This window comes from Euphorbia lathyris, chromosome 4 (assembly GCF_963576675.1).
Source record: "Euphorbia lathyris chromosome 4, ddEupLath1.1, whole genome shotgun sequence".
Taxonomy (NCBI): domain Eukaryota; kingdom Viridiplantae; phylum Streptophyta; class Magnoliopsida; order Malpighiales; family Euphorbiaceae; genus Euphorbia; species Euphorbia lathyris.
This window is the reverse complement of record NC_088913.1, coordinates 67,495,876-67,567,964: the sequence shown is the minus strand read 5'-3', so window position 1 is coordinate 67,567,964 and position 72,089 is coordinate 67,495,876. Positions and strand designations below refer to the sequence as shown.

The 72,089-nt window shown below is 38.1% G+C and overlaps 1 protein-coding gene across 2 annotated transcripts; it reads left to right on the top strand.

Annotated features, from left to right (window-relative positions):
- Positions 1–37,933: 37,933 nt before the first annotated feature.
- LOC136226427 (uncharacterized) lies at positions 37,934–54,548 on the top strand. 2 transcript variants are annotated; one of them, XM_066014901.1, is made up of 12 exons: positions 37,934–38,275; positions 39,312–39,423; positions 40,350–41,321; positions 41,409–41,458; positions 42,343–42,477; positions 42,562–42,726; positions 42,813–43,776; positions 44,904–45,374; positions 45,472–45,788; positions 51,438–51,536; positions 51,623–51,748; positions 52,366–54,548. In XM_066014901.1, the coding sequence occupies exons 1-12, from the start codon at positions 38,192–38,194 to the stop codon at positions 54,148–54,150; spliced, it is 5,280 nt and encodes a 1,759-aa protein (XP_065870973.1). In that variant the 5' UTR covers positions 37,934–38,191; the 3' UTR covers positions 54,151–54,548. The 2 variants fall into 2 exon arrangements, with proteins under 2 accessions (XP_065870973.1, XP_065870971.1); XM_066014899.1 differs by having other exon boundaries at positions 42,313–42,477.
- Positions 54,549–72,089: the final 17,541 nt, after the last annotated feature.

The window sequence follows — 72,089 nt, the reverse complement described above, 5'->3', positions numbered from 1 at the left end:
CACAGGGAATAGAAAGTTTGGTGTAAGATCTTTCTTGTATTTGAGTGCTTTGAAATTGTTTCTTTCTCTCTTGTATTTTTCTTTTTGTTAAATCGGCAATGATCCAAGGTTCTTGATTGTTCTTTTATAGATGGAAATCTGCAGATGGATCATTTGAATTGTTTTAGCCGTTAACACCAAAACGGCTCTTTTAGGGAACATCTTCTGGTCAGCTTCAGACTGTTCAGGCCATTCCCTTCCTCTGTTTTCTTCAGGCGTCAGGCTTTGTCTTCTTGCGCCAGACTTGTCTTTTTGTGCCAGTTGTCTTTTACCAATAATCCATTGATCCATACATCTCGGAATCTGTCTTCTGTATATTTCCAAGATTTCAATTATTGGTACAGAGGGGCGGTAATCATTGTCCTTTAGCGAACGACTCTTTCATGCTGTCCTGAAGATACACTCAGCTTTGTTAGACGAACGTTAACGCGGCTTCTTATGGTGAGCTTTATTCTCTTTGTGTTGGGTTGTTATGACTTGGTCTTTTGGTGCTAAGGTTAATTTCACTCAGCTTGATATTTTAGGCTTCCATGCTGACCTTCATTTTACTTAGCTTATTCTGTTCATCTCATGCTGATGTTGTCCTGTCCTTATCTTTATATATATATTTGTACTCAATATTGAACAAACAGATTAGTATAATAAAATCAAAGCACTTAAATTTAGTTATCCCTTAATCATGGATGATTTTGTCAAATCAAAATCTTGTGGAAAGGTGTTTCAACAAACTCCCCCATTTTGATGTTGGCAAAATACATAATTATGGAACTCAGTTTTGAAATTCCCCATGATTGAATCATTTTTCATATTTCTGAAGTTGCTCCCCCGTAAGGGTTGCATCTATTAATTTAACTCTAAACCTTCCAAGATTTAATTGAGATAAATTAAAAAGACTTGTACTGACTAAAATTACTTCTAGACCTTTTAAGGTCAAGTTTATTAGAGTTCAGGTCAGCTTTCAAAAATGGTCAATTTATGAAACATTTTATTACTTCAGTTTTGTTATGGTTTGTTTGTTCAAATTTGGACAGTTCAATATATAATATATACTACTAAGCATGATATGAAGATAAGGTGGATAAAGTAATGCTTATCATAAATTTGCTCAGCAAAAACTATAAATATTAAGCATAGAATGAGGTATGAGCTAAGTTCTAGACTAGTCTATAGTCTACTTCTTCTTCTTCAAGTTGACTTGTGCTTGATGGTCAGCTTTATATACTCCTTTGCCTTTATCTTTACTCCCGGATGCACCACCTAGAAGCTGAGTTCCTTCTTGGCTTTTCTCCCCTGTTTTGCCATCATCGGGTTTATAAAGGAAGGTATCATTGCTAGCAGCAGTGGAGAGGACATTTGTGTAACGCTGGATCCTCTTTGTGCTTTCACGCAAGCCATCAATTACAGGTACACTGTCATCTTGGACATGGCGAGGAACCGGGAGAGAGCTGTTAATCATGCTGAGTAGGCATTCATGTGATTTGCTAAGCCAGGTGAGCGAGCTGGTGAGCTGAGCAAAAGATTGGTGGTACATTTTCAGCATGGTAGAGTCATAAAACATGCGCTGAGCATTGTTGATGCGCATTGCCTTCATAATTGCTTGGGAAAAGCTCAAGAGTTGACCATTGGAGACTGGGTCAACATCCATCTGTGCTTTGTTGACGTTGAGTAGACTGACTGCTTCACTCAGTTGGTCAATTGTACACTGAGAGGAGGAGGAAACTAACTCACATGTACAAGTCAGCTCAGCATTGAGCTTGGTAAAGCATTCTTGGAGTTCAGCAGATGTGGCATACTCAGTATTAACCGATGCGCCAAGGTTGGGCAGTTCTGATCTCAGTTTGGCGAAATGTTGATCTAACTCAGCAGAAGTTGCATAGCCTGGATTTGGAGCAGAGAGATTATTGATCTTGCCTTCAAGGGAGTTCATATGGTTTACCATCAGAAGCAGCAACTTAGTCATTTTGGCAATTTGGTCTTGCTTGGGTTGCTGTGTTTGAACTGACGTCATAACACTCATAAGGTCCTTGAGCCCTTTGATTTCATTCAAAAGTTGAGTAATGGCAGAGATATTGGGTGACTCGGGATTAGCAAACCCAGCAGCATCAGAAGTCGTGAATTCCTGGAGAAAAGATTGTGCAGTTTCCACGATGCGACGACCAGACTGAGTTGCACTTAGATAGGCAAACTGACCAGCTTGATTTGGCTCAGAGGTAGGGATGTGAGTTGGGCTATATGGTGGTGAAGTTGGCTGCTTGTCAGCTTGAATTGAGTGGTCAGGAGTAGGTCCTTTAGGGATCTCAGTACCAGGAGCTGAGTTCTCATGACTCTGTGGAAACTGAGTTTGGAGAGATGGACTTACAGAAGTATGGACCTAAGGAGGTGGAGTTGGATGTTTAAGAGCTTGCTCGCCTTGTTGAGTAGCTGCGACTTCGAGCTCTTGCTCGACATTTTTTGGATTCTCCGGAGTCTTGGCTTGTTCCTCAATATGAGTAACAGAGGCTTGGTTTTGCACAAGATCCGTTGGAGGAGACTCAGGCTCACCATCATGGGAGAAATATTTGAACTGAATTTTGGAGAGTTCAACATCAATATCTTGAGGAGGGGAATCATCCAGACGATCAATTTGCTTTTGTGCCTTCTTTTTGAGTCTCCATCGTCTCGGAGCTTTTGGGGATGAAGGGTCAGCTTGAATACCTTCACCAGAATCTGAAGATGAGTGCTCCCCATGGTCAGCATTAGTGTTCTCAACTTGCTCAGCATCATGAAGCTCAGCATGATCTTCTTCCTCAATGTTAAGCTGAGTAACATCATGTCCTTGTTCTGCTTCTGCATTAGTTTGATCAACCTCTTCTACTTCCTCAGACTCAACCTGAGTTGTATCATGTCTCTGTGTTTGCTCTTCTTGTATACGGGGTGATTTTTCAAGGTCAATCCCACGGCTTTTGGCGAAGTGAGACTGAGGGGTGACGACCTTGTCAAGGGGATCAGCTTCAACAATTTTTAAACCAGAACTTCGACTCTTCTTCCTTAGAGGCAGTTCTGGAGATTCCTCATTTTCTTTTTCGGGCTCAGCTTGCCCTTTCCTTTTCTCTGCTGACCTATGTGTACTTTGAGGTTGGTCAGCATCAACATTCTTAGCTCTGTTCATAGCCCGCTTCTTCCTGGGCACTGCGTCAATATCTTTTGCGTATGTTTCCAGTGCTTTTCTTTTCTTCTTGCCCTTAGGGGACTCAGCAGGAGCCTCCACTTCTTTTTCAGGCTCATCCTTAGGCACAACTTCCTGTTCAGCTTCATCATTTTCTTCAATATCTTCAACTTCTTCATATCCTTTCAATGGTTGATTGTATAATAATCCAACCAGCAGAGCTGCTGTGATCTCACTTCCCAAGGGTATCAGTTTCATTTACGGTCTCGATCTGTTTATCCTCGAGGATCTTAGTGATTAAAGAACCTAACCGAAGTTTCTTACTTGCTCGCTGGAGCGCACCAACCAGAAATACCGGAAGGTTGAGAGGGGTGTAGGTCAGCATGTGCCATATGAAGCACTGCTCAAAGTTGGAGACAGATGAGGCTGAGTTGAGTTTGGGGAAGATGAAGTTGGTCAATATGTAGTGTGCCATCTTCTGGTTTTGCCCCATACACGTGCTGGGTATTTCTCCCTTGTGATTTTTGGGTTTGCAGAATCCCTTTATCTGGTCCAGCTTTTCCTTTGATACTTGTTCCTTTGTTGTCCTAAACTCAATTCCTTCTTCTGGTAGGGTGAGTAAAGTTGCTAGATAAGATGGGGTTATGATTATCTTGTGGCCTTTGACACGAGTCTCCAGGTAGTCAGCATCATCTTCATCAACATACAAATTCGAGTAAAATTCCCATACTAACCTGGGGTAGGTTTTTCCAGATAGAGAAAAGAAACCTGTGTTGGAAATTAGGCTAAGGTATAGCAGCGGAAATATAAATTTTTTAGCCTACTTCCATATAACCATAGGATCCGTTAATCGTTATTTCATATAAAGAGGGTTAAGAAGAAATACCTTACGATGAACAATCTACCGTTGTTAATGAAGTGCCCACAACTCTAATCCGAGTTCCCAAGCACAAAGTAAAACACAAGAAGATTAAGTTAGAATCAACCGTATGAGATGCAACCAAAATAGATTGCCTCTAATTAATCAACACAAGATCAAAGAAAAAGGGAGATAGATGAAATTAATCGATCGATGGAAGCCGTATGAATTCTTGTCCACGAACTAGGGGAGTCGAATTCTTTTCTCTCTCTCTCTTGCAAAAATCGAAATTCACAAAGGGGAGTATATAGGCTTAGTGGAAATTCTATGTAGTAGGGGGTATATATAATCACTTGTATTTAAACCCTAGTTAGATAGGAATAGGTTACTTAATAGGAATTCCATTCGGAATAGAATTCCTAATTATTATCTCACTATATATCTAATATATCTAGAACAATAATAAACAACCTTATTGGATAATAATAGGAGTATATTAATCTAATTAAAACTCCTAACTTAATTATCTCTTAATTAATTTAATTCATATTCCTAATCAAATTAGGATTAATAAAATCAAAATAATTAATTACTAATTATATATAAATTTTGGCCCCCTTTAATTAAATGGGCCTTACTGGGCTCAATTGGGCTTCCATCAATTAATAACATCCATCTCTCTTTTGGTTCCAAGTCTTATGTGTGATCCATTAGGTTCTTACTACTTCTGGCCGTATGCAACTATTAAATTAATTTCTTCAAGAATTATATTTAATCTTTGCATAACTGAATGATGTACTGAGTATGTTATTGGCAAGTTTGTAATCATTCCCCCAGAGTCCGTTAAGAAGACAGGTTGATTCCGTCGTTAACCTTTCCGTATTAGTTACAGTATAATTCGATCCTTTATCAACTACATCCTTGAACTGAATCTTATGACTATGGATGATGTCAAGTCACATATAGCGAGACGTTCATTTTACTTGTACAGGCCGAGTCAACTCAAATAGATAGGTTAAGTGAAATCTGCATTTCAAGTCTTAAGCTATCACCTTGCAAGGATTTAGAGTCGAGTCTTCCACAAGTGATCCATGGACGTATCTCCCATTTATTGGGAGTGATAAATGCTCAATCCAATGTATAACTACCCTGACATTACCTCCTGTGACACCCAACCTTTGCCGTTCACACCCCAGAGTCATCTCTGTTAAGGATCGTGGGACAGCAGGATCAAAGTCTCACATTCAGTAATTCAGGATGACCAATTAACATTCCTTTGAGTCTGAGGATTAGTTATACCTATTAATACCAATGAGATGAACATGTGACAAGGATGAATCTACCCATCCTGTTATCTCAAATCGGATCCCCAATCCTAATGAACAACGTTTCATCGGATCTATGTAACTGTCCAGATATCTGTATATATGAAGCTCGTGAGATCAGCTTTCTGTCGGACAGAAGACATTGTTACATACAAGTCTCAACAGTGATATGTCAATCCCAAACATATCACTTGACTTGGGGTGGTTTTAAGTTTATCAGTTTACTATAAAGTTTTGTATCACTTCATGCTTGTATGAACACTTTATAATCACTTTAAACAAACTTACGGATTTCCTTTTATTAGACTTTATTTAGTGCTTAAAAAGGGATTGCCTTTATATAGTTACAAAACATATATCTCATTAAACAAATGCTATAAAGAACAATTCATTTACATTAAGTTTGTATCCTAGAACAATTGTCTATAGGACACTAAACCCCAACATACACCCACTTGGACTAAAGCCAATTGTTTCTAAAACTTATCCCAGTAGAAGTTAAATGACGATCATGTATTCTCTGGGTTAAAGGCTTTGTCAACGGATCTGCAACGTTGTCCTCTGTAGGTACTCTTTCTATTCTCACATCTCCTCTAGCCACAATCTCTCTAATGATGTGGTATCGCTTTAGGTAGTGCTTGGATGCATTATGAGACCGTGGTTCCTTTGCTTGCGCAATGGCTCCATTGTTATCACAGTACAGTGTAATGGGATTGACAATGTCAGGCACCACACCCAGTTCTGTAATGAACTTTCTAATCCAAACTGCTTCCTTTGCTGCTTCCGCAGCTGCGATATACTCTGACTCGGTCGTAGAGAAAACTACGCTTCCCTGCTTGGAACTCTTCCAACTGAACGCGCCCCCATTCAAGATAAACATGTATCTTGCTTGGGATTTAAAATCATTCTCATCTGTGAGATGACTAGCGTCTGAAAATCCTTCTATTTTCAGATCTCCTTCTCCGTACACTAGGAACATATCTTTAGTCCTTCTCAAGTACTTAAGAATGTTCTTGACGGCAATCCAATGCTCGTTGATGGGCGTAGGATCTAGTGGTAGAGTTTCTTATGACGAAATATATATATTGAGTGCGGACTCTTTATCTATGGATGTGATCTTTTAAATGTTCTTAACTCTACTAGACGCTACGACTACTTAGGGGCAAGTGTACCCCGTCGTATCAAGTAATAATCCGGTTAAGACCGGGTATCGAATCCACGGGATTTATAATTACAAGTATTAGACGACTCGGTTTCGTATGTTATTTAAGCGGTGATTACTTTGGGGTAAAGTAAGACACAACTACAAACTACTCCTAACCTATTGGTGACATAGATTTATGTAACGGAAAACTCCAAGGAATGATATGGGTGACGATAAGTTATAAATATAATATGCAATAACTCCGAATATATTCGATTGACAATTTATTCTTGCAAAGACGACTACGTGTAGTTCGACCGACCCGTGAAGTACTTAGACTACGTGCTTCCTAGTCAAGGCGTGTCTAATACGGGGGAGTTAGAAATTAGGGCCCGTAAGTTCCGTGGCTTGTCAATTCCTACGGTTTCCGGTTTGTCACTTCCGGTAAGGCAACACCTATATAATCTCCCTAAAGATAGCCCGAATGGCGGCGGTAATCGTATTCCCCTACACAATAGTCAATTATGAGTATCAAAACAAGCAATAAACATCAACACGTATATAGAAACGAAAATTGCAAATCATATATTATAAATATGGAGAGTAAGAATATAGAATACAACCAAGCCTAGTACATAGGATGAGATCAAGCTAATTAGCAAGTAAAGAGGGAAGAATCGGCCCTCGAAACTAGCTAACTGGACTCAAGGCCGTCTCTTAGGTCTTGGAGGTGGAACTCTCGAGCTTGGTGATGAATGATGGAGCGGAACGTTGATGGAACGCCGGAATAACCGAACAAGCTCTCGAGGTGGGAGAGTTTTATTACATAAAAACTGAATCTAAAACCAAAACTATACAACAACTAACTAGGTAAGGTAGAGGTAGAAGATAGAAAGTAGAAGGTGTAAGGTGTCTAAATGAGTGCTAGTCACTCTTATTTATACATCAAGCTAGGGGTAGAGTTGTAACTTCATAAGGTACAAGTATGGGGCAACATCATTGAGTGCAGAAATCCCATAATACGCCCCGCGTATAGTGAGGCACGCCCCGCGTATATGCCCATTCCGTCAGAAATCTCCTGCATGTGGACCAATTCTGTGTCTAATTGTCTCAAATACGCCTTGCGTATCTGAAGTACGCCCCGCGTAAATGAGTCTCTGATCTTTTTACGTTGAAGAACTACCTTTTACGCCCCGCGTATATGGTGATACGCCCCGCGTATATGGTTTTACGCCCCGCGTAGTAGAGTTGACTCTGGGAGACAGTGCAATCTGACTTTCAGGATTAGGCCAATTATTGCCGACATGTGTCATACGCCCCGCGTAAAATGGCATACGCCCCGCGTATGCTGAGTCAGTTCCACATGGTGCCTACAGATAAGGTAATTATTTCTGGCATCATGTTTCACACCCCGCGTAAGGGTTACTACGCCCCGCGTATGAAGTGAGTTTTTGATCCTTTCTTGTACCTGAAATACAACACTTGAGAGCCGAGTTAGCTTGACGTTTTTATTTCCTAAACTAATCAAAAACAAGGAAAATTAACCGAAAGTACGGAGTTTATTATTATTTCGTCATTTTATTCAAAACACTTTATTTTTGTAATTAAACTTATTTATTTCTTCTAAAATCAACCCGTAAATCACGCTAAAAGATAGGGGTAAAATACCCCTATCAAACCTCCTCGGACTTTAAAGTTTTACTTGTCCTCAAGTAAAAGAAATTGAAAGACAATGGATTGAGATTATTAAGAAACAAACCAACGGTTGGTTTTACCAAGTGCGTGATTTCAAAGTTGAAGTTTTATACAAAGTTTTCGGCAAGTACTTATGCAAACAATCGAGTGACCAAAACTTGTTGGAAACCTCCATAATCAAAATTAATAGGCAATATTAACGGGGGTTGATTATCTTTTGAGAACCTGATAGTACCTCACCAAGGGATTTCGCTCTTACGCTCAAACTTTGGTGGGTCGGTGTTTTAGCACTCTTCTTTGCACTTACTCGAGATCACTTTGAGTTTGCATTTTCATCCGGGTTTTTCCTCCTATGTTATGTTTTTGGCAATATTAAAAAGGAACCCGGAGGGGGTTGTAATGTGGGTGGCTTTTTAGTGGTTAGTTTTTGGGAACTCGAGTTTAAATACCGTTTTAATGATCGCACCGTATTTTTATTTCGGCCTTGGCGAGTTCATAAAATATACTCGAAATTGCTCGGGTGGAGCTTGAGAATGCCTTTTTGCTCTTTATTGTGTTTTTCTTTTTCTTTTTGTTTTGAGAGCGGCACAAAAACGATTCCGAGACTTTTTGGTGCTTACTTGTCAAGGCCCTTGGCTTATTTCGGGTGCGACTTGATTTTGTCGATATTTAATCTAGAGGAAAAAGGGTTAAATGTTAAAAAAGGTATTAAAAATAAAAGGCTGGTTAATAGGCTCAAAGGGGGTTTCCTAGAGGTTAATGAAAACGAGAAAAAATAATTTAAGAAAAGAATTAGACTAAGTGAGTTCGTTTCATCATCTATTGTCATTTTAACCAAAATAAGTGTACTAATCCCAGCATTAGGTGCAAACTCTATGAGTCGAGTAAAGTCAAAGCTCTCGAAAATTGTGAAAGAAATAGAGTTCTCGTACGAACTCTTTTAGGCTCAAAAATACCTCACAAAAATTCGGGTTTAAATTGTGTACTATCAAGTCTTCGCTAAATTCTCAAAACATCCCGTTTTTATTGCCTTTTTAAGTTTCATTATGGAGATGACATGTGGGTTAGGACTCAATGCTTTTGTTTGGTACGAATCTAGGCTTTGCATAAATTCTAAAACTTCAAAATTAAGACTAAAATTTCTTATTAAAACCGATCCTTTGTGTCGACGTCTTTATTTCAAGGACAAATAACGGAACTTTAAATTCATTTCCAAAGGAGGTAGTGTGTCGGAATAAATTTAAGAGTTAATAAATTTGTTTAATTATTTTGATAATTATTTGATTTTTATTTTTGTTTTTGTTAGTGCAAAACAAACGTTAAGTGCGGGGTTGCACGGCCCTCCGCGTTATTAAAATGACGCCTATTCCAAGGGCGTCGCAAAAAGAAAACAAAACAAAAACAAAAATAAAGAAGGACAAAACATGACTCTTAGAGTTAGGTCCTACGCGAGGCGTGCCCCAGGGGGCGCCCTGCGTAGGAGGTGCACTTTTAGCCATTTTTGGCCAGAGACTCAAATACGCGGGGCGCACGTAGAGGGACGCCCCGCGTGTTCTGAGCTCTGCGCCATTTTATCTGGGGCAAGGTGGGGCACGCGGGGCGTAAAAAGGAAACGCCCTGCGTGAACATTATTAACTCACGCAAAAACAAAAATAACAAGTACGGTGCGCGGGGTGTATAGATGTGTACGCCCCGCGTGGCTTATTCTCCTTTGGATAAAGTGGGATTTTTTTTTAATGAAATGACATGCGGAAAATAAAAGTTGGGAAAGAAAACTCCCTTATTTGAGCTTGGGTTGCCTCCCAAGAAGCGCTACGTTATAGTCGGTGAGCTTGACTTAGCATTTCCTCCTAGGTGTATGCTTCCATTCGCGTTAGAAATGCAAATTCTTGAATAAACAATCCGTACCTACAAAACGGATTGTTAGCTTCAAAGAAATTTAGCAAAAACCAAAAACTATATTTATAAAAATTATTGAAGAGTTTAGTTTGCTCCCTCTTTGACTCCTTGGGTAGCTCAAAGAGAGTGAAATAACCCGAGGTAGAAGGAACCCCAAACTCTTCTAGTTGTGGAGTCATTTCCATGGGTCCGCACACAACCGGCTCATCGATTAGGATTTCCAGCTCCTCGCAGTTGAGACAACCTACATGATCTGGGGACTCCTCTTGAGAGGGCTCAATTAACTCAAGCTCCGCATTTTGATCACCCGGATTGGCGTCTCTAATTGATTCGTCCGCGGTTGAATCGATACGAGACGTCAATCTAGCGACTTGATTTCCCAAATCCCTGCAATATGCCTCATTGTTAGATAATCTCACTTGAATATCTTTAAGCATAGAGATTACCACATCGAATTGTGAGGCTGAATGTTGGTGCGAACATTCATCGTCCATGAGGTCGCCCTATAGATGACGACTATGAGACATCATACCACGGAAAAGATCATTAGTAAGAAATAAACAAATTATTCACGAAAAGAAAATGATATTTACAAATGCTTAAACTAACAATGAAACGTTTTTGTCTAATATTGTAGGAGATTATAAATCCCCGGCAACGGCGCCAAAAACTTGATGGGCGTAGGATCTAGTGGTAGAGTTTCTTATGACGAAATATATATATTGAGTGCGGACTCTTTATCTATGGATGTGATCTTTTAAATGTTCTTAACTCTACTAGACGCTACGACTACTTAGGGGCAAGTGTACCCCGTCGTATCAAGTAATAATCCGGTTAAGACCGGGTATCGAATCCACGGGATTTATAATTACAAGTATTAGACGACTCGATTTCGTATGTTATTTAAGCGATGATTACTTTGGGGTAAAGTAAGACACAACTACAAACTACTCCTAACCTATTGGTGACACAGATTTATGTAACGGAAAACTCCAAGGAATGATATGGGTGACGATAAGTTATAAATATAATATGCAATAACTCCGAATATATTCGATTGACAATTTATTCTTGCAAAGACGACTACGTGTAGTTCGACCGACCCGTGAAGTACTTAGACTACGTGCTTCCTAGTCAAGGCGTGTCTAATACGGGGGAGTTAGAAATTAGGGCCCGTAAGTTCCGTGGCTTGTCAATTCCTACGGTTTCCGGTTTGTCACTTCCGGTAAGGCAACACCTATATAATCTCCCTAAAGATAGCCCGAATGGCGGCGGTAATCGTATTCCCCTACACAATAGTCAATTATGAGTATCAAAACAAGCAATAAACATCAACACGTATATAGAAACGAAAATTGCAAATCATATATTATAAATATGGAGAGTAAGAATATAGAATACAACCAAGCCTAGTACATAGGATGAGATCAAGCTAATTAGCAAGTAAAGAGGGAAGAATCGGCCCTCGGAACTAGCTAATCGGACTCAAGGCCGTCTCTTAGGTCTTGGAGGTGGAACTCTCGAGCTTGGTGATGAATGATGGAGCGGAACGTTGATGGAACGCCGGAATAACTGAACAAGCTCTCGAGGTGGGAGAGTTTTATTACATAAAAACTGAATCTAAAACCAAAACTATACAACAACTAACTAGGTAAGGTAGAGGTAGAAGATAGAAAGTAGAAGGTGTAAGGTGTCTAAATGAGTGCTAGTCACTCTTATTTATACATCAAGCTAGGGGTAGAGTTGTAACTTCATAAGGTACAAGTATGGGGCAACATCATTGAGTGCAGAAATCCCATAATACGCCCCGCGTATAGTGAGGCACGCCCCGCGTATATGCCCATTCCGTCAGAAATCTCCTGCATGTGGACCAATTCTGTGTCTAATTGTCTCAAATACGCCCTGCGTATCTGAAGTACGCCCCGCGTAAATGAGTCTCTGATCTTTTTACGTTGAAGAACTACCTTTTACGCCCCGCGTATATGGTGATACGCCCCGCGTATATGGTTTTACGCCCCGCGTAGTAGAGTTGACTCCGGGAGACAGTGCAGTCTGACTTTCAGGATTAGGCCAATTATTGCCGACATGTGTCATACGCCCCGCGTAAAATGGCATACGCCCCGCGTATGCTGAGTTAGTTCCACATGGTGCCTGCAGATAAGGCAATTATTTCTGGCATCATATTTCACGCCCCGCGTAAGGGTTACTACTCCCCGCGTATGAAGTGAGTTTTTGCTCCTTTCTTGTACCTGAAATACAACACTTGAGAGCCGAGTTAGCTTGACGTTTTTATTTCCTAAACTAATCAAAAATAAGGAAAATTAACCGAAAGTACGGAGTTTATTATTATTTCGTCATTTTATTCAAAACACTTTATTTTTGTAATTAAACTTATTTATTTCTTCTAAAATCAACCCGTAAATCACGCTAAAAGATAGGGGTAAAATACCCCTATCACTCGTCTCCCGGATTCCCTTGGTAACGACTCGTTACAGATAACGTGAACGTTACGTCAGGTCTAGTGCATAGCATAGCATACATAATCGAACCGATTGCGCTGGTGTACGGGACTACAGCCATGCGTCGTTTATCATCATCGGTTTTAGGACATTGATGATTGTTTAACTTTACTCCATGTAGCATGGGTAAGTTACCTCGTTTCGATTCAAGCATGCTAAACCGATTTAGCACCTTTTCAATGTATGTAGCTTGTGAAAGACCAAGCAGTCTACGCGATCTATCTCTGTAGATCTTTATACCAAGGTCTTTCATTGAGAAGTTACCAGATAACCAAACTTTCACTGACTGTAAGAGAGCAACGTCATTTCCCATTAATAATATATCGTCCACATATAGTATGAGAAATGCTATAGAGCTCCCACTTGCTTTCTTGTAAATGCAAGCTTCTTCGCAATTTTGTTTGAAACCAAATTGTTTTATGGTTACGTCAAAACGCTTATTCCAGCTTCTAGATGCTTGCTTGAGTCCATAAATGGATCTCTGAAGTTTGAAAACTTTATTTGCATCCTTTGATATGAAACCTTCAGACCGCATCTTATATACATCCTCAAGCAGGTTTCCGTTTAGGAAAGCTGTTTTCACATCCATTTGCCAAATCTCATAATCATAGTGAGCGGCAATTGCAAGCATGATTCTGATTGATTTGGACATAGCCATAGGAGAGAAAGTTTCGTCATAATCAATTCCTTGCTTCTGACGATATCCTTTCGCTACTAACCTAGCTTTGTAGGTGCTAACCTTTCCATCCATGTCTGTCTTCTTTTTGAAGATCCACCTGCACCCAATGGGTATTATCCCTTCGGGTGGATCAACCAAAGTCCACACTTGGTTAGTATATATGGAATCCATTTCAGAATCCATGGCCTCAAGCCATGCTTTAGAATTTGGACTAGTAAGAGCCTCTTCGTAGTTTTCGGGTTCGTCGTCTAACACTGGAACCTCATTATCATCTCCCACTAGAAAACCATATCTAACTGGGAGTTCACAAACTCTTCGTGATCTACAAATAGGTGGCACTGGAGTCTCATCTAATGGGACTCCTTCGGGTACCTCAACCGTCTCTGTTGTTTCAGTCGGTGTTTCTTCTTCTTGAACTTCGTCAAGTTCATTCACGCTTCCCTTTTGTGTTTCTTCGAGAAACTCTTTCTCTAAAAAGGTTGCGTGCTTGGATACGATTACTTTCTGATCTTCTGGATGATAGAAGTAATATCCCATAGTTTCCTTAGGGTATCCAATGAAGAAACATTTATCAGATTTCGAATCTAATTTGTCGGACGCAATGCGTTTGACAAACGCTGAACAACCCCATACTCTCATGAATGAGAACACGGGTTTCCTACCAACGAACAATTCATATGGTGTGGAACTAGCAGATTTAGTTGGTACTCGATTTAGGGTGAAGAGGGCAGTTTCTAAGGCATAGCCCCAGAACATCTTTGGAAGTAAGGCCATGCTCATCATGGATCGTACCATATCTAATAGGGTGTGGTTTCTCCTCTCGGATACACCATTGTGTTGTGGTGTATAGGGAGGTGTCCATTGTGAGCATATCCCACATTCAGTTAGATAATTCAGAAAATCATCTGAAAGATATTCGCCACCTTGATCAGATCGAAGCGTCTTTATTTTCCTTTCTAATTGATTTTCTACTTCATTCTTGAAGCATTTGAATTTCTCAAAAGCTTCTGATTTGTGTTTCATCAAGTAGACGTAACCATATCGGGTATGGTCATCTATGAAGCTTATGAATATCTAAATCCTCCTCTTGCTTGGACTGACATAGGACCGCATACATCTGAATGAATAAGTCCTAGAGTGTCTGATACACACTCACCTTTATTGCTAAAGGGTGTCTTTGTCATTTTACCTTTTAAACATGATTCGCATGTTTCCAATGATTCATGATCGATTGGATCTATAAGCCCATCTGAATGTAGCTTTAGCATGCGTCTCTTGTTTATATGGCCTAAACGACAATGCCACAAGTAAGTTGAATTATCTATCTTATGTCTTTTGGTATCAATTGCAAAAACAGGAGTTTTGTCATCCAACACATAAATCCCATTTTGTGATATTCCTGAAAAATAAAAGATCGAATCTTTATAAAAATTGCAACTATTGTTCTTTATTGAAATATGAAAACCGTCGTCAACAAGACGGCTAATAGAAATAATGTTACGAGACATTTCAGGAACGTATAAACAATTCCTTAATTCTATTACAAGCCCAGAGGGCAAAGATAAAACATAATCTCCAATTGTGATGGCGGCAACTCTTGCTCCATTTCCCACTCGCAAGTTTATGCTTCCTTTCTTTAGTTCCTTAGTCTGTTTTAGCTCCTGCATATTTGTACAAATATGAGATCCACATCCGGTATCAAGTACCCAAGATTCAGACAGTGAAACTGTATTTATTTTAATATAAAACATACCAGATGTTGAAGCACCGCTGTTTCCCTTCTTGAGGGAGGCTAGGTACTCCTTGCAGTTCCTCTTCCAATGCCCGTCTTTACCACAGAAGTGGCACTCTCCTTTGGGCTTCTTCACTTCCTTTCCCTTTGCTTTGTTGGGCACGACTTTCTTACCTTTCTTGGGATATTTAGGATTGGGATAATTCCCTTTCCTCTTCTTTGATCCCTCAATGACAAGAGCCGGTATGGCTTTGTCTTTCTTTATATTGGGCTCAACCGACTTGAGCATATTTGCAAGCTCTTCAAGAGAGGTTTGCAAGTCATTCATCTGATAGTTCATAATGAACTGTGAATAACTTTCTGGGAGGGATTGAAGAATTAAGTCTACACTTAATTCGTTATCCATCATAAATCCAATACTAGAAAGTTTGGTAATGTAGCCAATCATCTTGACACAATGTGTCATGACAGATGTGCCCTCTTGCATCCTACTATGATATAGCAACTTGGATATCTCGTAGCGTTCGCACCTGGTTTCTTTCCCAAACAATTCCTTTAGGTGTACGATGATGGAATAGGCATCCATTTCCTCATGTTGCCTTTGTAATTCCGGTGTCATCGATGCAAGTATGATGCATCCGGCATGATCATCATCAGCCTTATGCTTCTGGTAAGCATCAATTTTCTCAATGGGAGCATCATCAGCAGGGATAGGGGGTATCGATGTATCAAGTGCATACCCTATCTTATCGAACTTCAAAACAATTTTGAGGTTACGAAACCAGTCGGTGAAGTTTGAACCATTCAACTTGTTATCGGTAAGAATGTTTTGTAGATTGGTTTTAGTCATGATTTTAAGAGTGTGCGTTTAATTAAACCTGAGAGTGAGAAAGAGTAAACGTATGTCATTCATTTGCTTAAAGTATATCAATCTAAAATTATATGACTTTTAGTTTATTTTAGATTGCTCCCACTATTTTGCCAAATTAATAGCCCTCCATATTAATTCGAAGAATTTCACAAATCCTTTAGTGAGCTAGGATCCTAACTCCTGAGATTTCGCCTTGAGTTTACTCAACAAGCTAGTCTCATTCATTAGGTAGATTCATATGATCAATCACATCTCTAATGTGATTCCTAGGTTATTGGGTTACTAACCACATTAGTAACTAATATGCTATTCATATTAATCCCAACCATCTTGCCCATTAGTTTATGACAACATGAGTTTACTCATCCAATTATCATAATCTAATTTAAGTATTACCCCATATTCATGAAAGAACGATTTTCGATAATTCAGGTGTTACCATAAGACCCCTAGCTTGAGTTTACTCAACAACCCAAAGGCCCCCAGTACTGCCGGCTGAATTATAATATTAGGGAGGGGCAACCGATTTTAATAACTTACTTATTTACTTAACTTTTTTAATGAGGGATTTTATTTTAGGTCTCATAATCTAACTTAGTCTTGATTTGCTTTAGCATACATCAGACACATACATTCACATACATTGGCGTTATGGACATATCATCTAAATTATTCCGTCGAGCCAGAGACGGAATAAAAGGGGAAACCTAAGGAAATACTAACTATTACATATTTCTCTTTAGGTCCTCCGTCTTCTCCATGGCGCATTGAAATTACATATTAATTTCTATACTATTAAAGAAAACTTCAACTGAATTGAAGGGAATTAGATGAGAGGAGTAATTACAATAGATAGTAGATAGGCAGGACTCGCAGGCCCTATTTCAAAAATACCAAAAGACTAAAGAGAGGGTCCAAATATGTCCATAACTCCAAACATGCATAGACTCAATTAAATAAATTTAATTGGTTGATTACATAACTATCTTATGTAATATTTATGTTAATCACATTAACTTATCAAATTAACTTTCATCCAATTTTACTTCTAATAGTTTCGTATCCTTTTATATTAAACTTTTAGGTTAATATAACTATACAAAACTTTAATTATGCATGTTCCAATTATTTAGATTTTAATTCATTTAACATTTTGATTTACAAATTGATAAAACAAACTTTTAAACAAATTTTCATTCGATAATCAAAAACAGAAAACTATCAATTTCTGAAATATATATATATATATATTCAAATATAAAACGATTTTAAACCATTTAAAATCAAGTGGGTATCGGGCCGGGCCCGAGAGTGGGCCGCTGTCGATTGGCAGCGGCCCTTAGGGTGCGCGGGACGCCGCTGCCTTGCGGCAGCGGCGCCCCCAGCGCCGCACGTAGCTGCTGCCGCGAGGCAGCAGCCGCGCGCGACAGCGGCCAGTCGCGCCGCGAGGCGCGACTCGGCCCGCTGTCGCGTTATATATATATTTATTTATAAATATATATATATATCAAATTTTAAAACGATTTTTAAAAACGATTTTCAGAAATAGGAAAAACTACAATAGGTTTCCGTTTTATCTTTAGATTTAATAAAACTGATTTTATTAACCTAACTATAAAACTAATAGATTCTGTTATAATGATTATCAACCGATATAATTAGGAACATATGCATAATCAGTTTTAATTAACAATTAATCAAAACTTATTTATCCTTAGGATTAATTAATCAAAACTTATTTATCAATTAACCTAACCATAAATATTTATTCAATCCTATTGAAAAACTTCTAAATTTTCATATATGAAATAACGGATTTAACGATGGCTCTAATACCACTGTTGGAAATTAGGCTAAGGTATAGCAGCGGAAATATAAATTTTTTAGCCTACTTCCATATAACCATAGGATCCGTTAATCGTTATTTCATATAAAGAGGGTTAAGAAGAAATACCTTACGATGAACAATCTACCGTTGTTAATGAAGTGCCCACAACTCTAATCCGAGTTCCCAAGCACAAAGTAAAACACAAGAAGATTAAGTTAGAATCAACCGTATGAGATGCAACCAAAATAGATTGCCTCTAATTAATCAACACAAGATCAAAGAAAAAGGGAGATAGATGAAATTAATCGATCGATGGAAGCCGTATGAATTCTTGTCCACGAACTAGGGGAGTCGAATTCTTTTCTCTCTCTCTCTCTCTTGCAAAAACCGAAATTAACAAAGGGGAGTATATAGGCTTAGTGGAAATTCTATGTAGTAGGGGGTATATATAATCACTTGTATCTAGACCTGGGCATGGGCCGGCGAGCCCGCCCGCCCGGCCCGGGCCCAGGCCCATTTAAGCGGGCCTGGACACATAAAAATATATGCAAGCCCGGCTCGACCCAAGCCCGTTAAAAAATGGGCGGGCTTGGGCTTTGTATATATTACATCGGGTCGGCCCGGCCCGGCCCGATACAATATATATTGTTTTTATAAAATTATTAATTATATAAATATTATTATTATTAATGTTTTATTATAAATTTATATTATAATTTAATAATTATATATAAAAAAATCAAAATTCTATTTGTTTTGTTAACCTAATCTATCCTCTCCAGCGAAGAAATAATTCTATTTCTTATCGCCGTCCTTCCCACTTCAGCAGAGAAGAAAAGAGAGCCGCAACCTACCGTCCTTCACACTCACACCGCCGTCCTTCACCACCGCCCTTTACCGCCGTTGTCCGCCGTAGTCCTTCAGAAGCAGGTTTGTTTTCTCGACTATCTCCTTCTCCCTCTTTCTTCTCACTCCCGTTTTCTCTCTAATCCTCGGCCTGTTAATTTCGGTAATTTAACTGTGATTTTTTCATGATTTTGCCGTAGCCTACCGTCCTTCACACTCACACCGCCGCCCTTCACTGCCGTTGTCCGCCGTAGTCCTTCAGAAGCAGGTTTGTTTTCTCGACTATCTTCTTTTCACTCCCATTTTCTCTCTAATCCTCGGCCCTGTTAGTGTTAATTTCGGTAATTTCACTGTGTTTTTTTCATGATTTTGGTTTATTTGTTGCATTGTTTAGGTCAGACATCCATTGATCTGTAATTTTGATACTGTTTAGGTTTTTTGAATAGTCAAATATCTATTTGGTTTGGTATTGTTTCGTTTGATTTTGGTTTCTATCATGAATGATCTTTGATTTTGATACTGTTTTGTTTTCTTGGTTTTTGTCAAATATCTATTTGGTTTGGTACTGTTTGGTTTGATGTTTGTCAAATATCTATTTGGTTTGTTTAATGTTTGTCAAATTTCTATTTGTTTTCTTGGTTTTTGTCAAATATCTATTTGGTTTGTCAAATATCTATTTGATTTGATACTGTTTGGTTTGATTTTTGTCAAATATCTATTTGGTTTGTTTAATGTTTGTCAAATTTCTATTTGATTTGATACTGTTTGGTTTGATTTTTGTCAAATATCTATTTGGTTTGTTTGATGTTTGTCAAATATCTATTTGGTTTCTTGGTTTTTGTCAAATATCTATTTGGTTTGATACTTTGATAGTAATTTGATGACTTTAATTTTTTTTAGGATGGCTGAAATTCCATTGAACGAAAATGTTTCTGGAGTTCCCGTGAACGAAAATGTTTCTAGAGTTCCTGTGAACGAAAATATTTCTGAAGTTCCCCTTAACCAAAATGTTTCTGCTGTGTCAAGTTCTGCTGATGCTCCTTCAACAAATCAAACTAAGGATACTCAATCTTCAAAGCGTCGGAGAACATCGGACGTTTGGGAACATTTTGATGAGCTTACGGATAACAAAGCTTCTTGCATGTACTGTAAGTGCATTCTTTCTTCTAGTTCAACTGGTGGGACCTCACATTTGAGGCGTCATTTGTTGAAATGTCCAAAGAAAGTAAACAAGGACATAAAACAGTTTTTAGTTCCCGCTGATCCCACAACAAAGGGAGGCAAACCTTGTGTTAGGACTTATAAGTTTGACAACCATGACTTGCGTAAAAGCATTGGTCTTTATATTATTGATACTGGTAATCCTTTTAGTACGGTTGAGCGAAAGAGTTTTAAATTTATGATGTCAAGGAATAATCCTCAGTTTGAAAGGTTTAGCAGGAAGACTTTAACAAGAGAAATTGAAAGTATGCATGCTAGTGAGAAAGACAAATTGAATGAGTTGTTTAAGAATTCAAATGGGCGAATATGTTTAACAACTGATAATTGGAAGAGTGTACACACAGGAGATGAATTTTATTTGTATCACTGCTCATTTTGTGGATAATGATTGGAAATTGCAAAAGAGAATTATATGTTTTAAGGCTTTGACCCCTCCATTTGATGGTAGATGTATTGCTGATGAGATTGCCTTGGCTTTATTGGAATGGAATATTCAGGCTAAGATTCTTACAATCACAGTTGATAATGCGATTTATAATCATGTCATGATTGCTAATGTTAAGAATCGCCTTGTGGCAAAGAAGTTTCTGATTAGGAATGGTGATTTTTTCCATGTACGATGTTGTGCTCATATACTTAATTTAATTGTGCAATCCGGTTTGTCAGTGATCAAGGAGCCTTTAGGTAAAATTAGTGATATGGTTAAATTTATCTCTAGGTCAGCAAAGCGGTCTAAAAAGTTTTTTGACATTGCAAAAAGGACATTTGAATTGGAAACAACAAGAAGGTTTAGACTTGACATGCCTGTTAGATGGAACTCGACCTTTAAAATGCTAGATAATGTGTTGTATTACAGGGATGCAATAGTTTCTTTTTGTGGTAGGGATCATGGTATGAATTGCTATTCACTTTCAAGTTCTGAGTGGGATAATGTGGAGCTTATTCATAAGTTTCTGAATGTGTTTTATGACGTGACTTGTATGTTTTCTGCTGTCCGAACTCCTACTGTAAATGTTTATTTTCTTGGTGTATGGATGATACAAAAGGCATTGTTAGAAGCAGTACAAGGGGAAAATAATGTGATGTCTGATATTGTGGATCCTATGCAAAGAAAATTTAACAAGTATTGGCTTGAGTATAATGAGGTATTGAGTTGTGCTGCATTGTTAGACCCTCGATACAAAGAGCAGTTTTTAGGTTATTGTTTTAGCAAGATTTACGGGAAGGATCATGCTAAGCTCTATGTTGCCAAGATTGTTGATAATTTGCATGCTTTGTTTGGGGAGTATAAAGATTCTAGTTCTAGAGCATCTAATGAAAGGCCTGTCGTCAAAAAGAATTTTGTTGGTGGTGGTAAAGCTACTGAGTTTTATAGTGATTATGCAATGTTTGTAGCGGAAACTTCATTTTCTGTAGAGAAATCTGAGTTGGATCTATACTTGGGCGAACCCATTCATCAATTAGATGAAGAATTAGATGTTTTAGATTTTTGGGATAAGAGTTTTATGAGGTATCCTCAACTTGCAAGAATGGCTCGGGATATTTTGGCAATTCCTATTAGTACGGTTGCTTCTGAATCTGCTTTTAGCATATGAGGAAACACCATAACAAGTAGACGGAGCTCATTAAAGTCTAAAACAATTCAAGTGCTTATGTGTTTGAGGGATTGGCTTAAAGCTCAAGGTAAATCAAGAATATTTTTTTGGTTGATGTTTCATATATTAATATTATCAATATTATTGTGTTTTTATATTTATAATTTTTCTGTTATTCTTTTTGTAGATGAGGATAGTTTGTTCGGACGTGATGATTCGGGTAGTTCCAGTGAAGATTATGAAGAAACCGACAATGATTCTGAAAGTGATATTGATGCTTTTGATTTATAGATATCTACTTTTTATTGTTATGTTGAAATTTATTTTGGATTTGATGTTTCGATAGACAATTAGTTTATTAGATTTTTTCCAAACTTATTAAGTATTGTGTTGTATGGATTCTTTTTTTATTAAGAAAGTTGGTGTGATATTTTAAATTTAATTATATATATATTTTTTAAATATACAGATGGGCTTGGACGGGCGGGCTTGGGATTCGTATCTCAGGCCCGAGCTAGCCCGAGCCCGATAAATTTCCTGCGGGCTGGGCTGGGCTTGGGCTCAGCAGGCTTTATGAAAAGCCCGACAGGCCCGGCCCGAGCCCGGCCCAGCCCGGCCCATGCCTAGGTCTAGTTAAAACCAATTCATTTGTGTTCCCCTCGAGTATTTGACACTTAGTATCATCAAATACAACCTTTCTACCGCTCTTGCAGAGCTGAGCTACACTTAGTAGATTGTATTTGAGACCTTTAACTAAGGAGACTGACTCAATGGTTGGGTTACCACCGATAGTACCTGAGCCGACTATCTTACCCTTCTTGTTGTCTCCAAAGCTTACACTTCCACCTCGTTTGAGTTCTAGTGTGATGAACTGTGTTTCATCACCTGTCATGTGCCTTGAGCATGCGCTGTTTATGTACCAAAGTTTTGATTTCTCCACGCATGTCAAGCTGACCTGCATTTTAAACTATTCGTTTTTAGGTACCTAATTCTTTTTGGGTCATTTCTTGTTAGTGTAAACAGGTGCAAAGTCATATTTCAACTTGTGACGACATACTTTTATAGTGTGGCTAGACTTACCACAGAAGTCACAAAAAGGTACCCTTTGAGGGTTGTACTGAGTATAGTCAGCATTGTTGTGTTGAGCATGCCATCATACTTTTGTGGAATGCACTTTTCTTCCGCAGAAGTCACATTGGACAATCCGCTTGTTATGCCAACACACATCTTTTGTGTGCCCCCTTTTTCTACAACACTCACATTGAGTGAATTGCTTATGCTGACTAGTACTTGCGTACTCAGCATGGGGTTTATTTCTACTTGAGCCTTTCACTTGACTCTGTAAGGTTGTGACATCCTTTCTAAGTTTCTTTGACTCAGATTGGACCTCCGTGACAAACTTATGCATGATTTGCATGTTGGTATGTAAATCTGAGTTGTCCTGGAGGAGATATCGGAGGTCACTCAGCTTGACCTCTTCAATCTCGTCACATCGCCTGCTGAGTGATTTTATTTTGTTATTGCATTTTTTAGTTAGCTTATATAAATCACTCAGGGCATTTACCATCTCATTTCTAAACAAAAGTAAGGGTGTTACCTCATTAGTGTGTACCTCTTGGTCAGTTTCATCAGAGCGGTCATTATGCTCAGATTGAGAATGGTCAGCATCGTCAGCCATGAAGCATATGTTGGCTGTTTCATTTGCATCAGCTTCAGATGAGGTTGACTCATCACTATCGCTCCATGTTGCTACCATAGCCTTTTTGCTTCCATTCTTCTCCTTCTTAAGGTTGGGACAACTTGACTTGATGTGCCCAGTTTGATGGCACTCAAAACATGTGACAGACTTAGAGCTGTCCTTCTTGTATTTGTCACTCGACTCAACTTTGTATTTGTCACTTCTTCTGAATGACCTTTTGTCGTTTCTGTCATTTCTTCTGAACAGCTTCTTCATCTTTCTAGTGAACATAGCCATTTCCTCATCATCAGTTGACTCAGCTTCAATCGAGTCAGCTTTCATGACAAGTGACTTTTGTTTCTTGTCTTCTGACTTTTCTTTCTCTTTAGCTTCAAAGTTTTTCATAGAAATTTCATGGGTCAGCAGGGATCCGATCAACTCATCATATTTGTAGGTAGTCAAGTCTTGAGCTTCTTCTACAGCTGTTTTCTTTGCTTGCCAGCTCTTAGGCAAACTTCTCAGGATTTTCTTCACCTGTTCCTCTTCAGTGAAGTTTTTTCCAAGCCTTTTGAGCTCGTTTATAATGTTTGTGAACCTTGCGTTCATTTCTGAGATGTCTTCATTCTCATTCATCTCAAACAGCTCGTAGAGTCTCATATGCTGATTGACTTTAGACTCCTTAACTTTGCTTGTGCCTTCATAGGTTACTTCAAGCTTCTTCCAAATCTCCTAAGCTGACTCACAACCTGAAATCTTATTGTATTCTGCAGCATCTAGAGCACAGTGAAGCATATTTATAGCCGAAGCATTATTTTGTAATTTTCTGAGGTCATCCTCTATCCACTCAGCTTCACTTTTAACAATTTTCTCATTGTTAACAGTTTTGTATGGCACATGTGGACCTTGAACAATTGCAAGCCATGCACTCATGTTTGTGGCTTGAATAAAGCCATGCACTCATGTTTGTGACTTTGGTGCCTCGACCGTCGGATCAAAATATAATTACACATCATTGGTTAATTTGCACCAAAAGATGAGCAGATGGTTCCATTGAGCTTTATAAAACTTGTTTAGTGGCTAGAGGTTTCACACAGTAGTCGGGGCTGGATTACAAAGAAACTTTCAGTTTGGTGATAAAGGCAACTACAATTCGTATAATCTTTTCCCTTGTTGCTGCCCATTAGTGGCCCATAAATCAATTGGACGTCTCTAATGTTTTCCTCCATGGTCATCTTGTTGGTCCCACGTGATTAGTTCCAAGGGGGGGGGTTAGGAACTAATGTAACTTTTTCGTGTTTAATTTGATAAGCTGACTTAGAAATTTTTATGAGTTGGTGAACTCAGCTTTTGGTCAGCTTGGTGAGATATGTTTCAAGACAGCTTTAGTCAGATGTTGACTAAGGTTGTTTTCTTGTAAGTTACGAATTGACACTCTTGGAGGTCAGCTTCTAACTCTGCACCACTTATTTACTCAGGGTCAGCTTAGGCAATTTATATGCTGAGTAAATAAAACAAACAACACATGCAATTTATATATATATTAAGAGAGAGTTTAGAGATTACTCAGTATCACTTATCCTGGTTCGGCCTCTCTGCCTACGTCCAGTCCCCAGAGTCCTCCGGGCTTTTTGAATCCAATACTGAGCTCTTTAACGGTAGAGCACAAACCGATTACAAGGCAGTTGAATATGCAAGAGTACCTTCCTCTATTCGTATACTCAACTCCTACTAAGTACTACAACCCAGCACCTAGATTTCTCTACCACTGAATGCTTACAACCAAGCACTCAGCACGACACTCTCAATATTACAATTGATAAACACTTGTTCTCTTTTCAGTAAAGAACACTTTAGAATATTACAAAGAATCACTCTAGCATTTACACAGGGAATAGAAAGTTTGGTGTAAGATCTTTCTTGTATTTGAGTGCTTTGAAATTGTTTCTTTCTCTCTTGTATTTTTCTTTTTGTTAAATCGGCAATGATCCAAGGTTCTTGATTGTTCTTTTATAGATGGAAATCTGCAGATGGATCATTTGAATTGTTTTAGCCGTTAACACCAAAACGGCTCTTTTAGGGAACATCTTCTGGTCAGCTTCAGACTGTTCAGGCCATTTCCTTCCTCTGTTTTCTTCAGGCGTCAGGCTTTGTCTTCTTGCGCTAGACTTGTCTTTTTGTGCCAGTTGTCTTTTACCAATAATCCATTGACTCATACATCTCGGAATCTGTCTTCTATATATTTCCAAGATTTCAATTATTGGTACAGAGGGGCGGTAATCATTGTCCTTTAGCGAACGACTCTTTCATGATGTCCTGAAGATACACTCAGCTTTGTTAGACGAACATTAACGTGGCTTCTTATGCTGAGCTTTATTCTCTTTGTGTTGGGTTGTTACGACTTGGTCTTTTGGTGCTAAGGTTAATTTCACTCAGCTTGATATTTTAGGCTTCCATGCTGACCTTCATTTTACTTAGCTTATTCTGTTCATCTCATGCTGACGTTGTCCTATCCTTATCTTTATATATATATTTGTACTCAATATTGAACAAACAGATTAGTATAATAAAATCAAAGCACTTAAATTTAGTTATCCCTTAATCATTGATGATTTTATCAAATCAAAATCTTGTGGAAAGGTGTTTCAACACATCTCACAGAACAAATTTATATGGAACAACCTTAAGTATTTAAGGATACTGATCATCCCAATTGGTAATGAACACACTTTTTAGCCACGTCTTCTGATCATCTGCGTCAATAACAACCGTCCGAGGGGCCAGATTCTGGTGTCCCCTCTATGATGCTTAAGTTAGTAAAGTACTTAAAAGTACATAATAACTTGAAAGAAAAATGATTTAGATAATGAGTGATTACGTACCCGAGGCACAAATATTAAGGCTATTTAAATGTAATTATGTACTTGAACAATTTATACACTTTACACGTGTCAACTTCTAACTGGTTTTAGATTCTTTCCTCTTATATCGTTCCACATTTCACGGTCTGTCATGGGAACAAGGAGCATGCCTTTGGGATTCGGGACAACCACTGGTCCATGTGTCCTCTCTGACAGCTTCCTAAAGAAGATTCTATGTAGATGAGCTTTCGTAATTTCCCTTGATATGGGCTTTTTAGATTAGGCCCACACATTAGATTCGACTGGGCATGCTTGAGCCCACTTATTTTATGCTATATCACCAATCATGTCTGGTTACTCAAAAAATCTCTTTATGGGCTCAAGAAGGCTCCTCGTGAGTGGTTTTTTCATCTCAATACATTCATTTGCACATTAGGGTTTTCCATGTCACAAAAAGATAACTTGTTATTCACAAAACATACTGTCAATGACAAGATCTTCATCCTTTTCTATGTTGATATACTTATAACCGGTATGAATTCATCTCTTATCAATCATACAATTCATGCCATAGAATCAGAATTCCCTATTAGAAATCCTGGTCATGCTTCCTACTTTCTTGGATTAGAAATTGCTTATTCAAGTCATGGTATTCATTTGTCTCAATCTTAGTATACCACCGACATTGTTACTCATGCAAAAACGACTGATTGTAAGCCTTATACTCTCATCATGGCCACAACTCCGAATTTGTCAAAAGGACATGTCATGCCACTTCCCTCTAGGCACGAGTATCAAAGAATTATTAGATCACTTCATTATCTTATGTTAACTCGTGTATACATTGCCTTCTCTGTCAACAAACTGTGAATTTCTACATTGTCCGACAGATGAACATTGGAAAGGAGTCGAACGCGTTGTTTGCTATGTTCATGGTACTGTTGATCTTGGTATCACTTTTTCCTCCAAACCTCACTCATATTCATTGTTAATCTAATAGTGACTAGGGCAAGTGCCCAGATGATCATTGTTCTATGGGTGCCTTCTGTGTCTACCTTGGTAATAGCCTTATCTCATGGACTACTCGCAAGTAGCCCACGATTGCTCATTTTTCCATTGAAAGTGAGTATAAAGCAGTCTTTAATGCCACAACTGAGCTTCCGTGGATACAATCTCTTCTTTAGGAATTGAGATTCCAGCTTCCTCGTCTTGTACAACTTTGGTGTGATAATGTCGGTGTTATATATCTCATGGTAAATCTGGTGTTAGATGCATGCACCAAACATATTGAACTGGATTATCACTTTGTTCAGAAACATGTTGCTAATGGTTTCTTATCTGTTCGTTTTATTCTCACTGATGATCAAGTTGCAGATATTCTGATCAATCCATTGTTGAGTACATGATTTCTTCTTCTTCGTTAGAGCCTTCAGTTGTGCCTCACCATCAGCTTGAGGGGGCTGTTAACACTATTTACTCTTGAGTTTTAATGGGATAATTACAATCTATTATTATCCCTTAACTCATTCTTATCTTTTATTCTATATTAGTTCATTATTGTTATACTTCTATTTAGACTTATAGTGAGATTAATCTTCTCACTATATATATATATAATTTTCTCCTGTAATTATTCTTAATTAATACAAATTACCTTAACTTTAATGTTTTATGTCTTACACTATATATAATTAACTATAATTGTAATATATTATTAAAATTACAGAAAAATATAAATATATATACGATTGAATTTGTAGGATATTGTCTAACGTCTAAAAAGATTTCTCCGGTACTTGAGATAAGGTGATTCTGTTGATCAGCGAACCTACTTTGATGTTAAAGGGTGCATTTCTTATTGCTTTCCTGGACCTCAAAAGTAGTTTTCCTAGCGTTTGATAAATGCAAAACTACTTTCTTTAAAAGTTATTTTTAGGAAAAACTACAATTTGTAACTTATGTAGAAAGCTGTTGTCATAACTTATCAAAAAAGCTGATATTATATTTTTTTTTGAATAAAAATAGTCATACTTTTAATATAACACAAAATTATATACTTTTTATTTTTTGTTTTTTTACTTTTAGAGCTTTTTGTGTTTTTACCAAACACTTATCAGCTTTTTCACACAACATTTTTCCTCACAATACTTTATCCCACAACATGTTCTGTTGGTCACAGCAATGCCAAATTGGCCTAAGTTAGGATTATAGAGTGCTTCTATTAAGATTAGAGAATTTTTCCTAACCAAGATTAGAGAAATTTTCCTAATTAAGATTAGAGAAATTCTTAGAAAATAAGGAATTGTGTTTTAATTAGGAAAGAATTTTCCTAGTTGTTAAAAGAGTATTTTACCTTATAATTAGACTTGTGTTTTACAGTATTGTGATTAAGAAAAACCAATGAGAAATATTGAGAAATATTCCATATGAAATTTATCACGGTATTAGAGTTTTGAGCAAACTCGACATTCAAATTTGAATCAAATCATGCATGGATAAAAAAAAGTGTGTATAATTATAATTCCTATACATATAGATCTTGATAAGTTGTGGGTTGTTGTTGAAATTTTTTTTTGATAGAAATTGGGACGAGACAGAACTTGGGACGGGGTAAGCCCCTATGGCCCAAGAACTGACAAACCCGTAATATATTAATAAAAGAAAAAAATGAGTGTTTGAACAAGAGAATAAGAAGGAGAACAAACAAAAGAAGGAGAACAAACAAAAGAATGAGGAATAAGAATGAGTGTTTGAAATTTATGCATGGATAAAAAAAAAAAAAGAAAGTGTGAGGTGACACTTTTTAGAAGACTTTTTAGAGATTTTTTTGGACTATTGCAATTATGAACATTTATTAAGATGTGATTTTGTTTTTTTATAGGAAATGTGCAATTTTTTTTTTTTTTGCAGTTGGGAAAGAAATTAGAAAATGTTTTTCAAATTTGACTGAAATAAGAAATTAGTGAAAGTGGTTTAATAAAAAAATGTTTTTCAAATTTGACTGAAATATAATTTAACTGACATGTTTTATTATTTTATGGACAAAACATGGCATAACATTTATTGGCACAAAAAGAAGTTCCTATTTCAAAAAGAGTAAACCAAACAACTTAAAAAAAATAAAACCAATGATAAAAATAATGACAAAAAAACAAAACAAAAACACACGTTTGGAGCACTAGCTGCACCAAAACAATAATTATGTTACAAAAAAAATATAGTTATAATAAAGTATGTAGTTATAAAAAAAACTAATAAGATTCAATTTGGTTACCATAAGAAAAATATAAACTCTTTATAATGAAAAGTTAGAAAACAATATACTTTTACCATGAAATATTAAAGGTGTTGTTATTCCTAGCCCCATTTTCCTACGCTAGCCTCTGAAAGGACGAAAATACCCTTTCAGGTGTTGAGGTGGGAAATGGGTTTTTTTTTTTTGCTCTCCTGACATGCGGACGTGAGGACATCACGCCTCACCACTAGGTGAGGCATGTGGCTATCACGGTGAGGCATGATAGTCATACACCTTATCTTATGGTGAGTAGAGGTATGCATCGGTACAAAACCAAACCGAACCGAAAAAACCGAATACTGAAATGATCAAAATAATTCAAATCGACACCGAACCGAATAATAGGTAAAACCGAATTAAAAAACCGACCCGAAATATGTGGTTCGGTTCAGTTTATACCGAACAAACCGAATTAAGTTAAAATAACAAATAAAAATCACTATATTTTTTCATTAAATTTACCTCAACAACAACAAAAATTGAAATATTTCCAAATATATCTATATTGGGTTATTATTTCAACAATAATAAAAAAATAAACTTGTATAATCAAATATATGTGTGTATATATATATATATATATAAATGTAAAATATGTGTAATTTGGTGCGGTTCGATTTTTTACATTTTCTGTCAAACCGAACCGAACTGAACCGAATACCGAAATACACTTAAAATTAAAACCGATGTCGAACCGAATTGTTAAAAAAACCGAACCGAAAAACCGAATTCACTCGGTTCGGTATACGATTTAAACCGAACCGATACCCCTAGTGGTGAGTCGTGATGTCCCCACGCCTCACGCCCCTCGTAATTTAAAAAAAATACAATTTAAATTAAAACACGTAACAATAATATAAGTTGATAAATAAATATTATCAATTAAAACACATAAATTCATATACATCAATGTAATCTATTCCAAGCCGCTCTCATGTCAACATAAATATTGTCCAAGTGTCGAACACTCGGATCACGATATTTATGCCATTGGAAGAGAATTAGTGGGATTGAAAATCCATGTTTTAAATAAAGACGTATGTAGTGTTCATAACTCCCCAAATGATAAATGACAATCTCTCGCTCTGGTGGTCTTCCATCGTCTGAACGCAACGACAGTATAGTACAACATCCTAACTGTGGCTCAGTAAAAAGGAATATCGCTGCATTCAAAACAGATGCAGCAGCATATAAGTCATCCGGACTCACCATCCAGTGAGACTCACCACACCCCGCTCCTGTCTATCTAATAGCGTGAGTGCACCATATACTCGGTTCCAAAACACTACCTCATACAGTTCACAGTGGGCCCACATCTCATTTTCTATAAGTGTTCTTACCAGCTTCCACTCCTCCAGATTATTTGTGATGGCGTCAGCTAAAACACGAAATCCACAGTTACCATCTGATATAACATCTAGGTGTCCAGTAATAAATGGTACGATGAGTCCCTGGACCCTATGTAAATGATGGTATCCGCTGATATCCGAATTAAATCCAGCTGCAAATATGAATATATGAATTTCGTCAGTGATAATATATATTTACTTTAACATGAACTTATTTATTATGAAAATAATAAATACCCGACATCTCATTGTTATGTACAGAGGACGATGAGCTTCGACCTCGACTACGACTACTCCTCGAAGTAGAAGACCGAGTACGACCACGTGCACTCTGACTATACTCTCATGCACCCAGATTGCACTTTGTAGATGAACTCCCCTTTGGTCTACCCCTAACTGTATCTTTGACCTCGGGTTCTTTGTAACTGCCTTGATCTGGGTTAATTTGATCATGGATGTAGACAGATATGCTACGCACCATTGCAGGATCTAACTTGTCAACCTTTTCCATAAGAGAGTGAAAAAACTGGTGATCCTCGGACCCATCGCCCAATAGGGGAGCAGTAGCTGGTATGTCACTCAAACCATCAAAAGCAAAAGTTTTCCAAAAAGGATGGATGTGGTCCACACTAGTTGGCATATTCACATCAATATGTTTTTTAATTTCACATGCACAAGGAATACCATGAGTCATGGGAAACACACACCCGCAATCGCTAAACACATCCACACTCAATCCGCGCATACGCACCATCTCATCGTACAGTAGATGTAAACAGTAATGTGAAACATGTAAGTCGAGGTAACTGAAAGGAAATCCGTAGTGAGACACCATAGATCTTCGTCTCGAGTCCTCAAGTGAGTATCTGGTTATATACAATAAAACATTATAAAACTAATTCATTACAATTAAAAAGATTAAATTTAATAACCGAAAAAATGTCTTACTTGATTGCATCAATCTGAGCCTCAATGTCTTTGTGCACCTTTGCCCACACTGTATCGAGTGCTTCGGTAGATGAATTCAACCATTGCTTCAACTGTGCATGTGCACTCTCTACTCGACATGTTGTTGTGTTTTCTAAGTGCAACACATTGTTCGTCCACGCTCGACAGAACTTCTCCTTATGTACTAGCCATGTGGTCTCCACATACTGTATCACACGAGGCCATTTGGCAGTAGTATTCTTCATGATTCTCACTGCCTCCTCATATTCGGCTACTGTCGATGCTTCAATTATTTTTTTCCATTTGCTATTCTTAAAAATTTCTCCAAATTCCTTCAATCCAATCAATTTTCCTGCTCTATCCTCCACATCTTTATTGATATGTCATGTACACAACAAATGATGAGTTTCTGAAAAAACCTCACTAACCGGTCTCATCAATCCTAACTTCCGGTCAGTAGCAATGGCTACCGGATGAACATCACCACCTCCGAGCAAAAGCCTCAATTTTCCTAAAACCCACATATAACTACCCTCAATCTCATCCTTCATAATTGCATAGGCAATCAAGAAGTTCTTGTTAGGATGTGATATAAAAAGGTGAGTCACAACATTGCTATCCGGATCCGCTTGCGTCCAATATATGTAATCTATATCTAGAGCAAGCTGATAAAACTGACTGATTACATCTCGACCCTCAAAACTCTCAGTCCTTATTTTTTCCCTGTAATTATACATATGTCTTTGGGTCGGGTTATCCTCAGGGTGTTTTTCTTTAATCGCTGCAAAAATAGCACAAGGCTTTGCTTGAGCTGCACTCATTTGACGCATAATTTTTTTTAAAGCGAGACTTAGTTCGCTCATCTGTCGATATCCCTGAGGATATACAACCAATTTATGATCGTGTTGTCCTGTCTCTCCAGCAACACCATTTACCACCCAACCCCCTCTCCGATTTCTAGAACCTTCACCTGGAATTTGCAGCCACAATATTTTGTTTTCATATTCCTCCGTATTACTTCCTCCATATCCCTATCCCTTTGGGTATTCTTTATTCCACGGGAACATTTAACCAATATCCATTTTAATTTACCCCCGGTCTTGTGAGAAGATATAGTTAACTCGAAGCCAAGATGAATCACTGTTTGTTTTGCCCATTTAACAGCTTTCTGGTATGTTTCAAACATCTGTAGAGGATAAAATTCCCCACTGTAATCAACACTGTCACCTCCAAAGTCTTCTAACGGAACCTGCAAATATTAACTAACGAACATTAGATTCCATTACGATCAAATTCGCCAATATTTCGGACCTCTGTCCCAAAATTCTATTTTCTATGTACGGGACGTGTGCACATTGCGCCCCACCACTAAGTGGGGCGTGTGAACATTGCGCCCCACCTGGAGGTGGGGCGTATGAACATCACGCCCCACCTTGTGATTACTTCCAGAAGTTCTTCCAAGGTTCCATAACCACCTATAATTACTTTTTTCTTTGTATGTCAATTGAATTACTACTAATACTAATTTAATTAATAAATTAATTAATTACATGGTAATGCTGTGAAAGCATCAGCTTGGCGAGCCATTTCAGCCTTGCGCTACTGCTCTTACTTCCCCTACTGTCTCACCAATAATCTTATAGTATGAAATTTCACTTAATTTATTAATCAAAGCTTATTAAATGGGTTTAACTCTTGAGTATTAGCAAATTAATTACCTCTCTAGGCATAAGATTCTTGGGTATCACTCTACAAAACAAAATCAAAAAATCAGAATGCAAATTCAATTATGAAAAAAACAGAGATAATTCTCCAGTTAAATTACCCCAAAACATGGCGACCACCGTCCTAAATAGCTTAAGGAACCAGACCCATTAAACCAATACCTCCTCCTCCATAAACCAAGTCAATGTTACTTTCAACCTGTAATTAAGATCGGTTTAAACTAATTAAGTTAATTTAGTCCTAATTAATGAGAAAACTGAGAAAATAATACCAGTTGATGGATGGGAGAGTTAGAGAGAGAAAGACAAAATGAGAGAGAGATGAGAGTTAGAGAGAAAGGAAGAGTTAAAGAGAGAGAGAGGGGAGAGTTAGAGAGAGAAGTGATGCTTGAAAATAAATGGAGGAGAGAGAAAATGAGGATGAAAATATAAGGTTGAAGGAGATGGCGGGTCCCACTTTTTGTTAAAAATTAACTTAAAATTGGTGAGGTGGCAGTTTGACTGGTTTGACCGGTCATTTTTACCTGTTGTAAACTTTAGTGGGACTTCACCATAAGTTCGTATAGTTTTGTGTGCAAAAATGAAAGTTGTACACCAAAGAGTGAAACGAGATAAAGGTTGTACACCACGTATGTAATTTACCCATGCAAGTGTGGAAATAAACTGTTTATGCCTTAAAAATAGGAGTAAAGAAGAAGAAGAAAAGAAGAAAGGCAAAGATATAATTAAAATAGGAAAGAAAGGTCAGAGTAATCTGATGGAAATAATGGTGAAAATGGCTACTGAATTAGAGAGAAAGAGTTGAACGAAGGAGAGAGTAGTTTTTATTTTCTTATTTTTTAGGGATAAGGGTATTTTAGTCATTATACATATGGTGGGGATGAGGTGGCGCGTTGACTAGGCATTGATCGGTCATTTTTACCTGCTATACACCATAGTGGGAGGTCATCCATAAGGTCGTATATTTTTATAAGACAAAATGAAGATTGTGCATAAAACTGTGAAATGGGGTAAATGTTGTACATCATTAATGAAATTTATCCCAACAGAGGGATGAGTGATGGCACATGTTAAAGTTAGATTTGTGTCATAAAAAAAGGAAAGTAATAAATAAATAAAAATTAAGGAAGAGAATGAGAGGATGGGATGAGACATAGATAGCAATAGGAGTCAAGAAGTTATGTAAGGAGAAATAATTAAAGAAAAATAATTAGATGTATAATAATTAATAAATCAGTAAAATGTTAGAGGCATAAAGACTGAGAAGTTATAACGGGTAAAACAAATGTGAACACTCAAGAAGTTATGTATAAAATAGCAAATGAGCATCTGAATAAAGGATGGAGTTGTGCGGTGAGCACGAAATGCGTGTCGTCGCAAATAGTGGACCTAAGTCATCTCGGTTCACCAGCTCTCAATTGATGAATAATATTGGTAAAAAATATATACAGCCAGACTAGATACATGGCCTATCCGTGGTTAAACCGATCGGTCCGATCGGGTACTTAAAACATTCATTTTGGATGGACCATTTATGGGATGTTAAATGAAAGACGACCTTCACTTATTGGTTAAATTGTAATAGGCATAACATGTAAATTTTTGGCAAGAAGGAAGAGATTCCGTTTAATCCAATTTTTCGCTATTTATACTACTAATGCAATGTAAATTTCTAGCATGCATGGGAGAAAAGTGAGGCTAATATTCAAGGCATATAGATATCGAAGAAAAATTGGTTGGTCCAAGCCTAAACCAGAATAGGCTAAGTTAAATCCGGATAGCTCGATACATGCCAATAAAGATATTGCAGCTGGGGGTATTATTCGTCACAGTGTGAGAGGTTGCATTGTTAGATAGGTAGTGACAACTCATTCGAAGCAGAGCTTTGAGGCATCTTTTTTGGCACTTCTTTAGCTAAAGAATGTAATGTTCAGATGATTGAAGTTGAGTCTGATAATAGTGAGTCTGTCAATTGTTTTGATCAATTTGTTGACGTTGCGGGTTCTGACAAAAACATGGCGCTTGATATTTTGCAGGTTGTTAAAGACCTTTGAAAAGGTGGAGATTAGTCACATTTTTCGAAAAACTAACCGAATAACAGATTGTCTTACTTCGAATGCTCACGAGTTGAGTGGTGATGTTGTTCTAAGTTGGAGCAATCTCCTTTTCAGACGTTTCAACTCATTCAAAATGATGTTGTTGGTGCTTGTTTTTCGCGTATGATACAAATTTATTTTGTTTTTGTTTTGTTTGTGTTCTCATTTACAAAAAAAAAAAAAAAACTTGAATGAAAATAATTTTAAGGGATGTTTACTTAAACCCCCAACTCACAATTGAACCAGAATATCATCATTGGTTATATATATACAAAATAACATACATTAGTTTAGTAAAATTGTATTTATTAAAATTATTATTGGTCTAATTAATTTAAAAAATAAATAAATTTAAAATAATAGATTCAGATCATGGTTAAACCAAATAAAATTATTAAATGATAATTTTGATTCTGATTCTCTATCATTCCGATTCTGATAAATACCCTCTTAAAGGAAAGATAAATAATTTTACCTTTGAAAGTATAAACGTTCGTTTTCCTATTTTTCTAGGTTTTTTTTTTTTGTAAGAGAATGTGTTTGAACCACAACCTTATACCTAGGCATACCAAATGAGCTATTTTTTATATTATTGGTCAAATTAAAGCACAACTCCTTTCCCAGTCCTGATCACATGCACCTTAATGAGCATGTAGAATTTGCTCATTCACCATTAGATCTAGGTTTATTAGAATCCTAAGGTGGAGATTCAAAGCATCCTGAGGCTTAGATTTAATAAGCCTATATCTAACAGTGAATGAGCAAATTCACTTGCTCATTAAGGTGCATGTGAAAATTCCTGACTCCTTTATATACATCGAAGCAAAATAATGAATATTTCTCAAGGAAACATATTTACAAAACAAATTACTTTTATAAGATAAACTCAAAATTTCTTATGTCGTTTTTGAAAAAGTGAAGATTTACCCCTGACGTCTGAAATAATAAACTTTTATCTCAAAAGTTTACAAACAGATCTATAATAAGGAAAGCTAATTAATTAATTAATTAAGGCAGACAAGGAAGTTCAGCAAGTTTACAAACAGATCTATTCTATTCCTATATAATAGAAAATTTAAATATACTAGTTTATTTTGATTTGATTCATTATTTAATTATCATAATACACATTTCAAACATTAATAACATCTAAAATATTTATTTTATAACTAACATACTTATAAATAACATGTCCAAATGTCGATAGATACAAGTTGAGCATTAAAAAACCTTTTAAAATATTTACCATTTATTTAAACAATTTGATAAAATGCACAAAATGTTTTTGTTATGGATCAATTTGTTTAGATGATCCGATGTGTCAATTGTAATAACTATAAAGTAACAATAAGATTGGATCAATTTGTTTGGATGATCCGACGTGTCAATTATAATAACTATAAAGTAACTATAAAATTGATATTGCTTCTCAGTATTATGCTTAAAATTTCACTATTTCCTACTTTAAATATGCGTTTTCAAAAATGATTTGAACAAATTTTAACCTTATCCTATTTTTATTAGTTGAAATTAAATTCCATTCCCCTTCTTTTATAAAATTTAATAAATAATAACTTAAACTTCCAACTCACAATTGAACCAGAACATCGATCACTATATTTCATAAAAGTATTGGCATCATTGGTTATATATATATATATTAAATAATATATTATACATTATTTTAATAAAATTATTATTGGTTTAAGTAATTTAAAAAAGAAATAAATTTAAAATAATAGATTCTGATATGATTAAACCAAATAAAATTATTAAATGGTAATTCCAGTTCTGATTCCCTATCATTTCGATTCTAAAAAAAATATCCACTTAAAGGAAAAGTAAATAATTAAGTATAACATTAGTTTTCATATTTTTTTTTATGTTTTTTCACATTATTGGTCAAATTAAAGCACAATTCCTTTATATATATCGAAGCAAAATAATAAATTTCTCTAGGAAACATATTTACAAAACAAATTACTTTTATAAAATAAAGTCAAAATTTCTTATGCCGTTTAAAAGAAAAAGTAAAAATTTACCCTAACGTCTGGAATAATGTAATTTTATCTCAAAAGTGTACAAATAAGATCAATTGTACTATTATGTAACTCTTACATAATAGAAAATTTAAATATACTAATTTATTTTAATTTGATTCATTATTTAATTACCATAACGAATATTTTAATATTAATTAGATATTAAATATTTATTTTATTTTAATATTAATTAGATATTAAATATTTATTTTAAGACTAATATAGTTATAAACAACATGTCCAATAAAATCTTCTAGAGGGGGGAAAACTTTTTAAAATACTTGCCATGTTATTATAAATGTCCAATAAATATTCAATAAAACAGGTATGGAGAATTTAATAAAATACACCAAATGATTTAGTTTATGGATCAATTTGGATGATTCGGTATGTTAATTATAACAACTACAAAGTAACGGTTAAATTGAATTAATTTGTTCTGATGATCAAACGTGTCAATAATTATAATAACTATAAAATAATGATAAAATTGATATTGCTTTACAAGCTTAAAATTTCATTATTTCCTACATCTGCGCTTTCCAAAATGATTTGAACAAATTTATTAGTAGTTGAAATTAGATATGTAAAGATTTTCAAAAATAATAAATGTTTAATTGAACGAAATCCATGGATGGGAAGGAGTGTTGCGAGAGAGAGACAGTGTTGACTTGACTTGTCTCTGATTTCCTCAGCGTTCGTTTACTCCAATTTCGGTTTCTCATCAAATTACCCTCGATTCGATTTCTCCATAGCCAGCCGCTCTAGCTCAGCTTTCCCATTTTTCTATTTTTAGAGATACTTATGGAGACCTCCGATGTAAAACAATCCAAATCGAAGGGCAGCAACACCAGAGAAGAAGGCGAGCTATCTTCTTCCTCAGACGCGGTATTCTCATAGCTCTCCACTTCGATTCGATTTTCTTTTTCATTTTTTAGTTGGCTTGTTGAATGTGATGTTATTGATTATAAGAATGATACGCTTGTGCTTCGTTCTTCGTGTCTGTTTGGTTGCTGAGGAAATTAGGGAATGAAACTATGCTTATTCAGGCTTGTTTTCCTTTTGTGCATTTGGTTAGTTTCTTATGCAAATATTAGGGTTATAGTTTCATGTTTAATTAATATCTAGTGAATTATCGTCTTTACTAGGATTGACATGTTTAACTATAATATGGTTGCCGACACTGAGGAAAAATAACATACAGTTCGTGCTTGATGTTTGTCATTGCTTTTGGTATTCTGAAAGAGGCTTCCTTGGATAACCCAGATACTTGGGGTTAGTTATGGAGTTTTGCATCTTTATAGTTTATTCCATTGGATTTCAATTTAGTTTGTACAGTTCCATTATGTGTGTTTGTTTGGGGTAAATTTTGTCTCTGAATGTATTAATATGCTATAAGTTGCATCTTTTTTTTTTTTAATCTTTGCCGATGTTTGCATTGAAATATAAGTTACTCCCTTCTTTCCATTATGTAAGTCGTTTAGAAAGTGAATTTTTTGCCTAAATATAAGTCCTACTTTTTCAAGAATTTTTAGTTTAGTTTTTTGGTCCAAGCATTGAATTTTTGTCTTGGTTTCAATATATCCATGTGTTTTTTAACATTCCAAGGCTTTCCCTAACCATTACATGAGAGAGATTTTTTTTTTTTAAGTTAACCAATGTAAATTCACTAATTTGACTCTATATTAATTGTATTTCTTCATTTATGTGAAATACCCTAGAATGACTTATATAATGGAACCGAAGGAGTAATACATTTTTTGTTTCATTTTGGAACCAATATTTCTTTTTCTTCATGGGTTGTGTAGTTATAGAAAAAGGTAATTATTGGTTGTTCATAGATTAAAGTTATGTTGACCAATGTTTTATTTGTCGTTTGTAAAGTAAAATGAGCTGATATTTGTTTTGATATGCTTTTGCGCAGGAAAATCGTGTTTCCTCTGCAACACAGTCGGCTGGTTCAGTGAATCCACCTGTTCCTTCTGGGTCCATACTTCTTCCTTCATCAAACAATTTCACTAAAGAAATTCAGTCTTGTAAGTATTGCTTGACTTATGTTTTTGAATTCACGTTCCAGATTTCCATATTTTCCGTTCTGTTTAACGAGTCTTAATTCTTTGTGCTGCTTTCCACATTTTTATGAACATAGACTAAGGTTTTTCCTATTTTTGCTTTGAGCTCTGACTGAGGTGTCATAACTTTATAAACCTTTTTGAAATTATATCAGTATTGCATATTAAGCAAGTTTTGTAAAAGATTCTCTCTCTCTCTCTATGTAGAATACGTGTGCACACCCACACACCGCATTCACACTCGCACCTACTCTCTCGCTGTGCGTTTCAATCCATAAGTGGCCATAAGTGGTTCAAACTTCTTTTTCTCTTATGCAAAGAGAGATGTCCTCACTATTTGAACTTTGTTGACTTTGTTCGCGAATGATTTAAAATTTTATATGCTATCTGACTACAAACTCCAATCAGACAATGGTTAGATTTATCATGAAAACTGGTGTAAATTTAAGATGTTTTTAAGAGAGCTCATTGTTTTATTAATTAATTTGTTTATTGGCATTTGTGAACTTTTTAATGACTTTACTTCATTCCTTGAGTATTTCTGATATGATATTTCTGGCAACAGCAAACTCTAATTCAATACTTTCTAAGTTTCTAACTTAAGGATCAGCTTCCTTCTTTTCATTTCATGATTTAATGCGTTGCTTTCACAATGCTTTGCTGCATGTAGAAACAGCATAACTTATTAACATGTGCGGTTATTTTGTATGTGTGATATGTGGAGTACCCAAGGGATGGCTTTATTTTGCCCAGTTATAACATGCAGTTATAGAAACTCCCATACCTGGATACATATTCAAATATAGCAGATCTGTGATGTTTAATTTCATATGAAGATATTGAATATTTTACTATAAATTTTTTCTAAGGGATACATATCTCTGTCACAGGGAAGGCTCATTCTGGCTTAAATCCGACAACCTCTGTGGTTCTTCAGTCCCAAACGTCTGTGCAACTAAATAATAAGAAGAGCTTAGAGAAACAAAGAGTGCCCTTGAAATCTGCTAATTCTAGTTGGCATGCACCTTCAGGGAACAACTCTAATCTAGTGATAAGCTTCTCAGATGATGACTCTGGAAGTGATTCAGAAGATCATCAATCTGGAAAGGCTTTATTAGAAATTAAACAAAACAGAGTTTTGGTAGATGGTAATCAAAGAGTGTCCTCTCTTTTATCAGAAAAATCAAGTAAATTACAACCAACTGCCAGAAATGTTAACAAAGTACTGCCCAAGAACTTATCTGTTAATCGCACATTTGTCTCATCAACTCCCAAGGTTAATGGAGGAATACTTTCTAGGGTTGGTAAGTCCTCAGCTGTTGATCTAGGAACTAGAGTTAGAAATCTCAGTATGATGAAAAGAAACAGTGCAAGTCAAGAAAGTGGTTTTGATCAAGGTGCGACTTCAAACAACTCTAAACTCCAGGACTTAAGGCAGCAGATTGCACTTAGGGAAAGAGAACTTAAGCTTAAGGCTGCTCAACAAAATAAGGAATCTGTGTCAGTTGTAGATAGAGATTACATGGCTATGAACCTAGGTGCTGATGCAGCCAGAAAATCTAATCCAATCTCTAAAGTTGGTGGAAAATTAGAAGTAACAGAGCCTAATAGGAAACGCATAAGAGTCAGTGGTTCTTATTCTACCCCCAAAGCATCAGAGGTGCACCAAGAAACACTTGCTGTAAAACCATCTATATCATTGAGAGAAGAAGCATCAGAATGCAGTAGTTTGCAGGACATGGATACAACAAATCATAGCCAAAAAGGAAGCCCCACAAGGACAGAATCAACTGTCAAATGGAAAAAGCAAGATGATACGAGAGTGAATATTTCCTCAGAGAATCCACCACATGGTTTGAGAGGTGGTGAATGTTTTGTATGTTTTCCTACCCTTAAATTATGTGTCAACTTAACATGCTGTAATATATAAAAGTTCTTGTGCTTTGCAGGGGCTAATATCAACAATAATCACATTCAGACTGACAAGATAACTCTGCAGGTAGATCCTGTGTCTTGTTGATGCAAACCACACCTGAAATGAGTATGAACTTGAATGTGATACTAAATTTCAGTAAGTTAAAAAAAAGTTTAGGATACTCGACACACTATCACTTCTTTTTTTGGCAAATCAGTGTCACTAGATGTTACTGGCTGTCTAGTTGTCGCATTTTTTTTTTTTATTTTTTTTATCTTTCTGGTAATCTTTAGTAATCTAGCGTTAGCTGTTGGCTTTTAAAAAATTTCAGAGTGCTTTTCTTTTATCTTTTTTCTCTAAAGGAGGCATCACTTAAGATTAAGACTGAACGTCAGAGGATGGTGGAGTGAAGTAGTGAAATGGGAGTCCTTTCTGAAGATGTGGCATTAAATCAAGTGGAAATTGAAAAATGGATTTTCTAGATGTAGCCTTATTCAAGTGGAAGGGGAAAGGGATTTTGCATAACAAAAGTCTACTAGATTGGAATTAAGTCTTAGTTGAATTGAAATTCAGGAACTCCTTTTTGGCATCAAGTGACTAGATTCTTCTAGAATGTACTATGTAATTGTTATACTATATTTTTCTCTCTTCTAATAGGAAGGCACTCGGTTAATGTTATGGATTTGGTTGTTCGATTTTATTCCATTCCATGCTTTCTGTTTTACTTCATAATATCTTCAATGCTGATGTTTATTCCTGTATGCTATTAAGTATATACCTATATATATACATATGTAGTTGTTAGTATGCCTAAGTATTGCTTAAAGTTAATTTGTTTTACATAATTTGACTTGTTTGGGCTTTAGTATTTGTTCATATTATAGCTTATCCATCTACTTTGCACATTTTCCCAACAATATTATGGTCTAACCTTACAGAACGTTGTTGAATTAAATCACCCAACTAAGATTGGTGAACACCAGCCACTAGTTTCTTTCTCAAAGACATCAACTAGTGAAAAGCATTTATTGAACGATTGTGTGAATCCTCAAGGAATATCAAAACAAAGAACAACAGCACCACCATTGGAAAAAGTTTGTCAGGTATGTACTGGCTCTAATATCAGATAGGAAATCCTTGATATATGCTTTCTGATTTTTGCTATATATTATGGTTTAACCTTACAGAATGTTGTTGAATTAAATCACCCAACTAAGATTGGTGAACACCAGCCACTAGTTTCTTTTTCAAAGACATCAACTAGTGAAAAGCATTTATTGAATGATTGTGAGAATCCTGAAGGAATATCAAAACAAAGAGCAGCAGACCCACCATTGGAAAATGTTTGTCGGGTATGTACTGGCTCTAGATATCAGATAGGAGTTCCTGGAGTTGATATATGCTTTCTGATTTTAGCTTTAAATTTTTCTGTTGTCAGGAACCTTTAAACAATTTTAGTCTCCCAAATTATTTTGGTTCGTTACATGACTCAGAAAACAACAACATAGATATGCATTCATTAGTTGAAATGGAGGAATCAGTGGACAAGGAGCTGGAGGAAGCACAAGATCAGCGTCGTATATGTGAAATTGAAGAAAGAAATGCTCTTAAAGCTTATCGAAAAGCACAGAGGGCACTGGTTGAAGCTAATGCCAAGTGCACGGAACTTTACCATAAAAGGGAACTGTATTCAGCTCACTTCCGATCTTTTATTTTCAATGATTCAAGTTTGTTGTGGTCCATGAGAAAGCAACATGCAGGCATTGGGAACAATGTAGACAAGGTATCTAAAAATCTAGAACTACTGCCATCATCAAGCCATCCTAAGGGGCCTGAGTACAATGGTCACAACGAACTAGGATATGATTTAAACATCCAAAGAGCCAACGATCCACCATTAGCTGTACCTTATAGGCATGTCGATGGGCAAAAAATGGGATCTGAACAATGCAGTGAACCAGATGCAAGTACATCAGAGCCGATGCGTCATTGTAGTAAGGGAGCTGCAAATATAGCAAACTCTCCATCAAATGATCTTAATAATTCAGCAGATGAAGTTGAGGAGACATCGCCACTAGACCGTACAACTTTGGTACCCAATTACAAAATCCGGCAAGCAGAACCAAATTCAATGGAAAGACAGAAAGACATTCAGAACCACTCGAACAACAAATTATCCACTGATGGTTCTATTGATTCTTTGGTTCTTGAGGCAACGTTAAGGTCTGAACTATTTGCACGGCTAGGAAAGAGAGCTTTATCGAAGAATAGTGGTTCAACCAATCTAGTGCCTGTTAATGTACTGGCACCTGAAAATGACAATGTAAGTGAAAGAACTCCGACAAGCAATGGCAGTGTTCCGTTATCAGAAGCAGAAAAAAGTCTGGAATTTGATATTGGAGGTAATTGATTGCAGGATGTGTTGATTGTGATAGTATGTCGTTTATAGAACTATCTAGTTTTTGTCATTTTGTTGATTGTAGAGCTAAATAATTGATTTTGGGGAAAATTGCACAATCTTATGGTCATTTGGGCTAAGCTCACTGTTTTTATCATTATATTAGTTTTGAGCATGTGTGTGCTTGTTTGCATTCATGCTCAAACACTTGCATGTCATATATTGTTTATGTGTATATTTAGATGTTGAATTCATTCCTGAATCTGTTAAAATTTTGGTTGATAAATCTCAGTAAACTGAGCATGTACATAACGGTGCTCAACTATGTTACACGGACACTCCTCTTTAGTAGCGTTTCTACTTTTGGTATTTGTGTCCGTGTTGGTTTTGTATCGGTGTCCGTTTTCGTTTGAATGCTATTTTATGAAGGTTATATTGTAGAAATAATATTTCCCGATGTCAGTTCTTTGTCCGTGTCTGTTTCCGTGTCCATGTCCGTCTCCTTGCAACGTAGGTGCTCAACAATAACTTTATTATTTGAAATTGCTTGAAAACTTTTGCATGAATTTTGTGCTTGTATTTGGATGAGGATTTAGTTTGTTACATCTGCTATACTAAATGCTCGTGCGATTGACTGGTTAGGAAGGTGATGACTTGATAATGCTGTTTGGCATGATAATGGTACCTTAATTTCTTGACTTGTTGAAATAAATTTGTCAAGAATATTACACAACTTCGTATTATTGATAGAAGTGGATGATCTATTTAGAATTATCCATAATTTGTTTTCTATACTGACATTCTTTTCAATATAAGCTTTCTCATTATGTGTGAGTGGAACAGTTTTTTATGTCTTTTGGGGACTGCAATAGATGCATAGCATCTCAATCTCTTTTAACTTTCTTTCCATATCCTCATTGTTAAGTTGGCAAGGGCTGAGTGGTAATTTGAGAAGAAAAGAGGTCTACTACATTGACTTTCTGATTTGTACAATTTAGACAAGGAGAAAAGAATAGGCACATTTAATATAGAAAAATGGAGTATGAATATTTAAATTTCAAGATATGCAGTTTATCATTGCTTATGTGATTAATTTTCCTTTTGATTAATGATTTCCATGCTTGAATTTAGGTAATGATCAGTCTGAGAGAGAACTTTGTGGGGATCCTGTCCAAATTCAGAGCAACAATATCCAAAATAATGTTTGTTCTGCTAAAGGTCATCAGTCAACAGCTGGTGTGTTTTCATCTGCTTCAGTTTTGAGGAGTGCATTTGGCCATGTAAAAGCTTTCTCCCCGTATACTCCATTGGTATTTCAAAGCAGAAAAAGAAGAATTGGCACATTTGACCATGGAACTGGCCCCAAAGACTCTGGGGAACGTGGCAGTCTTACTGCAAGCACAATAGAAGCGAGTGTTAACAATATATACAGTGAAGAAATCGGCTCTTTTACTCGTGATCTTGCTGTTGATCCATTTTGGCCACTTTGCATGTATGAGCTCCGAGGAAAATGCAACAATGATCAATGCCCTTGGCAGCATGTTAGGGATTTCTCCAATGATAATGTGGGCCAACATCCGCTTGATAATTCAGACAATGCTGGTATGTAATTGAGTTCTTATTTTTTTACTCTTCACTCATATAACTTCTGGATAGCGCTGTTTTCAATTGATTGCATTCAATAATTACACTTCTGCAGACTTTCAGGTGGAATTGACAGTAAATAAAACAAAATGCAAGAGTTTTCATAATTGTGAGAGTGTTGCGATTCCACCAACTTATCTAGTTGGTGTAGATATTTTAAGAGCTGATCCACGTACGAGTGCATCTCTGGTCACATGGAAAAATGGACAGTGCTGGCAGAAATGCTTCAGTATCTGCTTAGCTTTGTCAAATTTACTTCAGAAAGATGTCCCTCCGGAGGAGCTATTTTTGCATGGCAATGATGGTCGTATTGAGGTCGCTGGAAATTGGGACAAGCACTTTTCATACTTCCAGAGTAGAAACAGTACAGTGGTTTGTTTATTACTATTCCTTTTCTTACTGGTTTATTTACTGTGTGCTTGTTCTGTTGAATTCTTGTTTGTGGAGGAGGTTCTTTTCAATAACTTTTTTCTTTAGCTGTTTAACTTCTAGTCTCAAGCTTCAAATAAATTTGATGGCTTTGGTGGAGTGCCTTTTATCATTTCATTGCTTCTCTGTCATAAAAATGTTTTGATATATATATTGTGGATAGCTTAATTTCCTCATGTAATTCTGGGTGCCTGTTAGGAAAAGAGGTTTTGAGTTTAGTTTTGAGTAGAAGGGTGTGTTTAGCTGTTTAATGACTAGTGTTTGGTTTGGAAGGAGACCTACAAGTTGGTAATTCAAAATTTTAGATAATAAGTAATAAATTAATAATTAGTTATTTGCAATGTACATGAGTCGTTTAAATGGTCATGAAGCCTAAGTTTTGGATGGAATGACATAGGTCTCTCTAAGTATAACCATTGATTCAAGCTGAAGTCTATATGGGGTTTCCACTATTCCATTATTTCATGAGTCTCAGCCTTATTACTCTTGTCTTTCTTCATCCCCTCTTCAAATCTTTTTTCCTCTCATGCTGCTGTCTTCTGCTTTCACTCTCTCTCAATGGCAGATTTTCAAAAAGCATACGGGTTCGATTTATCTGCTGACTACTTTTGGATTATTTTATATTTATTTTATTGACTTCAGGCATATTTATTGTCTTAGATACATTCAACTTTTGATTCAAACTTTATTTTATTGCATTCTTGGGTGTTCCTCAATGCATGTATTGGATACCTAATAACTTGGCTTTGTTTTTTTTTTTGCAATTTTGGTGTTATCTAAAATTCGCATTTATGTTGCTTTACCATAAACCATGGGATGTGAGAATATTGTAGAAAACATCTACATTTCACTTTGTTTTGGTATGCTAGAGAAACTAAAGGCAATTGTGTACTCAGGTTATCGACACAACTTTCCTCTGTAACCAGATGTTTAGAGTTATAGTAACCAGGATGTATGTTGACTTTTGCTTAATGAAATACTCCCTCCATTCTCAAATAAGTGTCGTTTTGAGAATTTTCACACAAATTAAGAAACACAATTAATATGCACTTAAATTAATAAATTTACATGGATTAACTAAATAAAAATTCTCTCTCCTATAATGATTGGAGAAAAAACTTTGAAAGCTTAAAAAACACATAAATCAAGACAAAATTTAAATGCTTAGACCAAAAAACTATACTAAATTTTATTGAAAAACGAAAACGACACTTAAAAAAGAACAAAAACAATTATCTAAAACGACACTTATTTGAGAATGGAGGGAGTATACAATCAAGTAGGTTATTTGTTTCATGTACTAGTTTGGTAATGTTAAATATAGGTCCTGTTTGGCAAATAGCTGTTAGCTGATTACATTAGCTGTTCTTTGTTTACCTTTTTGGTCAGCTGATTTGACTAGCTGATTATGTAAACTTGTTTGGTAAAATTTAGCTGATTGTTGTTTGTGTAAAATGACAAATAAAGACATGATAAAGCCTTTATTTGGGGTTAAAGGGTAGTAATAAGGCTGAAAATATCCTTCAAAAGAGATGGAACTATAAGCTAGTTGAAAAAGCTCCTAAAACCAGCTTTTTTTTCAAAATTAGCTTTTTGGATCGAATAAGCTCTTTCAAACCTCTCTTCTCCAAACACCACTGTTAGATGTTTGACTAGTCAAAACCTCTAAAGTGGCTCAAACCTCTAATCTTACCCCAAAAAGCTCTTTAACAAACAGGGTCATATTACCAAAAGTACTTGTGAAGTTTGTTAATGTAAAAGCAATAGTACGAAAAACTACTTGTAATTGAGGCAAAGCAATTTTTTCAATGAAGAAAATTCAGGATTGCTTCATGCCATTGAAATTTGGCAAGGAAAAAGAAAAAAAGGAACGGATTGTTTTTTTTCAAGAACGAGAAACTAAAGTTTATGTTCTTAAAACAACAAGCACTGCAGTTTATATTTTGCTTGCCATGGGATTATAGTAATCTACCCCTTGTGATTACAACAAACAACAACAACAAAGCCTTAGTCCCGAAATGATTCGGGGTCGGCTAACATGAACCATCATATAAAACCGTGAAAATCAAGTCGTGTCAGCGACACAGATTCGCTCCCTCCACTCCGTCCTATCCACTACCATATTTTCCTCAATTCCCAATAAACTCATATCACTCTCGATCACCCTCCTCCAAGTTTGCTTAGGTCTTCCCCTACCCCTCACCACTACATCCCTTTGCCACTCTTCGGTTCTCCTAACCGGCGCATCAAGCGCTCTACGTCTCACATGGCCAAACCACCTTAGTCGGTTTTCTCTCATTTTATTCTCAATAGATGTAACCCCTACTTTTGTCCTAATTATTTCATTACGCACCCGGTCCTTTCTCGTGTGACCACACATCCATCTCAACATACGCATCTCCGCCACCGACATCTTATGGATGTGGCAGTGTTTCACTGCCCAACACTCCGTACCATATAACAATGCTGGTCTAATTGCCGTCCGGTAGAATTTTCCCTTCAATCTATTAGGCATGCCGGGATCACAAAGGAAACCCGTAGCACTCTTCCACTTCGACCAACCAGCTTTAATCCTATGGGCAACATCTCCATCTACTTCTCCATCCGTTTGGATAATAGATCCTAAATACCGGAAGCAATCCGAGGCCTGAACAACTCTCCCATCTAGGGTGATTGTCCCTGCCTCCCTACTCCTACGGCCGCTAAACTTACACTCCAAATATTCTGTCTTACTTCGACTCAACTTAAAGCCTCTAGATTCTAGAGTTTGCCTCCATAGTTCCAACTTCATCTCCACTCCTTCTTTCGTCTCATCAACCAACACAATATCATCTGCAAACAGCATGCACCATGGTATACCATCTTGAAGTGAACTTGTTAGTTCATCCATAACGATGGCAAAAAGAAATGGGCTTAGTGCGGAACCTTGATGCACTCCAATCGTAATAGGAAACTCTTCAGTTTTCCCAACACTAGTACGTACACTCGTGCATACTCCCTCATACATGTCCTTTATGATGTCAATATATTTCCGCGAAATGCCTTTCCTTATCAAGGCCCACCAAAGTACTTCCCTTGGTACCTTATCATATGCTTTCTCCAAGTCAATGAAAACCATATGCAAGTCTTTCTTCTTATTTCGATAGTGCTCCATTAATTGTCTCATTAGATGGATGGCTTCCATAGTTGATCTTCCCGGCATAAAGCCAAACTGGTTTTCCGAGATCTTCACCGTCCTCCTTAGCCTTTGTTCAATCACTCGCTCCCAAAGTTTCATAGTGTGACTCATTAATTTGATTCCCCGATAGTTGGCACAATCTTGGACATCGCCTTTGTTCTTATACAAAGGGATTAAGGTACTTTTCCTCCATTCTGATGGCATCTTATTGTTTCTCCAAATTTTGTTGAAGAACGTCGTCAACCATTCGATTCCTCTTTCTCCCAAACATCTCCAAATCTCAATAGGGATGCCATCAGGTCCTACTGCTTTCTTCAACTTCATCTTACTTAATGCCATTTTGACTTCACCCTTTTGAATTCTCCGCAGGCATTCATGATTTATCATATCGTGATGGATACTTATATCTCCAACATCTTGTTGGCGATCTCCATTAAATAAGTCATCAAAATAGGACCTCCATCGTTCCTTGATATCCTTATCTCCAACTAGGACTTTCTGGTCCACATCCTTCACACATTTAACTTTTCCGAGATCTCGCGTCTTCCTATCTCTCATCCGAGCAATTCTATATATGTCTCTTTCCCCTTCTTTCGTATCCAATCTTGTATACAGATCCCGATTCACCTTTGCTCTAGCATCTCGTATGACCTTCTTTACTTCCCTTTTAGCCTCTTTGTATTTTTCGTAGTTCTCGTCACTCCTACATTTCCCCAATAGTTTATAGGATTCTCTCTTACTCTTTACTGCTTGTCGTACTTCTTCTGTCCACCAAGATGTGTCCTTACCCGGTGGCATGCTACCTTTAGATTCCCCTAGAACTTCCTTCGCTACTTCCCTTATACTATGCTCCATCTTATTCCATATTGAATCTATATCTGAATCCATATTGCAAGTCCAAATATCTTTTTTGGTCATCTCATCCACAAATTTTTGTTGATTCTCCCCTTGCAATTTCCACCACTTAATCTTAGTCTCTACTTGAGGTGTTTGTTTTCTTATACATTTCCTACTTCGAAAATCTAGCACCACTACTCTATGTTGGGTTGTCGTACTCTCACCAGGGATCACCTTACAATCAATATAACTCTTTCTCCAAGCACTCCTTACTAAGAAGAAGTCAATTTGGCTCGCATTACCGCCACTCCGATAAGTCACTAAGTGGGATGTTCTCTTCATAAACCATGTGTTCATGATACTCAAGTCATAGGCTGATGCGAATTCCAAAATATCATTTCCTGCTTCATTCTTATATCCAAAACCATACCCTCCATGAACACTCTCAAACCCATCTCGCCTAGAACCCACGTGTCCATTGAGATCACCCCCTAGTACCATTTTTTCATCCCTAGGAACCTGTTGCACCACTTCCTCTAAGTCATCCCAAAAAGCTTGTCTTATAGACACATCTAATCCTATTTGTGGCGCATATGCACTAATGACATTCACAACCTCATCCCCTATCACTAGCTTAACACTCATAATTCTATCGCTCTTCCTAGACACCGCTACTACCTCATCAATATACTCCCTATCAATAAGAATACCTACTCCATTTCTACCCTTATCCTTTCCTGAGTACCAAAGCTTATAACCCCAAGGAGCTATCTCTCTAGCCTTGGCTCCAACCCACTTGGTTTCTTGTAGGCATAATATATTTATTCTCCTCCTCTTCATAACATCTACAATTTCAGCTAATCTTCCTGTCAAAGAACCTATGTTCCATGTCCCAAAGCGTAACCTACTACCCTTACCCCTACCCCTACCATTACCGTGGACTAGCTTATTTACCCGCAACCCTTGCATATTTGACACCACCCCCGGGTCCTGGGGTGGCGCGCCGCTTCGGGGCGACGACCTAGCAACCCTTGCACATTTATCACTACACCCGGGTCTAGGAAGTGCAGCGCGTCGCTGAGTAGGGAACGCCCCAACGGTATTTATATTATGGTTCATGTCATAAGATGTGGCTAAGTTTTACGCTGGCGCCACAAACCTACCGCAACCCTCCTCCTTTGTCCGGGCTTGGGACCGGCTGTAAAGGCCACCAAGTGACCCTCACAGGCGGAGTTAATCTACCCCTTGTGATTAATTAGGAGAATTGATATTTCCTTATCCTTTTTGCTGTAAGTGTGTTATTAATTGGTGATCCATTCATTCATGTGACTTTGATTGGTTGATTTTCTCTTGTGATGGATATCAAGCCTTGAGTTCTCATCTTCTTGCCGAGATTTTTCTTATTGTTTCTGTTGTTTCCACTCACATTTTCTCAATCGTAAATTATACTTATTTGCCTGTGCCCTAAATTGTTTTGGTCAGTGAGGCTCTTATCGCTTCATGTTATTGTTGCGCATTTGACTCCTGTTGTTTTCTATAATCTCATTTTATTTCCTTTGTTGCTTAATGATACGTAGAATCATCTGAATCAAATGTTACCTACTAATATGCAAGCCCTGGAAATGGCCTTTTTTATGCTATGTCAGGAGGTGAGCCAACTAGATGGTACCAAAAAGGTGAGTGTTGTCACTTGCAAAGTAATCTGCAATTTCATTGTTCCATCTTCAGACTTCTATCATCTCCCAAATCCTTGTTGTTGCAGGCTCTCTCTGTTCTTTCACGAGCCATTGAAGCTGATCCCAAATCTGAAGTTCTGTGGATGACGTATCTACTTATTTACTATGGCAATGTGAAATCGGTTGCTAAGGATGACATGTTCTCATATGCGGTATGTTATCAAGAGTAAATGAGTTGAACTTCTTCATTCTCTATACATCTTTTTATGAGATTGTTTGCTCTCTTTTGATATACTAACATAATCAAGCTACCAATCTTTATGCTTCTATGTTTTCCATGTACACAAGTAGTAATGTTGATAACAGAGACAAAAAAAAAACTTTGTCTGGGTAGAGTTGTAGGGGACATATAACAAACTTTAAAGCTTCCAAACATCAGCAAAAACATTTTAGAGATACATTACATTGTTTTATTGAAAAGGAATATAATAATTATTTAACTGATAAGCTGGAGAGACCACGTTTTTCCTCTGAATGTTTCCATTTTCTTCTGTTTGTGAGGTCTAGAAGGATCGTGCTTTTGGAATTTGTACAATATACATCAATTATCTCCTTTTCATTTATGAGAGGTCTTTGACTGTTGCTTTGGCTTACTACAGTAGATGTGGGTGCCAGAGTGCCTTTTCTTGTATGAATTATGCCTGTATTTTTGTTAGTGTTGTTTTTCTTTTTTGGCAATAGGGTGCATTTATTATGAATTTTCTGAACTTCTTTTTCATCTCTTGATTGCAAATTTTTCCATGGATATTGTTTTCCCTCTGCTCTTCAGGTAAAAAACTACGACAGATCTTATGGACTTTGGCTTATGTATGTCAACAGTCGTTTGAATCTTGAAGACCGGTTGGTTGCATATGATGCTGCCCTAACAGCACTTTGCCACCACTCACCTGCTAGTGAAGGGGATAAAATGTATGTTAGTGCATGCATCTTAGACTTGTTTTTACAGATGATGGATTGTTTATGCATGTCTGGGAACATTGAGAAAGCCATTCAGAAAATCAATGGATTCTTACATGAGGCAACTAATTCAGATCAGAATCATTCTTTGTTGCTCTCTGATATCCTTGCATGCTTAACAATTTCTGACAAATGTATGTTCTGGGTCTGTTGTGTGTACTTAGTTATTTACAGGAAGTTGCCAGAGGCTGTTGTACACAAGTTTGAGTGTGACAAAGAATTGCTTGCCATTGAATGGCCTCGTGTTAATATACTGGATGAAGAGAAGCAGATGACTGTTAAATTGTTGGAAATGGCTGTGGATTCTGTTAACGTGTCTGTCAATAGTGAATCACTTCGGTGTCAAACCAATCTGAGAGCAGTGCAAATTTTTGGTCTTTGCCATATAGGGTGTACTATGGCACTTGATGGCTTAGAGTACTGCCGGGATTTGTTGGATGAATATATGAAGTTGTGCCCATCTTGTGTAGAATTTGCAGTTATATCAGCAAGAGTTCAAATGAATTACTACGAGGGATTGAGTCCTGAGGGTTTTGAGGAAGTCCTCAGGAACTGGCCAAAGGAAACTCCTGGTATTCATTGTATCTGGAATCAATATATTGAATGTGCCCTCCAAAAGGGATATCCTGACTTTGCAAAGGAACTTATTGCCCGTTGGTATGATTCCTTTCCAGAATTTCGATATCCGGAAAAAGAAAAGTCAGATGCTGTAGGGACTTGCAGCTCAAATGGACCATTGGAAATGGCCTCAGCATCAAATTCAGACTACTTGGCACACAATTCCAATCTGATGGACAAAATATTCGGATATCTTAATCTCTCTCTTGCTGAATTGTTGCATAATAATCACATTGAGGCTCTCAATGCCATTGACAGAGCATACAAGGTCGCTGCCCCACCATTTTTTGAGCATTGCTTAAAAGAACACGCCAAGTTTTTGCTTACATATGACTCACAATTGAGGGATTCATTTTTCAGTGAGCAACTGAACGTTTTGAAGGAATATTTGACTGATGCCCTGACATTCCCTTTCCCTGAACCTTTACCTAGACAATTCATCAGCAAAATTGAGAAGCCAAGAGTTCAACAGCTAATCAGTAACATACTGAGTCCAGTTCCAGCTGATTTTTCTGTTGTGAACTTGGTTCTGGAGGTATGGTATGGACCATCCCTTGTGCCTCAGAAGTTTAGCGAGACAAAGGAACTGGTTGATTTTGTTGAAGCCATCCTCGAGATACTTCCATCTAACTACAAGTTAGCAATTTCAGTCTGTAATCAGTTGATCAAAGGTGAGAACAGCATCGATGTTACTTCTGGCAGCAGCATGCTGTACTGGGCAAGTTCAACTTTGGTCAATACATTGTTTCATGCTATCCCAATAGCTCCCGAGTATGTATGGGTTGATGCTGCAAATATTTTGAATTGTATGGCAGGAATTGAATCGATTTCTGAGAGGTTTCACAAGAGAGCTTTAACTGTATACCCGTTTTCCATTAAGCTGTGGAACTGCTATTACAGCCTATCGAAAATGAGAGGAGATGCAACATCCGTTGTAGAAGCTGCAAGAGAAAAGGGTATTACTATTACTGTAGGGTGAATTTTTTTACAGGTTTCTCAGGTTAGTAGAATCGGCATTTGCAAAAAAGATGACAGATGCCAGTTTTGATTAATGATAGTGTGGGAAGACATCAAACTTGTACAGATGAGATCATTCAGGACAGATGTTTTTGAGATGTGAAAGTAGGTATAGCACAGGAATGCACAGCACAGAATAGGAACATACGAGGAAAGGAAACAATACGAGCTTTTAGGTGAAGAAGGAGGTTGGTTTAGGTAAGGACTTAGGCTTTTCTCATATTTTGTTGTCGTTGTTGTTGTTCTTACAACGGTTCATTCACTAGTCACCTATTTAATTTTGTAATTGTTGGAATTTTGTAACGAACGGTAATAGATATATAGTTGAAATGAATAGAAATACAGTAAGATTTTCTGATCCCTTGCTCACTTTTTATTGTTTTTGGTATTCCATTTGTTTCTGATTCATTGGTAGAAGACGATTCTATCAAACATTGAGTATGCGAGTCCGATGATTTTGAGATGAAAAATGCTTTATTAGTGAGAGCATCCACAATGGTCGGTAACAACCATTGTGATTTTAGAGACATTAGTAATAAGAGTTGGTAACATCCCACTAGAGGGGAGTTGTTATTTAAAATTTGGTGGGGTAAATTTTTTTATATTAATCATACATAGGGATTAAAACTGTAATTTTCTATGGAACAAACCTATTAGAGCATCTCCAATGCAAAAAATTTATTTTGCCTCCCCTATCCCCAATTCTCTATATTTCTATCCCCAATCTCTATTTTTTCTCCAACCCATTTATATAATTTCTTCCCTATAAAGTATATTCCATACTTTATTCTACTTTAACTACTTTTTATCTCTAATTTATTAAAATATTATTTTATTTATTCCTCATTAATTTGGGGAAACATAGATTTTTCCCCAATTGTAGGGAAGAATTGATTTCTTCCCTACAATTAGGGAAGACAATGAGGAGGGTTGGACTACCAACTCTCCCCAATTCCTCATTTCCAACCCTTCATATGGGGAGGGTTGGAGATGCTCTTACTATACCAAAAAGCAGATTTTGTCTTAAAAGAAGAGAGAGATATGTTTTTGGTTGTAACTAAAATTGGCAACAAACCAATTTTAGTTACAATCCCTTTAGTGCTTGGATTTTACTAATTAAGAAAAATTAACAACCAAATGGGTAGATTAATAACTATGAAATGGTTGATTGACGTTTCTTTATCAAAGTACTTGATGTTTTGACAAACGCTTTAATGTTTGAAGTTAGATTTGTGTAAAAAAATGATATTCAAAGATCCATTTTCTTGATTATATATATATATATATATATATATATATATATATATATATAGAGGAGTTATCAATGGTGAGTCAATAGGTGACCTGCTATAGCAGGTTACTAAGTTACTTAAATACATATTTCTCTCTCCATGATAAATACCATTACGTTTTTTAATAAAGGGTATTACGTTTTTTTAAAAAAGGTTTCTCTCACCACATTAAATTCTTCTTCTTCACCATCGCTATACCTCTGTTGTCTGGTTCTATAATAATTTTTGTATTAATCTTACTCATGGATACTAAATCCATATCTTTCTTTACGGTCTTTTTATGTTAATTTTTCTGATTGATTCGAGATCCATATCGTTATAATAAATACATATCATTCTTGTTAATTTTTTTCTGGCTGATTCGAAATATATATCGTTAACACCTCTGATTCGAAATATAATACATGGAAGGTATTTCGATTTCCTTTGATTCATAAATCGATTTTGGTTTCTGATTATGACCACCATTTTTATTAGTAACTTCATTCAAGTTCATGAAGTTGAAGATAAGCTTATGGATTTAAGTTGATTTATATAATTATGTATTCGGTTAATTTCTGATTTGGGATATACAATTAGAATTGGAAATTTGGGATTGGAGTATGATCAAGAAGATGTCTACATGAAAGTGATAAAACTATGGGTATATAAAGGTGTTGATGCTTCAATTATGAAAACTGCAACAATTTGTAACGAGGAATATGATCAAGAAGACGTATACATATTTTGCAGAAATTTGAAACATAAGTATGAAGAAGATGTCTTCTTATGCCATATATATCAGAATCGTATAACTATCAATAAAATCTATATACTATTTTAACGATGTAATCACTTTATGTAATATGTCTCACTCAATTGTTCACAATTCTTTCTGATTTGAGTATGAGTTGCAAATTGTTTAATTAAATGAAAGATATCCTTTTTTTTGTATTGTTTTTTTAAGTTACTAAAAAAATAACAACCATGAGATATAACATTGCTAAATTATGTTGTAGCTAATATTAAATGAGCAATGAAAAGGTACAACAAGTAAAGATTGACATTCGATGAACTAATCAATATTGCTATCAGAGTTCTCTTCCAAATCGTCATCCTTAAATTTATGACAATTCCTTGAATCATGACCAGTCCGACCACACGTTTTACAATGGTTAGGAGTATTTCTTTTTCTTTTGGTCTGGCCTTTGTTTTGGGGTTTTGATGAAGAAGCAACCTGCTTTGATTTCAGCGTAGTAGCCACGGTAGGTCGACCCCTTGGTTTGCTAACAGTGGAGTCCAAAACAGGATCATGAAACGTTCCTTCAGCATTTTGACAATGTTCGGTCTCGTCCTCTGTGGGGTATTTGGACAATTCCACATTCAATGCAGATACAACTTGCATAGCCCTTTGAAAAGATTTGTCTGATTTTGAAGCAAGGTATGAAGTTATACCACAATTCTTTGAAAGTGATCCGTACCTCAAATTTCTAGCTGATTCTGGATGAGGGTACTTTCTTTCCTCATGGTTGGTTAAAAAATCAAAATGTTTAGCATCTTTCAGCCAACGACGATTGACCAAACAATCAGGGAAATTCAGTATCTCCAAACTCTTCATAGATGCAAAAATATGTCTGCATGGAATTCCTTTCGTCTCAAATGAATAGCAATCGCATTGAATTGTTGCTCGATCATCGAAAATCGTAACCGTGCGCTTTGCCACTTTACCCCCGAATGGTTTTACATTACAAACAGCTTGATTCTCCTCACGGTCTATGATGGTAACATATTTTTCCGAGCGTTGCATCTCCCGCTTTATCCTTTTATAAATTTCCCTGGTGAAAATTGAAGAAACATCATCCTCCACACTTGGCATCGAAGTTTGGGTGGGCAATGTTTCGGTCATATTGGTTCTATAGTGCTCTTCCATCTCGTTGAAGTGTAACATTGACAGAGAAAACTCAAAGTGTTTGAAAAACTTCCACAATGATACTTTGTTATCTAAGTCTTTTTTCAACAAAGAATTCATTGACTCGCATCGGCCCGTAGCTTTTGCACAGCCAAAATAATGACCACGAAGAAAAGTGTCTGCCCACTTGTAGACACCGAGTCGGAGGACCTGTGACGAAAACCTGAAAACAAGACGGTCGAAGCGATTGATTCCGGAAGTTTTGAAAAACATATAAAGAATAATAAGCGGAGGGAAATTAACGGCACGGCGCGGGCACGCAACGGCATCCCGCACGCGGAGGACGATGGTTGAACGCCCGCTTGACGACTCGAGACGTGCGCGCGGCGTCCGTCGGACGCACCGCGAGTGGCACGCTCTCGACGTCCGAGCAATGCCTGGGACCGCTGGCGGTGCGCGCCCTCGTGGGCCGTTGAGCGCACGTGCCTGACAGCGTGAGGCGCGCGTTCGGCGGCCGCGACGTGCGAGCGTCTGGCTGCGCGGAACGCGCGCTCGGCGGCCACGGAGTGCACGCGTCCGACGGCGAGGGGCACGCCCCGAGGGTCGCCGGGCGGGCACCCAACCACGTCGGACGAACGCCCAACGCGTCGGGCGGACGCCCGACGAGGATTGGGCGCGGGCGCCCAACCTCGCGTTGGGCGCTCGCCCAACGCCGTTGGGCGATCGCCCAACGAAAGTTGGGCGATCGCCCATTGGGCGGCCGCCCAACCACAATGGGCGACGCCCATTGTTCCGGGATCCGTTTCCCTATATAAGGGCACGGATCCCAAGGTGAAAAAGGGGGCCTTTTTTGGGAGGAAAAACTTTCTCACTCTAAACATCTTTAGAGAGAGAGAGGGTGGATTTTTTTTGAGAAAAATATTTTTTTCTCAAAAATTCCAAATTTTCTAAGTTCAATTTTTACTAAATTTTTATTAAAATCGGGAGCTCGCGGTTCGTGGAATCAATCGGCTTCGACTGTCAGATACCGAATCAAAGGTATTATCCGAGGACTAGACTCTTTATTTTATTTAATTTATTTCTCTCCTTCTATTTATTTTTTATGCTATAGTTTTTATTCCTTTAGTCATTTATTTATTTTGTCACGTTTTATTTAGTTAGCGTATTTATTTAATTTTTCGTTTCGTGTTAAATAAAATTCGGTTTTGTTTTAAAATAAAAACCTTGTTTTGATATCCCAATACGAACCGCGATCCGATAAAAAGGTAGTTCGGGTATCGAAAACGTTGTAATTATAAGTTTTTAATTTGAAAGATGTTTCCAAATAACGTTTTAAAATAAAAACATCGTTTTAGGAACTTCCGTTTTCGACTATGATCCATCTTTGGTAGTTCGGAGGTCCAAAACGATTGAATTAGATTTAATTTAAAGCTTTTGAACAAATCTGGAAAATATTGGAGTGCTGCTGTAATTTGCCAATTCTGTCAGTAAAGGCTGTTTACCTACGGATTTTCCATCGGTAAATCTGCCAAAATGTAAAAAAATGCCATTTCCCTCCATTTTTCTTAACTTTTAGACTTTTAATCCCTAGTATATATATATATATATAATTATGTAATACATGTTTTTCAAATTATTAAAGAATTTTAGTATATATATTTATTTTAGAATATTGGTATATCATTTTTATTTTATTTTACAATATAAGTATAAATATATATATAAGTATTTCCTTTTTATTAACTTAGGCTATGTTTAAATATTAGTTATTTGATATTTTGAGAAACAATGGATGGATATTAGTATATGTCATTTTTGGTATTTAAACTATATTAATTATGTATATATATGTATAGTTTTGGGAACATTTGGGTTATTTTGTTGATTATTATATGAAGTTATTTTGGATAAAGGTTATTTTCTTATTTAGGAGATTTATTTACTATTTTCACATCTTTAAAATATAAATGTATTTTATCTAGCATTTTCATATATGTATTATATAGTTTCCTTTTATTAACTCTTATTTTCTTATCTTCTCCTTTTTGATTTAAATGTATATATATATATGTGTCTAAACTATTTTCTTTATTCTTTTGGCCCATTCATGGGTCCATGTTCCAAGAAGGCTTTATTTGAGTGTGAATATTAGTTTAAATAAGTTTATTGTTGTAAGTATAACAATTAGAGAGTCCATTAAATAAGTGGGGAAAATAAATCACAAAAAAGAGAGTTTTCAATTGAATTGTTTAAACTAATGAGTTTTTTTTTAGATTTCTAATGTAAATAAATAGAATCATTCTTGTTAATATTTCAAATCATCTTCAAAACACCACGTTTTAAAACCTTAATCCGTTCCAAAGGCGGATTAAAGGATCATTGTAATTAAAACCGCTTTCGTTGTGAATAATAGAATTTTCGAATCACTTTCTTAAAGAATTTGTACAAAGTAAAATTGACTTGTATGTTTAACCATGTTTTCTCATTAAAAGGTTTTCATCTCAAACGTTTTCAAATACTCGAGTCGTTCCAACGGCGATTCGGGTAAACTTCATCAAACGGGGTTTTAAAACGCACCTAAATCGTTCCAACGACGATTAAGGTGCGAACCATGTAAATAAATCCGTTTTGGGGAAGTAAGTTAGTGTAGAATAGACACACAACATAACCTTTAAATACGGTTGTAAATAAATCACTTCTTTCTCCCCCCTCTCTGTGTATGTATAAACATAAATGGGTGATTCTTTACTGATATGGCTTTTCAATATCATATGCTCAAAACGGTTTCCAAAAAGAGAAAGAAAAGGGTTTCAAATGAATTTTAAACTTAAAGAAGTATACGATTAGTCCGTTATCGCCTAACATGCTGAGTAGGAGGCCGGTGGTTCATAACCGGGCGATGTCGGGGTGCCTAGTAGCCTTTCTCCGGAAAGGAGCTAGCCTTCTCGGCTCGTACCTAAGTTTCCCGAACCCACACCGGTCTCCCGCAAGGGATCGGTGTTCATTTTCTCATTCGTGGGTGGCGACTCTTCCATATCTCCGAGCTCCGGTCCTGCCGAGCAGCTTGATTCCACGATTGGTTGCTTTCGGCGCTAATCACCGCTTACGTCGCCATGAGGTTGTCCACCCTCCGGACCGCCCGGGAGATTAGGCCGCGACACCTCGTCTAACAAGTGGCGACTCTGCTGGGGAAGCGAGAAATTTGATTCCGGAAGGCATGCACTAAGCCCTTAACGGGGACGGATCGTTTTACTTCTTTTCGTATGCATACATGTGCATTATTGCAAACCCTTTGGGTAATTTCCGCGAAACCTCTAGCGAGAGTCCATTCGTCGCTCGAAAGAGGCTAGCGTAAGTTCCCCCTTACAGTAAGGCGCCAGAGGGTCCCCATCCATTCGTTAGGGGCGAATCTGTGCGGTCCTGTGAGGTCCCGCGGTCAGCCGTGTCAGCATATAGTAGCCTTAGAAGTTTCCATAGGATTACCCGTTACTATTTTTGATGTGATAAATGAATCAGTTCGTGTTTTCAAACCGCCATGATACGTGTCTAATCCTAAATTATGTAAAGAAAATGAGACGATGCGTTAATATATACTCATGAATCGACATACTAATTACCCTAAAACATCGAAATGATTTGAACTAAAGACGACTTAGTCATCTCATATGAATGAACATGTGCGACCCGCCTTGTCCCTTTCGGTGTCCCGACGAAGGCACGTGTTCAGGAAATACGTTATGACGTAAGCACGTATTAGTATGAATCGGTTTGGTGTTGAGGATTGTTATACTTCGATTCAAAAACTATATTAACAGTAGCCGTTATTCACATTCTTTAAATAAATTGGGATAAAACGAGATCATAACGAAACGAAAACAAAGAACATTTCTGTTTTGAATGACCCTGTCGTAACGTGAAAAGTTTCGCACAATAACCCGTCCCTTCCGAATAAAAGACGAGCTTTTACGTTATGCCCCGTGTCGTTCTTAAGAGAAATGGACGTGTCCGTAGAAGTGACTAAGAAAAGAAAAGAGAAAAATAAACTATACGACCAAAATCTTTCCGAACCTACGATATATATCAATCCCGAGGGTAGTTAAAGAAAATAAACCAATGCCGTTGAATACGTGTCTCGAACGATTATATACCCCGTTTGAAATCTCGAAGCCGAATTAAGCCAAACCATATAATTGCGCCATATGGACGAGACTGCTGGTTTTGACTAACGACTCGATCATTTCGACCGTTACCAAAACTGCAAGAAATATGGCCCGATGTACGGGTTTGCTTAAATTCGCGCCTAAAGGAAAGAGAACGGTGATATCCTTGCTTCGAATAAACACGCGATTCAACGAAACGTTGATTTTCTATAACCACACTAAGGTGATATATCCCGTGAATTGGAAAGAATAAGGTATTGTTGTTAGCCGAAAGATTACCGTGCGCTCAAATAAGACTCACCATCTTTTCACGTAACAAAATGAGCAAACGAATTCTCGACGCTAAAAACAAACACGTTACGCGATGAATCCGTTCCCTAAAATCCAAAAGTGATTCTATCACTAAATAAACGCATGGTTACGTCTCTCGATAGATCCAAAAGGATCCCGTTGTAATCCAAAAATACGAATCCATGTGAATAAAAAGGGAACGAATCATAGACGATAACGAACGATTGGACTGAAAAGAACAACTCGAACCACGTCTAAAAACCGAGATGCGCTCAAAGGGAGTCAAAACTTGAATTAATGCGTCTCGCAAAAGGACGAAAGACGAGTTATTCTGAAAGGACAATCGGACTTGGTCGGTTTCTTAGTCACTGAACGTGGATACGTCAAAACGAACTGTATTGTCTGATGGATGATTTATTCTTCCGCAATAATCGATGGCATCACGCGTCCTCTGGACCACGATGTGAGCCCATACCAAAATCCTAGGAAAGAGACTTGGACCAACGAGTGTGTGGAGAAATAAGGATGGAAGAGAGATAATGTGATGATTGTGATTGTTATCTAACGTTTTCTTTCTCTTATTGCGATCTACTTACGCATTATGTACGATTTTCGCTAACTAGTTTGTTTGTATAGATTTATGTCCTGTTGTACATCAGTCGAGTCAGATTTAAGTTATAATGTGTTCTCTGCTTAACGAATCATTGCAATCATACCATATAGAGCATTGCATGCTAACCGCATTGCGTGCAGCCATTCTAGGTTTCATAGATTTAGGACGTGTTTATTAGGAAAGTGAGAAAGAGTCGACCCCAGCATCGCGTGTCATTCAGGAGGCATACTAGTTATGTCGTGACGTATCCTATACGTCTTTGCCTTGTCATACCTAGGTGCTGGGATGCATCCTATGCGTCCTTGGCACGTCTCGTGCATCTTCACCGTGTCGTTTGTATGCTAGCTAGGAGGCATGTCCATTATGTTGTGACGTATCCCATCCGTCTTTGCCTTAGCATACTGTATGTATGGTAGCTTACCTCGTACATTTCTCTCGTATCCCAAGCACTAGTCAGAAGGTACAACCCTTATGTCATGGTGTATCCCATACGCCTTTGTTTTGGCATACCCCGTATGTCACGACACCTCCAATACAAGAGGCGTACCATTCTCTGGTGGCGTGCCCGCTATATCCTTGCTGCGTCGTGTCATCACGTGTCCACCCGTCATGAGTCCCACCTGTCATGGGGTGATGTATTCCTTGCATCTTTACTTTGTCATACTCCATGAGACGTAACGCACCCCATGCATCTTCCATTAATCATTCAGACACCGATCAAGAGGCGTACCTGTTATGTCGTGACATATCCCATATGTCTTTTCCGTGTTGTGCCTCGTATATTATGACCCATTCCTTGTGTCTCTACCATGTCATTACACACCGGTCAGAAGGTGTACTATATGTGTCATAACGCATCCTGTACATCTTCGCCTCATTCCTTGCGCCAAGCGAGGGGCATGAGTTGCATGCCCCATATGTCAGGGCATGTCAGGTGCTTGTTCACCATGCTATGTACGTTAGATGAAAGGCATACCATTTGGGCCGTGACGTATCCCATACGTCCTTACCTCGTCCCATTTTCCATATCGTGAAGTGTCCCAGGCGTCTCCATCACGTCAACTATAGACCAGTCAAGACATGTACTCGATGCACCGCTGTGCATCACGTACGTCTGAGTATTGCCAAGGTCGTACATCGCGATAGGTCGCACATGCGTCTTCCATATCAGATACGCTAGTCTAGAGCCATACCCCGTATATCATGATTTGAGTTCTCGCCTTGCGAGGTGCCTGACAGAAGATGTACCCCATACATCACAATGTATCTCGCGTCTTTACCATGTCTCGCATGCCCGTCAAAAGGTCTATCCCGCATGTTGTGATGTGTCTCATATATTAGTCCGGAGGAGCACCTTTAGACCTTGAGGTATTCCCAACGTCTTTGTCATGTTATACTTTGTGTGGGATATGCCGCGCACATCTTTGTCGTCCTCTTTATACCATTAGGGGGTATGCCATGTGCATCGTGGCATATCACATGCATCTTTTCCACCGTGTTTAAGTTATCCGGAGACATGTCCCATGTGTCACGACGTACTCCGCCTCCCTCTATCATGGTTAGGAATACTGTTCGTTAGATATGCATCCTTGCTAGATCCAAACTGCTTGGTGATCGTACCTCGTTTGTCATAACATTCGCATCGTGGGGCAAATTCTGTTCACTTTTCGCATGGTCGACTCGAGATGTACTATGTGTGTCGCCACATCGCCGATAACTTATCGATAGTTAAAAAAAAAAGAAACATTGTCATGGCATCAGTTCCTCTCGAGACTCAAATTAACCATTCGTCACATGTCTCATACATGTCCTACTTATGTCTCAAGACATACCATGTATGTCGCTACGCCTTAGCCAACACATCTCAAGATTATGACTGGTACCTTGATCTCAAATAGAACCATAATCTCACGGGTCGTCGTCACCTCCCTTTCGTATCTCAAGACATACCCACGGATGTCGCCACACTATACACAATGACTAAGTGATTCCAAATTACGTTGTTGTATTATCCATGCCCCTCACCTCGTAGGTTGCCATCATGACCTTCGCACGCTAAGACATGCCACGTGTGTCGGTGCGCCGTGCACCTATACTCCAAAGTTACGTGGTTGTAAGATCGAAACCTTAGGGTCGGGTGAACTGTTTCACACGAATCTCGTTTACCTGTCGTCATTCGCATCTGGGGAGGTAGTCCATACGTAGCACCTCCGTATTTCAAAATTATGGGCAATACCCTGAGCTTCGAAACGAACCCTTGACTGGTATGTTGTCCACGCTTCCCATTTGTACCTTTAGGTGCGCCATGTGGGTCGTCATAATTACACCATCCCACTGTCCGGACTCCAGGTTCGCATTGACCCTCTGACGCACGCTTCACACGAAGTCATGGTGTCACATCCGCTCTTTAACTGGCACCTTATATGTCACCTCGTCACATCTAATAAACCCATTGCACTAACCTCTTAGCTAGTAGGTCATCCTCATGCCCCATTGGTACTCTCGGCCGTACCTTGTATATCGACACGTCATTGTACTAAAGTAACCCGTGCATCCTTGGCCTTCTTGAGACACGCTGTCGCATCTTAAAAAATGGGCAAATCGATATGAGACATACCAGGTGTATCATCATATATCGTAACACGTCAGTATTCCAAACATGTGACACTAGTCCTTCGAACGCGTATCAGCTTTCGGTGCATATCCCGTATGTCACCGCTTGTGCCTTAGTCATACGTTGGGCCTTGTCAAAATGTGCCCCACATGCCGCCTTATCATTGACAATATTTGTAGCCCACGAATATGTCATTAGGCTATCCAATTCTGGACCGACCTTTGACGCGTGTTTCGTATGTCATCCCTCGCACCTTACTCACATATCAAAGACTGAGTCGTTTATACCATCCAGTCAGGGTTAAGCTTGTGGCACACACCCATATACGCGGTTCGGTACGTCCTGTTCGCATGTCAAATGTCGAGTCACTCATGTCATTGAGTTCCAGTCGAATCTGGGGCAAGTTCATATATGTCATCACGTGCATCTTGCTTACACCCCCAATGTCGAGTCATTTGTATCGACAAGTTCAAGTTGAACTTTTGGCCCGTACCTATCATATAGAGTGATTCATGTCATCAAGTCCAAGTCACACCCTTAGGCACGTACCCTATGGGCCGTCTCGAGCATCCCGCTCATACCTTGACACACTGAGTTGTTCATGTCGTGAGGTTCCTGTCAAACTCTTGACGTACGTCTTGTAAATTGTCACTCATATCTTGAGTACGCCTCAAACAGCGGTTTGTTTATGTTGTCAAATCCTCGACACGCTCCCCTTACACCCTTGGTATTATTGTCTATGCGCCCCAAACTCCGAATTGCCTTATTCACGAGTCTGAGACATATGCCCTATGTGTCGTTATTTGGGTCTCGCTCGTATCAGTAGTATCGAGTTGTTCGTACCGCGTCTAAGTCCAACGTTTGGCACTTACCTCTAAGGTCTTGGTTTGCACCTTCATTGCTCCTCAAATTGTTCATAGTGATAGGTTCCAGTCGAACTATCGACGTCTACCCTGGGTGTCTTTGTTGGTATCTCAAATATCGGTGATGGACCAAATACGTCATAAATATCCACATAAGATCGTTAGGAGTTCTCATAAAACATATCATCGTCAGGTTTGCGCTATGAAACAAATTAACCTTTGACATATACCAGGTAAGTCATTTTTTCCGTCTCGTTGGTACCTCGATCGGGTTAAGGCCCTCTCATTCTACCAGATGCACCGATGTCCGCAAATTCATCGAGGTATTTGTGTCTCTAGCTTGAGTTAATCCTTAGACTGCACCCTGCGTGTCGGTATTGTGTCTAGCTGACACCTCCAATGTTATAGGAGATACCTCTTGAGTCATCTCTGCGCGTCATCTATGCCCAAGTTGGTCAGTTAACACGTGTGTCGTATGTGTACCCTATCCGTGTCTAGTACCCAGCATGTCGGACTTCCCCCACAACGGTCGAAATCCCGAAATCGAGCCATCATGTCATTCGTGAGTTGTGTATGATTCAATCGTGGGGGCACATCAAACGTGACTCCCATCATGCCTTTTGGCTACCTCTAAGACATACCGTAGGAGTTAATAATTGGCACATACCTCGTATGTTGACATATGCATCCTATTCGGACCTCGAGTATCAGGTATTCCGTGTTCATTGTCCCATCAAATGATACCCATCATTGTAATAGTTGCTTTCCGAGCTGGAAACTGGCGCACATCACGTATGTCACTCATGTCTTCCTTATGCCTTAACCTGTTTGAGGCACACCCCGTGTGTTACCATTTTCTGCATAGCACGCCAAGGTTCCGTTGGTACGTCTACGTATTTGTATCTTGGGTTTAAACTAACCATTGACCCACGCCCCATATGCGGTGGTCTCGTCCCGTTTGCTTCTAGTTTAGGACACACCCTCTATGCCGGCCTGTTTCAGGAAACTTGTGTTTCCCAGAAAGACGTTTCCCCGTTATCAGTATCAATACCAAGTAAACTATGGACAAGTGCCCCGCATGTCTCCGTCACGGTCTATTGGAGTCTCGGACATACCATGAGCGTCACATCAGTCCATGTAACACCGTGTATCTTCGAAGTACGTCATTGCTACCAATGATGGCAATCCCTCACATACACCTCATGCATGGTCACTTAGGTTGTTCTTTTTAGATCGTGAGTCGTATCAATGTACCAAGTATGTCATTCCCACCACTCATGTCGCTACCCCTCCAATACCTAGCGTCCTAGGGAACTTTACTCATCATGAGGGTCGTCTCAATCTCACAAGTGTCAGTCGTGTCAAGCGTCATTCAACATTGTACATCTTGTAAAGCATTGCAAGGTGAACTTGTAGGGTTCGTACTAAGGTGTGTATAACAGTTGAAATGGTTTTAGGCATCGGCACTTCCAAACAGGTAAGTTAGCACAAACGATCGAGGTACTGCCGACGGCTCTGGTAAAAAAAGAAAAAAAGAAAAAAAGGGGTTTAGCTCCAGTCAAATCGTGTTTATGTTGTAAGAAATAAAGCGCAGACCACGAATCATGCATAAATCATACATCCATCTATAGGAGGCACAAGTAGATAGCTTTAGCATTCGCATCGCACGTGCATCATCAAAATTCATAATGACTAAAAAGCTCCACTCACGGATCCTTTCTCTTTCCTTGTTAGAAACCCAACTCATGGCCCAGTCCAGCAATTCAAACCACAATCTTGAGAGCCGTGTGCAAGGGGCTTTAGCCAAATACATCTTTTCTGATGAGTTCAAACGTGCTCTTAATGATCCGGAGAATACTAAGCATGAGGGGGTTGAAAATTCCCAAGAGATGATAGGAGATTTCAATCTCAGAGCAGAAATCGAGCGAGTTCTTCCTGGTATCCTTGCTTCAGATGAATTCAAGATAGAGCTGAAAAGGTTGGTCAGGGAGGTCCTGAGCGAGTCACTAGTTGCGGAGGTCCCGAAAGCTTCTATGGAGAAACCTATGTTCCAGCTCGCGTCACAAGTTAATCCACAAATATTCACTCCACTAAGGGTAGTCTCACACCATATTTCACGAACACAACAAGATCCACACCATCGGGGACATGAGATTACCAGGGTTGTTCGCCCTCCGTCGCCCACTCAGTATAGAAGGGAGGGAAGGGAATTCTCCACTTTCACTCAACCCTTATTAGAAGTGTGGGAGGGTCTACAAATGCATGATATACTTCATCCCCTACCAGCCACGGGAGGTCCAACCACTGAATTAGTCAAACGCAGGGGCTACTGCCACTTCCACCAGAAATATGGTCACGAAACAAGCACTTGCATGAAGTTGAAGCATGAAATCCAAGATCTCATCGAAGCTGGGAAGATAAGTGACCCATATCCTTCTCAGCGGATGAAGTCTTTGACTTGTTCCTTGAACGGTGAGGTCTACCACGGATCAGGATAAACGAAAGAAGAGGTTCTCTAGATTGAGGACGCTTATGAAGCAGGAGAACTTGAAGCTTCCTGAAGTAGTATGAGAGAGAGGATTGCACTTGTAGTCTTTATCCTTGTCTTTTATTTTATCTTCTATTCCACAAGATGTTATTAACCTCCTTTTGAATTCAATGAAATTTCGTTTCCGCAAGTTTATCCTAAACATACGTACTTACATTTGATATCCACTTAATTGAGATATTCCCGCTTCTATCATGGCACAGACATAAGCTCTAGAATATACTTATTGCTCAGTACTTAACCACTGAAGAGAGAAAATTAAGAGAATAAAAAAAAACAAAATAAGTCATGAGAAGCGATTCCCTGACTCTACGATGATAAGTCGGGCGTAGACCCATCAAACGAAGGGTTCTCACCGGCTTTTGCCAAGAAGAAGATTGAGCGACAATCAACAAAGTCCAAAAGAGAGAAAAAGAAAAGAAAATATGGAGCAAGCAACAAGCCCTCAGAGCCATACTTACACTGAGGCACCGATAAAGATTTCTCCCCCCAAAGGGGGACACAAGTACAGGAGTGCGCCATTTAGAACGAGGCGGGGGCAACTAACCTATCAGCGATAAAGTATTTTGTTCCAGGATCAACGACAGGGTTAGACCTATGATGACTCAAAGTTAAACAAAGGAAGAAGAAAAAAGAAAAAAAATGATGCTAAAAAGGCCCTGGGGCAAAGTCAAGTCAATCGGAAGTAAAAGAAAATAAATCAAAAGCTGACGTGATCAGCCAAGAGGCGTCAAGGTGGCAAGAGCGGTTGACATTGTCCAACAAATGTGTAATCAAATGTACGAGAAAAGCTCACTGTAACGAAGAAAGATCAAATGCGTAGTCAAGGGAAGCCGAAGGCGGCAACAAAGTTCAGAACTTTAATCAATCTCGAGGGAACCGAGGAATCCTTCTCATGAAAATAAAAAAAGAAAGAAAGAAAATCCCGATAGGTTGAAAATCCGCAAAGGACGGCCTATGCAACAATAAAGGACACCCCAATAAGTGAAAACCCCACGGGACGCTTATTTGAAAATTCCGGGGTAAAAGGAGAGAGTTAAAATAACTGAAGTGTGAAAACCCGAAAGGGCATGCTTTGGTGACCGTGGTTAATAAACTGAGCAGTAAACAATTCAATGTATCTTTGCCAGGTGCTTTATTTAAGCTAGACGGTTGCATTTGTAATGAAAACACCCGCATCAATAGACACCCCATCTCAACTGAAATCACCCCAACACCCATAAACCAATCCAAAATCTATAAAAAAGAAAAACTAAAAAAGAAGACTATTCCTCTCTCTCATGCTCCATGAAGTCTGGTTCCTCTGCTCCTATGTGGTCCTCTCAAGGGTCAAACTTCGACCGAAGCGTCTCTCCTCCATAGCTACTCCCAACGGCAGTATCCCTAGTTTGGCGCACATGAAATCTCACCTCGAGTTGGCAGGGGCATACGCTAGCATCAACTTCTAACCTACGCCAAGACGGTAACTTTAATCGGGGGCATGGCCCTACAATCAGATCAACGTCCATCTCACTTCGGAAGCTTCTCCATTAACGAAGGCATCGGGCATGAACTCATCGTCAAATGATTAGCATAGAAATGGCCCGTGGATATAAGCCCCCTGTGCTATCCGGTATCATTCACAATCAAGAAAGAAAGAAAAAGAGAAGAAAAATTGAACAAAAAAGTTGGATTGAAAACCTCAAAAGAGGCGATCCAAGCAAAAGGAGAGATAGAGAAAATCAGTGAGATATAGAAAAGATGAATTGAAAACCCCTAGGGGCAGTTCATGCAAAAGGAGAGATAGAGAATATCAGAGAGATCCCGTTGAGTTGAAAACCCGAAAAGGGCAGCTCAGGCAAAAATTAGGGAGAAAATGAATACGTCAAACTCTGGTTAAAAGCGAGAGCCCCTTTGACACGAGCTCATCAAGACCAAATCCTCATCCTTACAACCCTTGGTTTCAAACTTAACCTCGCCCTCATCCTCGCACTCCTGGGGGACGGCCCGAAACATCATTTCTCGATCTGAAGCTACAAAAATCCTCCAAGCCTATGAAAAGGGAATCCATCCGAGCATTTCATCCACATGTACATAGTTTGCATACACACATGTCCATACATCCGCATAAAGCAAAACACATAAGCCACACTTATGCACATTCAAACACACGCACAGTCACCTACACACACACATAGGTGTTTACATGCATCCATAGACTAGGCTACATTCATCCATCTATATGCATCACTACACACCTGCGGTCGATTTAGAGACCAGGGTTACTTTTGAGCCATTTTGACTCACGGTCGCAGACCGGAGTTGCTTTTGAGCCATCTGACTCTCGGTCGCAGATCGGAGTTGCTTTTGAGCCATCTGACTCACGGTCGCAGACCAGAGCTGCTTTTGAGCCATTTGACTCACGGTCGCAGACCGGAGTTGCTTTTGAGCCATCTGACTCACGGTCGCAGACCGGAGTTGCTTTTGAGCCATCTGACTCACGGTCGCAGACCGGAGTTGCTTTTGAGCCATCTGACTCGCGGTCGCAGACCGGAGTCGCTTTTGAGCCATCTAACTCACGGTCGCGGACCGGAGTTGCTTTTGAGCCATTTGACTCACGGTCATAGATCGGAGTTGCTTTTGAGCCATCTGACTCATGGTCGCAGGCCGGAGTTGCTTTTGAGCCATATTTACCTAAGATCGTAAATTGGGGTAGCTATTTAGCCATTATCCCCGCAGTCGCAAATCAGGGTAGCTATTTAGCCATTATCCCCGCAATTTTGAAATAGGGTAGCTGTTTAGCCATTATCCCCGCAATCACAAACTAGGGTAGCTATTTAGCCATTATCCCAGCAGTCGTAAATCAGGGTAGCTATTTAGCCATTATCCCCGCAATCTTAAAATAGGGTAGCTGTTTAGCCATTATCCCCGCAATCACAAACTAGGGTAGCTATTTAGCCATTATCCCAACAGTCGTAAACCAGGGTAGCTGTTTAGCCATCATCCCAGCAGTCGTAAATCAGGGTAGCTATTTAGCCATTATCCCCGCAATCTTAAAATAGGGTAGTTGTTTAGCCATTATCCCCACAATCACAAACTAGGGTAGCTATTTAGCCATTATCCCAACAGTCGTAAACCAGGGTAGCTGTTTAGCCATCATCCCGGCAGTCGTAAACCAGGGTAGCTGTCTAGCCATTATCCCCGCAGTCGTAAACCAGGGTAGCTGTTTAGCCATCATCCCGGCAGTCGTAAACCAGGGTAGCTGTTTAGCCATTATCCCCGCAGTCGTAAACCAGGGTAGCTGTTTAGCCATCATCCCCGCAATCTTAAAATAGGGTAGCTATTTAGCCATTATCCCCGCAATCTTGAAATAGGGTAGCTGTTTAGCCATTATCCCCGCAATCTTGAAATAGGGTAGCTGTTTAGCCATTATCCCCGCAATCTTGAAATGGGGTAGCTGTTTAGCCATTATCCCCGCAATCTTAAAATAGGGTAGCTGTTTAGCCATTATCCCCGCAATCTTGAAATAGGGTAGCTGTTTAGCCATTATCCCCGCAGTCACAAATAGGGTAGCTATTTAGCCATTATCCCCGCAATCTTGAAATAGGGTAGCTGTTTAGCCATTATCCCCGCAGTCGTGAATTAGGGTGCAG

Bases quoted from the DNA above. Each gene is read 5' to 3' on its own strand.
- LOC136226427 (XM_066014899.1), top strand. From the start codon at position 38,192: ATGGAGACCTCCGATGTAAAACAATCCAAATCGAAGGGCAGCAACACC. The intron at 43,777-44,903 runs GTAATTGATTGC...GCTTGAATTTAG, and splicing joins TCTGGAATTTGATATTGGAG to GTAATGATCAGTCTGAGAGA. The intron at 45,375-45,471 runs GTATGTAATTGA...ACACTTCTGCAG, and splicing joins TGATAATTCAGACAATGCTG to ACTTTCAGGTGGAATTGACA.